The sequence below is a fragment of the Dermacentor silvarum genome, chromosome 7 (genome assembly GCF_013339745.2).
Source record: "Dermacentor silvarum isolate Dsil-2018 chromosome 7, BIME_Dsil_1.4, whole genome shotgun sequence".
Classification (NCBI taxonomy): Eukaryota; Metazoa; Arthropoda; class Arachnida; order Ixodida; family Ixodidae; genus Dermacentor; species Dermacentor silvarum.
Genome location: NC_051160.1, coordinates 122,568,536 through 122,640,624, shown reverse-complemented (window position 1 = coordinate 122,640,624; position 72,089 = coordinate 122,568,536). Strand labels below are relative to the sequence as shown.

The 72,089-nt window shown below is 47.5% G+C and overlaps 1 protein-coding gene across 2 annotated transcripts; it reads left to right on the top strand.

Moving 5' to 3' along the window:
- Nucleotides 1-13,632: 13,632 nt before the first annotated feature.
- LOC125946954 (uncharacterized) lies at nucleotides 13,633-69,615 on the top strand. 2 transcript variants are annotated; one of them, XM_049671169.1, is made up of 5 exons: nucleotides 13,633-13,771; nucleotides 21,418-21,554; nucleotides 21,622-21,689; nucleotides 53,105-53,191; nucleotides 69,433-69,615. In XM_049671169.1, the coding sequence occupies exons 1-5, from the start codon at nucleotides 13,676-13,678 to the stop codon at nucleotides 69,612-69,614; spliced, it is 570 nt and encodes a 189-aa protein (XP_049527126.1). In that variant the 5' UTR covers nucleotides 13,633-13,675; the 3' UTR covers nucleotide 69,615. The 2 variants fall into 2 exon arrangements, 1 of the variants encoding a protein (XP_049527126.1); XR_007468016.1 differs by lacking the exon at nucleotides 53,105-53,191.
- The last annotated feature ends 2,474 nt before the right edge of the window (nucleotides 69,616-72,089 follow it).

Below are 72,089 nucleotides of genomic sequence, written 5' to 3'. Positions count from 1 at the left end.
GTGGAAATACGTGCATATGTCGGAACGCAAGTGGCGAGGGATGACGAGCAGCCATTTGAAACCGTCGGGCTGATAGTTTCGGCGGTACAAGATGGCGTTCCGTAGCGCGAAATGTGTGGCTTGGCGACGAAGGGCTGGAGGGCATGTAGCCGTTGAAGAAGTAGTGAGAATGTCAATGAGACACGCAATCCACGGATCTTTTCTCTGTTCAAAATGTATGTCGGAAACAGTAAGCGCAGCAACCGGGCACTCCCTGGATGAGGCTCGCGTGTCGTCGGATCACATGGGTGACCGGGAGAGCGCATGCGCGTCAGAATGTTGACGCCCGGAGTGATAGATGACGCGAATGTCAAATTCCTGGAGTCGAAGAGCCCAACGTACAGGACGCCACGATGGGTCTTTCAGTGACGCAAGCCAGCACAGCGCGTGGTGGTCTGTCACAACGTCGAAGGGATGACCATACAAGTAAGGGCGAAGTTTGCTTATGCCCAAACTATAGCCAAATACTCTTTTTCTGTCACAGAATAATTGGTTTCTGCCTTTGTGAGGGCACGACTCACGTAGGTAGCCACATATTCCGGGAAGCCAGGCTTGTGTTGCGCAAGGACGGCTCCAAGACCAACGCCGCTTGCGTCCGTGTGAACTTCGGTCGGAGCACTCGGGTCGTAGTGACGGAGAATGGGCGGTGAGGTGAGCAAACGACGCAGAGTGATGAAGGCTTGATCACATGCCGGAGTCCAATCACGAAGGTCACCAGGCCCAGCCAGGAGCTTCGTCAGGGGTGCGACGATGCAGACAAAATAGAGCACAAAGCGATGAAAATAAGAGCAGAGACCGACAAAACTTCGGAGCTCTTTCACTGTAGTCGGCCGCGGAAATTCTGCGACAGCATGAAGATTGGCAGGGTGGGGAAGGACGCCGCCTTTGGAAACCACGTGACCAAATATGGTCAGCTGGCGGGCTCCAAAGCGGCACTTTTTCAAGTTAAGTTGAAGGCCGGTGGTGGCAAGGCAAGTAAGAACTTCGCGTAGACGAGTGAGGTGAGTGGTGAAATGAGGGGAGAAAACTACCACGTCGTCTAAGTAATATAAACGCGTCTTCCATTTGCGGTCTCGCAAAAGATTGTCCATCATTCTTTCGAATGTTGCAGGCGCATTGCATAGGCCGAATGGCATCACCGTAAATTCATACAGGCCATCAGGCGTAATGAAAGCTGTCTTCGAGCGGTCGGACTCACCAATCTGGACTTGCCAATAGCCCGATCACAAGTCCAAAGAAGAAAAGAATTCGGCACCATGTAGATAATCCAGGGCGTCATCTATGCGCGGTAGAGGGTAAACATGTTTTCCTGTAATCTTGATGAGGCGACGATAGTCCACACAGAAACGAATCGAGCGATTTTTTCTTAACTAGTACTACGGGAGACGACCAAGGACTACAGGAAGGTCTGATAACACCACGTTCAAGCGTGTCCTCAACTTGCTCATTAATGACACGACGCTCGGTGGATGACACGCGATACGGTCGCTGGCGTAATGGTGAGTGACGTCCCTTATTAATGTGGTGAGAAACGGTACTTGTGCGACCTAATGACGCTTGGTTCAAGTCAAAAGAGGCGTGAAAGTCATTTAAAAGGGCAAGTAGCCGCTCACGTTGTGTCGGGTCGAGGTCATCGGCAATACAGCGACAAAAAACATACGGTGAGATCCGGTCAGATGGCACATGGGGCGTCAGTGCTGTTACGTTAGCTGTAGCCAGGTCGTCGGTAACAGGGAAATGTACAATAACATCAGCGTCCACAGTCAGAATGGTGTCAATAGTCTCGCCACAGCGCAAAGCCAAAGTGTGTAAATTTGGGTTAGAAACCAGTATTTCTGCAGCACCATGGTGAACGCTGAGGAGGGCGAAAGGCACCGATGTAGGGTGGCGGCGACTGAAGACGCAGCGGGTGCGAACAAGACCATCGCGTCGGGAAGCGATGTGCATAAAAGAGGGACAAATACAGCACTGTGAGGAGGAAGGTCAGTATCTGAAGCTACACAGATCCTGTTAACATCATGAACTTGCAAGTCGTGAGATGGCAAATCGTACAGAACGGAGAACTGAACTTCAGCACGTAAACAGTCAATGACGGCATGATGGCGCGACAAAAAATCCCAGCCGAGAATCACATCGTCGCAGCAACAGGCTAGCACAAAGTATTAAATAGAGTACAAAATGTCTTGAATCAGCACCCCGGCAGTGTACATAGCGGCTGGCTGAACTTGTTGAGCAGTGGCTGTTCTAAGCGATAGTACCGAAGGCTTCATGGTCACTTTCCTTAAAGAAAGACAAAGGTTTTCACTAATCACGGATACAGCAGCACCTGTATCGACGAGCGCAAAAGATCTGATGCCACGCACTGACACTTCAATAACGTTAGCGGGGGAGAAGCGAGGACTTCGATGTTCCGACGACGACGCAGTTCGTGCCTCAGGAACTGCGGATATCAATTTTCCGCCTCAGAAGTAATGGCACTGGGCCGACGACGCGCGGGTGAGAGGGAGCGGCGGCGAGGGGAAGGCGAGCGATGAACACGAAAGCGCTGTGATTCCGGAGCTGGTACATCATCAGCAACGTAGACTTCTGGTGGCGGCTGTTCTGGCATACGAAATGGTCGGAATCCATAGCTGTGGGCTTGCGTGGTGGCCATGAAGGCCGGGAAACGCCGGCAGCAGAAGCGCACTACATGTCCCGGGGTACCGCAGGCGTAGCATATGGGGCGGTTATCAGCAGTGCGCCAAGGACTGGTATCTTGCTGTTGTGCACCGAAGACGTGAGCCGCCGGCTGCAGAGGCAAAGGCGGAGGAGAGGACCGTGGTGGGCAAGGCGCTGAAGGCGGCAGGAGAGAGCCCCGGTAGACGAGGAGCCCGTGCAGCCGCCTCAGCAAACGTCAGAAGTGCGGCCACGGGAGTCGGCTGACACGAAGAGCTTCGGTCACTTGCTCTTGAATCATCGTCGGAGTGCTGGAGCCAAAGAGTGAGAAGGCTTTTCCGTGGTCGGCAAAATGGAGAGCTGTCGTGGGACCTCCTCGCATACGAATTCTTTTGTCTGCGTAAGCAAAGTTGTCTGGTTGTCGCGAATAACCTATGCTGCTAGCGAATCTTCAGTGGGTGGTGCTCGTCGAGCTAAGATGCGCTGTTTACGTAGCTCGTCATAACTTTGGCACAAATTGATAACGTCGGCCACGGTACGCGGATCCTTCGCTAACAACATTTGAAAGGCGTCCTCATCAATGCCTTTCATAATGTGTTTTACCTTGTCCTGTTCTGCCATTGACGAATTCACCCGCTTACACAGGTCAATTACATCTTCGATGTAGCTTGTGAACGTTTCACCGTGATGTTGTGCGCGCCCACGTAGGCGTTGTTAAGCGCGAAGCTTGCGCACAGCAGGCCGCCCGAACACTTCTGCAAAACTGGTCTTGAATGCACTCCATGTGGTGAAATCGTGTTCGTGGTTTCGGAACCAGAGGTTCGCAACGCCGGTTAAGTAAAACAACACGTTGTGCAACTTGGTGGCGTCGTCCCGCTTAATCTGCCGGCTCACGCACTCGTACGATGACAACCAATCCTCCTCGTCATGATCATCGGTGTCGTTAAAGACGGCAGGATCACGCTGGCGCAACACACAAGAAACGATGACCGCTGGAGGCTGACGTATATCTTCCTGGGCGGTGTCGCAGGCATGGTCGCAGCAGTGGGTATCGTCCGGCTTCGGAGTTCCAGTTTTCGAGGTTACGCAGCACTTCCACCCAATGAAAGGGGGATTCATTGAAGCTTGTCTGAGGTATCGCAAATGGCTTTGTATGCGCAGTCCTAGCTCTTGGCATCAGCAGCTCGAGCAGGGGTCTCGCGCCGAAGCGAGGGCAGTACCCACATCCCATAACTGAGAGTCCCACCAAGCTGCTAGGGCATTATCTGTCTCTAAAATACTTCAATACAAGGGTGTGCCATACGCTGTCAAAGGCACCTTGATAATCCAGAGATACCGGCGTGCCCTTTGTTTTGTGTTCGCCGATAAAACGGCAAAGAGCCTGAAGTGCCATGACCGCATTCCTGTCGTGGGTAAATCCGAATTGGTTCCGATGGACGTGATTGCCTTCAAGCAGAAAGTGGTACAATCGCCCATAGAGAAGTCGTTCCAATACCTTTCCAAGTATGGACGTCATACATATGAGTCGGTATGCATCTGGCGTGGGTCTGGGTGCTTGCTGACAGACGCTAGCCGCGTCTACCCAAGTGACTCGGAGCCTAGTTGACTGAACGAATGCACCCCTTTATTAAGCAACACCATATATATATAGAGAGCGCATGGCTCGTAGTGCCCTCTACATCTCGCCCCCGAGATATGCACACAAGAAAAAAACCAAACACTCCAGAAGTCAAGTCTTCTCGGCGTCTTGACTCGACGCCCAAACCTGGTGACTCACACCACGATCATTGGAGACTTGTGGTGTCGCTGTTACCATGGCGTCTGTTACCGTGGTCGGAGCTTCGTGCTCCTCGCGGTTTTCACTCTGAGCTGGCTCGCTGAGCTGGCTCATCGTTGGGTCTGAATAGGGTACTAGATGCATCCTATTACGCACAAGCACCGCGTTGGGTGTTTCCACGACGTACGAGTGGGGCTCTTCCTCTCCAATGTAGCTGTGAATTGACCTGTTACTTTTAAAGGATAATTTCCTGGACCAGTGAGATTACCCTCCGGTATTTAGAGTCGCGATGGTACTCCCGAAAAAGTGCTTGGAACGACGGTAATTTCTGCTCCTGAGTCAACCTTGAACTTGAGTGGGACTCCATTCACGTGGACCCAAACAAACTTAGCATTTGCCTCATTGGTCTCGACAGCATTCATCTCGATGGCATGTAACTGTCGGATTTCGGAGCGTTATTTATCTAAACAAACTGCTTCGAAGTGTCCTGTCTCTCTGCAAAACTTGCAAACAGCTTTGTTAGCAGGACAAAATTTGCGCTCACGCTCTTCTCGTCCGCAGCAGTGACACGATCTGTGCGCGCCGGTGAGGAGCGTTTCTCGTGACCCCGACGCTTGATTACGCGGCTGCCTTCTCGCTGTCACCGGCCTAGAGCACTGCACGGGCTCGGGCTTACCCGAAAGCCCGGGCCCGGCCCGGACCGTGGGCCGGGCCGGGCCGGGTAGAGCTGTTTTTTTCACGGGCTCTGGCCGGGCTCGGGTACGGCGTCTGCTTTTTGACCCGGGCCCGGGCCGGGCTCGGGTTTTTTGACGCGGGCCCGGGCCGGGCTCGGGCTTTCTGGCAGTGCGCATGTAACATGCAGCGAGTTATTCTCGGGCCTCTCAACTCTGAAAACCTGTATGTTTCAGTCTCGGGCCGGGTTTGGGCCCGTTTCGAGCTGGGCTCGGGCCGGGCTTGGGCCTAAGGTAAAGGGGTGGCGGGCCGGGCCGGGTGCGTAACGTAGACTATTTCCGGGCCCGGGCCGGGCCCTGGTCTCGCCATAAAAGTTTTGATCGGGCTAGGGCGGGCCGCCCAATGTAAAAAAAACACCGCATATCCACGGGGTGAATGATGATGAGTGGGCGAAGCTCCGGAGGGAATCATGGGTAAACCGTGAATATTCCGTGTAATTCGCCCAGTCTCGCTGCACTAAATCGAAAGATTGACCTCCACCAATGACACGCGCCATATGTGACGTCACTCCTATTTTATAACAGCGCCCTTCATTATAATTGCACCATCTCCCGCTTAAGGGGACGCTAGCACAAACGCGTTAGAAACGTGCAGTACTCTCTAGTAAGGGGGAGAGGCCACAGCGTCTTACGCAGCCGTTTACACATGCCGGAACGTGCACCGCGTTTGCCGACGCCATCACATGACTGCTGAGAGAGTATTCATAAACGCTCCTCGACTTCAACTTGACTTGCCACCGCCTTCAACGCGTTTCGAACGCGCTGCCCAAGGCGATGGCAAGTCAAGTTCAAGTCGAGGAGCGTTTATGAATACGGGGGTAAGGCGGAGAGGCCACAGCGTCTTACACCAGCTTCTTACAGGGGCCGTAACGCGCTAGCACAAACGCGTTAGAAACGCGCAGTCTTTCGTTAATGTTGGGTATTTATTGTCATCGTGGTGCGTGTGTCCATGTGCGCTTCGTGGCGTAGTGGCTAGCGCCGCGCGTTCGGAAGCGAGGGGTCCCTGGTTCGATTCCGCGCTACGGACACAACTTTCGGAATTCTTTTTTTTTCATAAAAGTAGACGTGGCTACCTACTACGACGACGACGACGACTACTACTACTACTACGACTACTACTACATACTACAGAGGAGGGAGAGACCCACACCCTAAGGAGCTTCGCCCCTAAAACGGGCCCGGGCTGGGCCCGGGCTGCAAAAATCGGTCCGTGCAGCGCTCTACACTGGACTGCGTTTCGCTGCATCAACGGCAACTGGCCCAGATAACTGGCTTTCTCGTTCACGTTTTTCTCGAGCGGAATCTTCTTGCAGCCGTGCATGCAGGGCCGCTATTTTGTAGCGATGCCTTTAAAGTAATAATGCCTTTGCGCGCTTATCGCGCTTTGTCATTGGTCAGAGCGACGGCCCGCTCACGATATCAACGTTGATAACGCGAGAAGACCATCGCTCTGACCACTGACAAAGCGCGATAAGCGCGAAAAGGCATTATGACATTAAAGGCATCGCTACAAAATACCGGCCCAGGAGCGCTTTCTCGAGCGTCAAGTCGGAAGTGCGGCAGAGTTGCTGCGATAACCTGCTGTCCAACAAATCGACGATAAATAGGTCTCGAACGAGCCTGTCCTCGACGGATGCTGAGCCATAGTGGCATCTTTTAACCATGTTTCGCAACGCGGAATAAAAAGCATCGACGCTTTCGTCTCCTTGCTGCGTCCGCTTGTGATAACAGTAACTCTCGTGAACTTCGTTTAGCAGGTGCACGAAATGCGATGTGAACTTGCTTTTAACAACGCTGTATGACTGAACTTCTTCGGCTGACAAGTTGATAGATGCCAGCACGCGTCGTGCTTGAACACCCACGCAATCAAGAAGCGTTCGTACCCGAACCTCGTCGGTAGCTTGGTGTAATCCTGCAGCATAGGTATTGTCACGTAGTAGTGACGCTGAAGAAAACAGTCGTAAAACTGTGTACGACGAAACTGGTTGTTTATTGGGCGAACCTGTGCCCACAAAAGCAAGGTACACTCAAAGCACAACGATAGCGGCGAACACAGTCGGCGATCGTCGAAAATCTGATCAGCGGCGAAACGCCTCGGCTTTTATACCTGAGTTATCGAAGGTTCTAGATTAATCCCTGATGCCCGCGTGTCTTCCAGAAAGTTCTAGACAATTCGCGTCGGTCACACAATCAGATAACATAAGCGTCGGTGAAAACAGGCAACGGAAAGAAGCATCGATAACGTTCTAGAAACCTCCGACACAGGCGCGTCCTGCGCCGAGCGATAACGTTTAACATTTGTTAGCCGGTGGAAAGCGGCCACCGGTGAAAGATAAACATGTATACGTGTCAATGCCCTCCCCTTAAAAAGCATCGTCCCGATGCTACAAACAAATGTGAAAGCGAAAACAAAAGCACGCGTAAAAAAGAGAAAAAAAAGTAACAAAGTACTCAAGTTCGTCAGCGGGCGTAGAAAGGCTTAAGACGCACCACGTGAATGACTTCGGGTCGTACGCGGCGCCGCTGTGATTGCCAAATGCCGTCTGGCACGACCGCATAGTCCAGTGCGCCAATCCGTCGGATAATCTTGTAGGGTCCGAAATAGCGTCGTAGCAGTTTCTCGCTAAGTCCTCGCCGGCGTATCGGACTCCAGACCCAAACACGGTCGCCGGGCTGGTACTCGACGTTGCGTCGTCGAAGATTGTAGTGCCGGCTGTCGGTCCTCTGCGGGTTCTTGATGCGCAAGCGGGCGAGCTGTCGACCTTCTTCGGCACGCTGCAAATAGGTGGCAACGTCGAGATTTTCTTCGTCGGTGACGTCCGGTAGCATGGCGTCAAGTGTCGTTGCCGGGTTCCTTCTGTAGACCAGGTTGAACGGCGCCATGTGCGTCGTTTCTTGCATGGCCGTGCTGTATGCGAAGGTCACGTACGGAAGGATGGCATCCCACGTCTTGTGTTCGGCGTCGACGTACATTGCCAGCATGTCCGCGATGGTCTTATTTAGGCGCTCGGTGAGGCCATTCGTCTGCGGGTGGTAGGCGGTGGTCCGGCGATGGCTTGTCTGGCTGTAGCGCAGGATGGCTTGAGTTAGTTCAGCCGTGAAGGCCGTACCTCTGTCGGTGATGAGGACTTCTGGGGCACCGTGACGCAGGAGGATGTTCTCAACGAAGAATCGGGCTACCTCGGCGGCACTGCCTTTGGGCAAGGCTTTTGTTTCGGCGTAGCGGGTGAGGTAGTCCGCAGCCTTAGTTGACTGAACGAATGCACCCCTTTATTAGGCAACACCATATATATAGAGAGAGCGCATGGCTCGTAGTGCCCTCTACATCTCTCCCCCGAGATATGCACACAAGAAAAAAACCAAACACTCCACAAGTCAAGTCTTCTCGGAGTCTTGACTCGACGCCCAAACCTGGTGACTCTCACGCCGCGATCATTGGAGACTTGTCGTGTCGCTGTTACCATGGCGTCTGTTACTGTGGTCGGCGCTTCATGCTCCTCGCGGCTTTCACTCTGAGCTGGCTCGCTGAGCTGGCTCATCGTTGGGTCTGAATGGGGTACTAGATGCATCCTATTACGCACAAGCACCGCGTTGGGTGTTTCCACGACGTACGAGTGGGGCTTGAAGGCTGGGCTAAGAACACACGCCATATCCTTGATGTCTCGAACCCACCCCATATCTCCTGGCTGCAGCGGAGGAAAGACGGTCGCGGCATGACGGCGATCGAAGTCTTTCTTCTGCTGCCTTCTCACCTCTTCGTCTTTACACTTTACATCGTCGGGCGCCGGCCACTTTGGTTCCAGGCGGTCCACTGTTTTGGGAAGCCTGGTTCGCAGGCTGCGACCCAACAGAAGCTACGCTGGGCTGAATGAACCCTGTGACGCCTGCAGTGTCTCTGTACGACAGAAGAGCCAGAAAAGGATCGTCTGCTTTAGCAAACAATTCTTTGATCATACGCACCATCCTTTCCACTTTCCAATTTGACTGTGGGTAGTTTGGACTTGAGGTGATGTGTTGGAAGCCATAGCGCTTCGCAAAAGCTCCAAGGGAATGTGAAGCAAACTGCGGTCCATTATCGCTTCGTACTACTGCGGCAATGCCAAAACGAGCAAAAATACTTTTGACTGCATTGATGACTGCCTCAGAGTTCGTGCTTCGCATGTAGATGACATCAGGGTAGCGTGAACGATAATCAACTACTAGTAGGTAGTTGTGTCCCTTGTAAATAAACAAGTCCATTCCCACTTCTTGACACGGTTGCGCTGGAGTCTTCGTTACCACCAATGGCTCAATTCTTTGCGCTCGTGTGACTGCACACCGTCTGCAGCGAGTGACTCTGTCCCGTATTTGCTGTGAAAGTCCGTACCACCACACGGACTCCTGGGCCCTTAGGCGGCATCGGTTAATTCCCTGGTGGCCTTCATGGATAAGTTCGAGCGTATCCTTTTGCAGCGAAGCCGGGATGACGAGCGATTACCTTTTAGCGGAGTCCTGCTTGAACACCCACGCAATCAAGAAGCGTTCGTACCCGAACCTCGTCGGTAGCTTTGTGCAATCCTGCAGCATAGGAATAGTCCTCGAACTGCTAAATCCAGGTAGACCATGTACTTGGGTCAGCGAAGTCGAAGCTCGATGGTTGTTGGAGTCCAGGTACTCCGACAAACGTAGCGTCCGGCTTGTTCGCCATTACAGAGAGCGAACGGCGGCCACTTCTGACAACATGTACGATGAAGGGTGCTGACAGACGCTAGCTGCGTCTACCCAAGTAACTCGGAGCCTATTTGGCCGAACGAATGCACCCCTTTATTAGGCAACACCATATTTACAGAACGCATGGCACGTAGCGCCCTCTACAATGTATGTTTCCGCCGACCATCATGACTGGGACGCCACGCTGCCCTTCGTAACATTTGCCAATAATTCCTCCCGGCATGACTCTGCGAGTTTTTCTCTGTTTTTATCTCTTGTACGGAAGAAATCCCACGCTGCCATTTGACACACTGCTTCCCGCCGTTCTTGATTCGTCGTCAGAATACGCCCGTGACTTGATCTTCCGAGCTGTCGAGGCCCGCCAGATTGCACGCCTGCGCCTTACCGCTTCGCAAGAAAAGCAAAGACGCTTCTATGATGCCGGCCAACGCGATTCGCACTTCAACCCTGGTGATGTGGTCCTTCTTTGGATATCGTCACGGCGTGTTGGCCTTCGCGAAAAGTTGATTTCGCCTTATTCTGGCCTGTACAAGGTCTGGCACCAAGTGACCGATGTCACAAATGAAATCACGCCCCTCAATTTTTCGACCTTCCACCGATGTCGTCCAGGTCACACGCCTTAAGTGATACCACTCGGACGATCTAGCAAGCACCGCGACGGCGCCTTCGCCACCGGGGTCATGTTACCAAGCAATGCTCGAGGCAACGCTGAGGACAATACAGAAGACGACGACGCTCTCTGATGTCGCGCGGACTGGTTTTGTATCTTGTATGCCTCGCATGCTAGTGGGCGCTTTGTAAATATTCTGTAAATTTAAATTAAACCTCTTTTCCCCCGTAACAATATATATTCTAAAGAAAAGTGTGGTAGGTCTGGTTGCGTATTCAGGGGAAGAAGTGGTCACACGTACGAAAACGCAACTTTTATTTCCTAACATTTGGGCAGTGGCATGGCCTTCGTCAAAAAAGTTTCTAACGTTTTCTAAGGTTCATTCTCTTAAATTATGAATTGTGGACAAGAAATTACAAAGGGCCTGCCTTGGCAGAAACGTTAGGAAGTAAATGTTGCGTCTTCGTACGTGTTAACACTTCTTTCTCCATATACCGGGTGTTCAAAATTAAGACGGTATTTTTCACAATCGCCTGTAGCAGGTAGCATAACTCTTATCGTTGAGCTGGGTTATTTGAAGAGGCGGACATTAGTAGCACTATAAATCGAAACACGCAGTCAGTTAATTAACAATAATTCACTAACTACCTTCATAGTTAATTACTTTACGACACATATTGCAATTTACGAATTGTAGCCGGTGAGCTTGTCAGGCGTATCCACTTGGAATCAATTTCCCAAATGACACCAGTTTGGAGATATGCGCCATCAAACTCGCCGTAAAAATGCACTGTTGTTCCACTTACTATTTTACTTAAATGCTGTTTTATACATTGAAGCACAAAGGTAACTGGAACGCCGATGTATTTTTTCCCACATTTTGGGACATAATATCTAGACACTGGTCTCATACTAGAAATTTATTTCAAATGGATGCGTCTTGCAACCTCACCGGCTACAATTCGTAAATTGTAATATGTGTCGTAAAGAAATTAACTAAGAAGTTCATCAGTCAATTTTTGTTCATTAGTAGTATATGTGTTTCAACTTATCGTGCTCCTAATGTCCGCCTCTTCGAGTAACCCATATCAACCATAAGAATTATGCTACTTGCCACAGGCGAACTTCAAAAATTCCGTAAAGCTTAATTTTGAACACCTTCTTGACACTGAAAGCATGAAGCTTCATTTGAAGAGGTTCATTAAGAACATCTTGTCAGCATAACATATTGGGAAGCAATAAACAAGAAACGAAGCACTTGACGGCCACTGGCTGCGTAACGTTCTTTCTCAAGTTCATATTTTGGACACTGAAAACTTTCTCCACACATTCTGCGTCAACACAACAGCAGGCTGAAACGCAGAAACAATGAAGGTAGCCTTTATAACAAACAATGAAGGTAGCCAAAAATACTGCAGGCAGCTGTCATACCTTCAATATAATGGATTGCGTAGTGTCGGACAATTGTTAATTATAGTTCCAGTGTGCGTTCCTTTAGTTCGAGTCAAACAACAAAAGCTGTGCCAGGTGACTTATGAGGAAGTTAACAGAAAACTTCAATAGTCTAAAAGCACAAAAACACGTTTGCGGATTACTCAGAACACGGAGTCTACCGGTTTCCGCATTATTGTAAAGAGCACAGTGTGGCATTGGCTCGCCTATGCTTGGACGATAGGGCTACACTGCTGAGAAAAAGAGATAAACGGTCGTTTTCGCCGATTTGAAATATTGTTCTAAGCTTCACGCTATTTTATGAAGGCATCAATCTCTCTAGATATAGGTATTGTGTAACGGGTGAGTTAATTGACGTACAAAAGGCAGTTGGTAAGGTAACGCATGCATCAACACCAATAAGATGGACCTTCGTGCGTACCAGGTAGATCGACTTTAGCATGCAGTGGAGCATTGCTTGAATACATTTCTTTTTGTTTTATTGCGATAGCAATTATATGGACACTCAAAAGCAGATTTCTGCCGTCGGCGTCGCCGTCGCCGTCGGCGTCGCCGTCGCCGTCGCCGTCGCCGTGAGGTTCCGTATGACGTCATTTGGAGATGAAATCGTCGCCGCGCGCCGAACGCTGTATGTGCGAGTGAAAGGGCGCGAGGGGCGCGTCTTTCACGGGGAGTGAACGCACGGCGGAGAACAAACGCGCGTTCTGCGCCGTGCTCGCTTAAGGGCTGCAGAAGTAGGCGTCTCTTTTCTCCTTTACAATCACCATATATGTAGAGCAAACGCGCCTTCTTCGGACGCGCGAGAGGCCGTGGGGGAGGGGGAGGGAAGGGAGGCGACGTTTAGCTGCGGCACCAAGTGCCTATTTATATCAGAGGCTCCAGCAACAGTCACCAACGCCGCACGCATTTTGAGCTAACGCGGGCAAAACGCCGATGGCGTCGACAACAGTTCTGCGTGTTGTTGCTACCAAAGCCGCTCACCTTACTTCGTATGACATTGCTGTGTTGCTATCGCATTCATTGCTTCGCCCTTAGGGCGAAACTGTGACATTTTCTTTTTCTATATACGATTTCTCATTATACACTTTCTATACTTTCTTGCCTGTCAGCTTTTCTTTTCCATCAATTGTGTTGTTTGCGTTGTACGACAAGTGCGTATTTGATTGCTTCTATGTAAGTTCGAAAATCTTTACACGTGTTATGCTGCCGTGGTGTCCTATGTTAATTGTTTTAATACAAGTTGTTATATTCCTTGCGCAGGCTTGATGGCTTTGGAATAATACTGTCATAGAGCCCACATTTGCTGCATCTTTTTTTTATAATTTTGCGGGAACCAGGACACTGTGCGCTGGAATTCTACTTTGTCATTGTGTTCGCATTCCATAAAAAATAAAGAAAGAAAAGCTGTAAACACAAATCTCTAAAAAGAGGTAATACATACGTTTATTCGAAACTGCAATCTAGAACTCTCCCAGCCTCGTGAAACTGATGACTCAAGCAGACGCTTTTAGATAATGCATTTTTTTATTATATAACTTCCACGCCTTTGTGCCCTATTCATTGGTCGCGCACCTGTAAACGCATCACCATTGAGCTGACGTCGGCGCCCATTCGTCATATTTGAGAAAAGCTTTGTGTAAACAGCGTTACGCGGAATGTGTTGCAGACGGCGCGCTCTAGGGAGGTTTCTGAAGCAAGCACATGGAGCTTCTAGCAGGTTTTCTGTTTTCCGTGTGTTTGGTCCTGTCGGAATGCAAGTTTGGACCATACCCAATGAAAGCTTACAGTATACGAAAGGTAGTTATATTTTCGCTTAATTATAATATAAAGTACCAAGTTGGATCTTTACTTATTGTGTGAAAAATCAAGTCTAACTTTCATCTTAATCGTTAGTGCTTTTTAAACAAGCTTCTCAAGGATGATTTCATGTTGCGGGATATTTGTTGTTTTCTACTGTTTTCTATACGTCCGGCCAGTGCACTTCATATTGTTGGCAAAAGGCCAACAAGCGAAAATTAATTGCTATCGAAGTGGTTAAGGAGAGGACATGGCTGTTATAGCGACTGCATCCTGCCGTCGTTTTCTATGGAAGGGTCTAGAAGAGCCGGATCTGTTACGGGGGGCGTTTGTGTAAACTATGTTGTAATTTAGGAGAAAAGTTAACTGGTCTAGTTTGTTTGGTTCACTATTCCAGGACGCAAAAAACTAAGAGAATGGTAAGACAAAAATGATAGGACTGCACGCTGACTAGCAACTTATTTAGTTAATGGGAACAAGCCTCTGTAAATGCACTAGTCTTTCCCTGGAAGCCTTATCAGAGTCTATTGTTGACGTGCAGTTCGAATTCAGAGTTGACGCATATGAATACAACGAAACCTCTACTGTGCTTTGAATAAAAGTATTTATTTATGTTGTAATAATGTTGTATTTATGTTCTTATAAGAATTATTCATGTCATATTTAGAAACGTCTCGCGGTCATTTGGACGCACAAATTAAAACCGCGTGCCGAATATTTACATCATCATGGCTTCATGAGGAATAATCGATCGCTTGATTCGTATTATGCACCGCCTAGTATAATGTTATCAAAATAAGTAATGCTCTAACAGACGTATATTGATTGCCTCATGTTAATGTTCGAAGTTTCTTGATTCTCTAATAGACACGCTAATGATAACGTCTTTCAGCTCCAGTATTCAAAGTGTCACTCTTACTCACTGTAGGTGTTCTAAATTCAGTCAGGTTACTGCTCATTTTACGAATATTCAAGCTAATCGTTCATCAGCTAGCAAAGCATTAAAATCGCTTACATATTTGAAGGCTGTACTGAAATCGACAAATCTCCATTTGAATGTAATGAAACCACCATAAATAACAAAGAGTGGTATGTATGAAGATGTGCAGCGTCTTACGGACATTTTGAGGCTTCAGAATTGACGTTCACACGTATAGTACAGATGTGTGTCAGATATCTTTACCGAACCTGTTAATTTTTTTATTCCGGCCTACCCGTCCCCACGTGGGAGCGGCCCGCAGCTCTGCCCTAGGGCAGGGCTTCTCGGGACCTATGTAATAAAGTTCTTTGTCTGTCTGTCTGTCTGTCTGTCTGTCGGTCGGTCGGTCGGTCGGTCGGTCGGTCGGTCGGTCGGTCGGTCGGTCGGTCGGTCGGTCGGTCGGTCGGTCGGTCGGTCGGTCGGTCGGTCGGTCGGTCGGTCGGTCGGTCGGTCGGTCGGTCGGTCGGTCGGTCGGTCGGTCTGTCTGTCTGTCTGTCTGTCTGTCTGTCTGTCTGTCTGTCTGTCTGTCTAAGCCGTTTTTTAATGTGACCTGTCTACTACAGTTCAATAGGTTTTTATGCTCATTGCATATGTTTGGCTTTAAAATTGTTTCCGCGCGATTTTCATAATCCACGAGCACATGTGTGTTGCCTGTATTCTGATTTTACTGATGTGTACTTACACGACTAGCCTTAAGGTAGGAGTAGTTTGATATAAAAACTAACAAAGAGAGTGCTCTTATTGCTATATGTTACCGCATGCTGCCAACTTAAAAGAGGCTAACATGGTTTTCATTCTGTTTACACTGTATTTTCTCAGTTCATCTCTTATAATTATTGGGGAAATTAGGTTGAATCTTCAAACCGCCAAAAGGTGGACTCTGGGGATGTTGCGCTGCAACTTAGTTAGTCCGCAGCAACGGCAACCCACTTGCTTACTGGTGTAGATTCCGGAAATGGGCCGGGAAGGTCTAAACCGGCACGATGGAAGGGCTTGGCATGGATGTCGAGCGGCTGCGGGTAACAAGCGGGAAGCTGGGATGGCTTCTTGCGTCGTTGTAATAGTTCACAAACGGCGACATAAAGTCGCACAAAACAGGAAAGGCCCGGCCAGAAAAAATGGCGGCGTACTCATTCATAGGTTCGAGATACGCCGAGTTGTCCTGCCGTTGGTGCATCGTGAACCTCTTATAGAACGGTTGAGCGGAGGTGTTTGGGTATTACAAGTAGGAACTCTGAGCCGTCCGGATGAAGGTTACGACGGTACAGAGTACCGTCGCGGATGACGAAGAGGCATAGAGTAACATCGGCCGGAGAGTGTTCAAAACGGTCGATGAGTGCTTTGATGTATGCGTCACGGCGTTGCTCGTCGGCGATATGAAGGAGCTGCGATACTGAGAAAACGCAAGCAGCACTGTCAGTATTTGAGGAGTCAGAGTCGTCAACATTGTAATGCGACTAGCTGCTAAGGTGTTGGTGCAGGCGGCCAGACTTTTCACCCAAGTTGTTCTCTGAAGATTGGGGAAAGGTATTCACGAGTGTACTTGTTTATCTTTGTCAAGTGACCGCGTTTTACCGTCTAAGTGTTATCGCTCAGCGCAAGATGCGCCTTCATGTATCGGAAGTTTGTCGGATGTTATTGAGGGTTGTATCCGCTGTCTGTCGTCACCGAACTTTGTGTAATCTCAGTACATGTATCAGCAACGCGAATTGTGTAGTAATCTCTGGAAAACAGGCCATCACCAGGGATTACTCTGGAAGTTTCGATGACTCATGTATAAAAACGGACGAGTTTGACCCGCTGATCAGATTTCGACTAACGCCGACTGTGTTCACCGCTATTAGCTGTGCTTTGAGTGTAGCCTGTTTTTCTGGGCACCAGTTCACCCAATAACGAGTTAGTTTCTTCATTCACAGTTTTGCTACTGTGCTCTTGACCGTCACTGCTACGTGATGTCTGCTGGAGGTGCTAGTGCGCTCATGCACCTGAACGCCCACGCAAAGGCGCGATCAAAGCCCGAAACCCAAGGACAACACCAACGTTGCCAAGGACGAGCGAATTAGCCGTAGGCAGCAATGACTGCTACGGGAGCACGGACTTCTACATGACAATACCAGGAAGTGCACGGCTACGACAACGGCTACAATGACAGCCCCAGTGTCGCTAACACCGATCATGCTACAGCAGCCCAGGGAGCCATCGACATTCCGCGGATCAACATTTGAGGACCCGAAAAGATGGCTGGAGACGTATGAAAGGGCTGCTAGTTTAACAACTGGAACAGCGACGACAAGCTGAGCCATGCCTTTTTCGAATTGGAAGATGCCGCCAGGACATGGTTCGAAAATTGAGAAGTGGCTTCTTACAGATATTCACAAGCGTCGTGCGCAAAGAGCGAGCCCAAGCTCCACTAGAAACTCTAGTGCAGCACCCCAATGAGACCATCGCGATCTTCCCGGAAGAGAAGACCCGTCTTTTCCGGCACACCAACACGGAAATATCTGACGAAAAGAAAGTTCGCTTCTTGATGCGGGGTTTGAAAGAGCAATTATTCGCCGGATTCATACGCAACCCGCCCAAGACTGTCGCAGAATTTGTTTCGGAGGTCACAACGATCGATAAGACGCTTGAAATGCACGCCAGGCAATACAACCACTATGCGTAACCACCACGCATACTACACCGAAGCTCAAGCGCTAGGCGCCGACTACCTGCGAGAGACTATGAGAGTGGTCGTACACGAAGAGCTGCAGAAGTTATGCCTAAGGTCGCAGCCTCAGGTGGCCTCGGTCACTGACATACTTAAAGAAGAGATTCAGCGGTCACTCGAATTACTAGGAGCTCCGGAATTGCCACAACCACAGCCGGAAGCGATGACCTACGCCGCCGCCGCCAGCAAGCCTGTCCGTCGCCCAGCGCAGCTACCTGAAGAAGACGGACATTTGGCGCACCCGTGACCACCGTCCGCTCTGCTATCACTGCGGGGAAGCCGAGAATGTCTAACGCCGATGCCCATACGGCGAGATGGGCCTACGAGGGTTCGCCGTCAACGCGCCCTGTCCACAGCTTGGCGAGCGGGGCCACGTCACATCGCCGACTATCGCCAGAACGCAGTTGAGATGCCGACATGCTTTGCGTTCGCCATCGCCAAGATGCTACCTCTCACAGCAGTGCCGACCCTACACTGGCCCAGCCCAGCCCGGCGCTGGTCCGTGAGCCCTTATCCGGAAAACTAAAAGCTGCAACTGATCGAGGTGCGGTAGCTGCACATCGAAATGACAAAGATCCACTGCCGCCTACGACGCTTCAAGACCTACCTCGACGACACAGCAATGACCCGCCGCCATACCGATGTAGCCTGGAAGCCAAGAATACGCCGATCAAGGGTCACCTGACGACGCGACGTACCAGCAACATGCCAACGTGGCGCAGCCGTGATCCAACGCCAAGACCTAAGCGCAGCGGAAGACAAAGCACCACCGACCTCAACGTGCTTCTTGACGGCATGTAGTCACGGCCTTAGTGGACGCAGGAGCTCACTACTCCGTCATATAAGGGGACCCATTGCCGCCCTGTTGAAGAAAATCAAGACTCCATGGGATGGCCCTCAAATTCGGACAGCTGGAGGACACCTCATAACGCCCACTGGAATCTGCACGGCCAGAATTACAGTTCATGACCGGACCTACCTTGTGAAATTCGTTCCTCCAACAGTGATCACGAGACCTAATTCTCGGCATGGACTTCCTGAACCAACACGGTGCAATCATCGACCTGAGATCAAATTCGATAACGCTGTCAACAGACCAAGCGATACCGACGGAGAGGTTTTCCAGTCAGCGTGCCTTGAGTATGCTTGAGGACGAACTCAGCGTCCCGCCTCGATCCAGCATGGTCATCTCCGTCGGCACCGAAACACGCGCATATGTGTTCGTTGCCTGTGGACGAGGAATATCGGCTGCTGTATTGAAGTCATGAACTATGTGAGTGCATTTCGTTTAAGCAGTTTTTAGTGCGAAAACATTTCCCACGGGCAGCCAACACCTGATTCTTCCTATCGGTAAGGCTCAGAAGGGAAGGTGGCGTCTCCTTGTATTACGTTCTCGTACGAAATGCTCATTTCCCCACTATAGACTACTCTCTCAAAACACAATATTCGAGCATTTGTATCAATGTGCCAATCAAAATGATGCTACATGTTTTCGCATAATATTATTCTACCGTCCTAAAGAACAACTCGGGCGACCTTGAACGAGATTGAGAGGGCTATTTATAAAGAAATTTGAACATAAAACATTTTTCTAATATTGATGTTCTGAGTAAAATTACTAGTTAAAAAGCAGTAGTAGAATAAGAATGCGCAGATTTGTTATCAACAAGAGGCCTACCTTTGCTGGTAATCGCAACAAGCTGGGATATACAGAGAAGTAAGAACACAGTGCCAAAAATGAGCAAGTTTTAAAAATGTAGAGGTGTTGAGAATTAAGTAAAAAAATAGTTTGTTCACAAATCCAGAAAATACGATGAGCTACTTCCAGTTTACTTCTATTTGCACTGTAAATAAAGATATTTGCTATATTATACATGCGCGGCCGATTGTTGCGAATTTAAGAAAAAACACATTTCGTCATATTGTCGCCGTCGCCCGGTGACCATTGATAATTTTTGTCCCGTTTACTGATATCTTTCTCTAAAAACCAGTAGCAGTTTAGCACTATTCAGTCGCGTGTTTGTAATGAGTAAAAGTATTACAAAAAATGTCAAATATACCACCTGTTTTGACCTCTCGTAGAATTGACCTGTCGGAAGGTTTCTGGTCCATTTAGCTTGCATACTTCCTTCGAATAAGAATTATTCGTTCGGGTTGCTGTTGGAGAAGCTTGCTTATTGAAAATTTCTTCGCTGACCTAGAGAACGCCGAGAACAGACTTGCCGCTGCTGTTTGGCTTAGAAAGATTAGTTCATGTTTTTGTGTAACAGCCACACAACCGCGACAGCAAACATTTTGCCCAATTTATCAGTTTTTTCTTGCGTTATTCCTTCTAACGTGCGAAGCATTCCTTCACATCTTGACCTGCTAGGTACTAACATCACACGTTTCTATTTTTTACGGACCACACTTTTGTCCATGACCTATAAGCTCTGTTCGCCATGTCAATGTCCCTCATACCAGGAGTTCCGCAACAACGCAATGTATGATAAGCTGACAGGATTTTAATATCGTGCTCGGGTGATGTCACGGCGGTGGTCTGCTGGATAAGTCACTCCAGAGCACAGGTGGACGCCCGCCTTCTTTGCCCGAGTGCTGGGACAACATGCTCCAAGCCAAGTGTCGATTTAACACAACTTCAACCTTGCGACGGAGTCGCACATTACACATGCGACTCTCTCAAAAGTGTGCCGCTGCTGTACCTGCTTGATCTTGCCACCACAGAGCTAGAGAAACGTAACCCAAGTATTCAATAACGCTCCACCTCGACTCGAGAAGGTGGATGACAGTTTTGTCCCTTGACAGAAGTGGTCACTGCGTTTCAGCGACACGCCATGGGGATTATGCTTGGTAGAAAAGCATGTATAGCGTACCTGTTTAACTCAAGCAGTCAAGATTACGATTTTTCATCAGCCCATTTCAAAGGGGATGCAAATAGATCATGATCGTAGAGTGGCAGGAAGAGCTTCGAATAGATGATCGTTCGAAAATACGGGGGTTAGAAGTTTTCAGCCGATTGCGTATGCATTAAGTCCATGTGGATGTCTGTGGAAACAACGCTTAACATTACACGGTAGGTTAGTTCGTATCGGCATATGAGCATCATACGTGGTAGAATGCTGATAGAAGTGCCGTGTGCCTCCAGTTTCTTATATGTGGTAGTATCAAGATACATGTATGACAATAAAGCCTAAGTTAACGTTAAGCGGCTTCCTTGCCTCCCCCCCCCCCCCTTCACCGCAATACAGTGTTCCTTTTCGCTATAAACAAATTGATGAGCGTGAAATAGTTATTGAGTTCATATGGTAGCGAAAGCGCTCGCTCACTGGTACTTTCCGACAGCCCTCGCACGTTTCCTCGCTCGGAAGCAATATGCCACCTGCTGTTTCCCGTCGTAGACTTGGAACCGTGATATGGATGATGTTTTTCAGCGCATTCGATAGCCCCGTTATTTTGCAGCCTAATAAAATTGATCATTTTCCTTATTCGACAATTGCCATTGTAATTTCAGCCACATCGTTTGTTACATAAACAGCACAGGAACAACTTCATATATTTCTAAGCACGGCGGACACGCATGGCACGTCTTGTGCATTGCCTATAAAAAGCTCGCTAAGAAAAGTGTAATGATTCCTGCGTATATATACGCGTTTACCTTGAACTGCTCATGACTGGAGATATCCGTCCATGTATGCTAACAGAGAGGAAGAAAGCTGCCCAATCTTGCACCAGAGCATTTGCGTTTAAGCTGATTGGCAGAACTCTAGCTGTAAGTCAAGTGAAGTTATGATGAGGATGATAAAGGCAACAGGCTTGACCACAATTTTCAATCCCAGTATGTGCTTTGCGGACAATCAAAGGACATTGATGGAAAAATGGGTGCTGTATAGATGCTAATATGCACACGCAGCGATGCCTCAGTATGTATAACAAGTATTCGGCTCTCCTTCCTTTCAGTTCCTGGATACAACGGAACCAATATGGACAGTTTATACAACCGGACCCACAACTCGTCGATGCGAAGTTGACGAGGTTCTAGACGTGACGAAAGCTTCAGTTTATATCAAGCGACACTTTTTTCTTCGAGGAAAACAGTAAAGTCGTCCGATATCGTTTAGTACCGTTTAAGCAAATATGCTTATAAACTTTTTTTGTTCACAGGATGTCTACAAGAATTACAGGAACTTTCAGTCCGTATCGAACGAAGCACATGGAAATCCATATTTCAGGTACCTTAGCAAGCTGAGCTCTTCATTTACATTATATTCTCTACATGACATATGCTGTTTCTATGCGTTCTTAAAAATAGACTTGTACCTGTAGGTGAATCCTTCAGATACTGAATGTCTGAATTTCGGTTCATGGCTTAGCTTTCTTAAAAGCGCACAGAATTACTGGTGGCACGTGCTTCAAGGTCGCTCTTTAGCACTTCCTTTTATGGTGCGACTCTGGCTGAACAAACAATAAAAATATCAAGGGCACTTAGGTATCCCTACGTGGATGAATAAGAAAGCATTGCGAGGTTTCTCCGATGACGCCTCAGCCTCGTTTGCGCATTTACGTGCACGTCCAAAAGGAGCCGGACGCAGCTATTGAACGAGAAGTCGAAGTCGAAGGTTCGCCCATCGGAGCGCACGACAGAAGTCACAGAAATCACCGCACGGACAGGTGACAGCGCCGCGACGCGCGGTGCTATATAAAGACCGACCACACAGTTTCTGCAGATTCCCGCCAACTGCAACTTATGCAACCGTAATCTTCACTAGGAAACGCTGGCGGGAACGCTATGCGTGAAGGCGAGCTTTCCGGTTCATTTTGATTCTTGCCACCGCATGGCCGGCGCCGCCGCTGCCGTATTGATGGATGGATGGATGGATGCTATCCGCGTCCCCTTTGAAACGGGGTGGTGGGTTGCGCCACCAGGCTCTTGTTATTATTTTGCCTAATGTCCTACCTTTATTTTTGAGAAACACACAAATACAAAGAATTTCAGGCTTCAACCGTTTTGAACCATTATTGGGAACTCTGTTTCTGTACGTCTCCGTTTGTGGTCTCCCTACTTGTCTGCCACCAAACCTCCAGCCGCCTCTTACTAATTTCTACAGCTGACATGTTTACTTTGGCCGTGCTATCCCTGCACCCAAGGACTTCAAGGAGGTCAGAGGAGCCTTGATTTGCAGCTGGGTAGATTTCTTCACATTTCAATAAAACATGTTTCACCGTTTCTCTAGCTTTACCACAGCAAGCACACGCGGCTTCGTCCTTGGTGTACTTCGCTTTATAACTCCGCATTCTAAGGCATCCTGATCTCACTTCGAAAAGTAAGGAGCTTCCCTTTGAGTTTTCATAAATTGTTTCTTTCCTGATTTCCTTTTTTCCTTTGAGGTAGTTAGTCATAGCAGGTTTGTTTTCCATTGATGCCACCCATAACCTTGTCTCAGCCTCTCTCAGTTTGCGTTTGACGTTCTTTGTTGCCGTGTTGCTGGCCATACCGGTCACATATTTGCTGGTAAGCTTCCTAGTTCTTTTCCTCAACTGTGATTCAATGTTTTGCCTGTACAGATACCTGAACACTCTTGCACCCCATCTACTTTCTTCCATTTTCGTCAGTCGTTCTTCAAAATTAATTTTACTCTGAGCCTCCCTTGTTTCAAAATTTGTCCAGCCCATATCACCCTGCACAGCTTCATTAGTAGTCTTCTCGTGGGCGCCCAACGTGAGGCGTCCCACTGACCTTTGGTTGCCATCGAGTTGCCTGACTTCAAGCAAACAACCGCATTTCCAAATGTAAGCCCTGGAACCATCACACCTTTCCACATACCCCGGAGCACCTCGTACCTATTGTATCCCCATAGCGCTCCATGTAGGCACTGAGGTGAGCGCCATCTAATGGTGCTTCAAGGAACCCAGCATCCACGCGGCGCGCGCCTTTCTTTGATCGGCTGTCACCTCGTGACTTTTTATACCATCTCCGGGGATGCCACCGGAATTTCGGCTTCATGAGCCATATAATGCTGTCGCACTACAAGTGCTCTGTCCACGTGTCGCGAAGCAGTTTATGTTTGACAGCACAGTTGAGTGACAGTCAGTTGCAAAATACTCCCTTTAAAATGCACTGATTGTGCCGTCACAACTAAAGTTCGTAGAAACCAACCACAGGCATTTCATGACATCGTAAAACGTGCCCTCAGCGCCCTTAATAATAAGAACTATTATTAGGTGCCCTGAGGTATTAAACCGTGTATTATATGGTACCATTAAGCTGCTCTATCAATGCGCTTGCAGATACAGCAAAGCACGCCCTATTGAAAAATTTGTACGCGAATTGTGCGAGAAATGTGCGAGATGTATGCATATCGCACAGATCTGACGAGAAGTGTGTGATGTGCTACGCACATTCAACGAGATATCGTAGAAAATGTGCGAGATCTGTACGCATGAGCTGCGTAGACTTCACGAAGTGTGCGAGATCTATGCGAGGTGCTACGCGAATGCATGTGCGAGATGTACGCATGTGCGAGATGTGTGCGATGTGCGGCGCCAACCTAACGAGATTCTGTACGAGGTGTGCGAGATAGCGTGTGATGTGTACGCACTGTAGTCATTGAGCAACGAGATCTTGGCCGATGACTACGAATTGCATACAAAGTGCATGCACCTAAGTCGTAGTGTATGCAAAAGCTCGTGAATGACAGCAAGATTTTATGATGAATCGTTTGTAGCACATGCAAGGACATAATCAATGTGCTGTATGACGACGTCGAACCATTGTGCCACATTTAGCAGCATAAAGTGCAGAATGAATAAGAGCGCCAGTGTTGAATTTCTGCAATTTCATATAATGGACACACACATCTCCATGAAAGCTCATGTCAGTCCTAATGATGCAATGATTTTCACTTGGCGACATATTCTCGGATAATCACTTGCGGCTATTGCCGCAAGTGATTGCCTTCGTGTGACGCATTGCTCAACCAGCCAATAAGCGCGCACTCACAGTGATATAGCCAAAAGCTGTTGTCCGAGAGGACGTCCCTTGTTCAGAGTGGATCACCCGAAGCTCTTAATGCAATGTAGGGTTGAGTACCTTCACAGTTTCGGAAAAAAAATGCTATAGGTTTGTTTTTATGCATAATAAAAGAAGCTGGCAATGCGATTATAGCTCACTGAAAACACATCCAACACGGACGAGTTGGCAAATGATTTTATTGCATGCAGTTTGATCAGTAACAGAAGATTGTCACAGCCTAATCATATTGCTTGCGTCAGAGCTGTCAGTCAGAGGTAGCAATGCAGAAATTTTAAGCTGCACATTTTCCAAACAGCTAAGTGTGCCCTCCCCCCCCCCCCCCCACAAGACGAGTAATTCACGAAGAAAGTTGGGTTAGTTGGTGTTGATGCAGTTGCTGTGACTAGTGCGAACAACGGAAAAACAGGTGGGACAGGACAGAGCCCTCTCTCGTATCCCACCTTTTTTCCGTTAGTCTTGTTCGCGTTAGTAATTATGTAACAGCCCCCACAAGACTATCAAATCTGCTACTCACTTTTTATTGCCCATATTTTAAGAGGTTGTTAGTGCCTGTTTATGCCAAACTGTAGCAGGCAGGCATAAACTGGCCATGCATGCCCACATGTAAAAAATTAAACGAACCACAAACTCAGTGTAAATAAATTGGTGAATAAATAGCCAAAATAGCAGCCAAAATCTATCGCACTTTGACAGAAAAAAATAAAGAAATTACATAACCATCAATCACTAATGCTGTCATACGATCAGCACATTTTGCCCAATTGCTGCTTGAAAAATTATTTGCACTAAGTCTTTCACAACTTGTGCACTGTATGCTGAGAGAGCTTGACGTAGTAAAAAAACCTCGTATTTGCCGCTCAACAGCGGCAAATACGAGTTTAGCGTGGCAACGGAGCATTATCTGTGTATATACTACACAAAACTGAATTTGAAATTAACGGAGAAATAACTAAGTAGTTCGTGCAGTGATGGTTCAGAGCAAGGCAACGCTTTGCGATTCGTTAAAAGCTGACCTCGAAACGACCAAAATGTCAATGTCCCTACATTCAAGCAGGATCGTTAAATGACGAACATGCAGCATATCCTGGCGTTCGCGCACGCCGGAAACAAACTAAAAAACACTTTTGCAAATCGCTGACACAATAACGACGCATATCAGATGCGCGCACGCACGCACGCACGCACACACACACACACACAAACACAAGCAGTGTCCGAAAGCACTCGCGACAGACAGTGCGGACGTTCTCGCGCGTTGGCAAATCGAGCCGGCGTGGCAGCAGCGTCCGATGCACAGACGGCCCTCTTCATGAACTATACACATCCGCAAAACGGCACACAAGCCAGAACAAAGTGCGTCGACGACGCCACTCGACACCAAATCCGTCGTCGATAACGCCGCATTAAAACACGGACACCTTGTTGAATTCACAAACATTCACAAACCAAACCACGATATGCTGCGATTTAACGGCCCTGACGGGTTGATACGGCTGCTCCGCAGGTTGCTGTCCTCGATCTTGAAAGAAACGTTGTTGAAACACGCCGCATCACTCGCATAACATGTGAATACCAGCCGCCACCATCCATGCGATCACGATTACCATGGAGCACCGTGCCGATGGGGCTCTTGCGTTGCCCAGGGGGCGCTGCAAAAATGGTGCTAAAAAGCGCCCTCAATCCGAAACTGGGTAGTACCAAGCTCGGTCGTCTGCTTCGGGAAGCACGTTTACAATATGGACCCGCCACTTTCGGTTGTGTTGTACCACGGCTTGCAGCGAATATCGGGCGCCGAAGATTTTTGCGTGGGTGGCATGCTGCCTAAAGGCAAGAAATTATGCAACGCCGAATACGTGTACGCCGTTCAAGAAATAAGCGGCGAAGTTTTAGCGCGGTGTCACTCGCAAGTGAAGCGAGTCACGCACGTGCGAAGTTGAACTTCAGGTAAGGTTTCACGCTGCTATATTCAGGCGCACAAACGCGAGGAAATGCTTTCTATAAATGAACTCACAGCAGCGATAAGCAGACGTGTACGAACCTGCTCGAGCGCACGACGGTACGCGCCGCGACGGCAGCGGTCTTTCAGCATGCCGCGGTGTACGAACTGCTCGAGCGCACGATCGTACGCGCCGCGACGACAGCGGTCTTTCGACATGCCGCGAAACGGCGGGTCTCCTGCAATCTTTGTTGACTGCATGCCGCTAGACAAGTAGTTATGCCTGCGCTGTAGTAGCGGCCATCTGTCTAGCAATTGATAAATAACTGATGCAATGCATATAAGCTCGCAGTAACGTACGTACGTGCGAATCGCGCTGCAGCGCGCGCTCGTTCAGTGCTCGCTTGATGTAGCTTTTAATGACAGCGCTCGAACATCGATGTGCTGTAATCAATACTACCTTGCTGTGCTGCCTCAACGTGCTGGCTTGAGGTCAAGGATAAGCACATTCAACTCTCTAACCTGTGCTGCTCGTTGTGGGGTGGTGAATTTTCACCGAATCAGCCCGACCATTTGTGGTCATTTGCACACACCTGGTCACTTCACGACTTCGCATCGGTCGAATTATTAATTGTCGCTGTGGCCGGGACTCGAATCGTGAATCACCAGCCATGCCTGCTGCTATGTCGGCCTTCCATTTCGCTTACCCAGCTCGACGAACTGCAGTTATCCAGTGCGCCCGACGCTCCGCAGCGTGAGGCCTTGAAGGAAAACGGTAGAATCTGATGTTGGGATTCAGGCCTTCTTGTTCATGGCAGCCCACGACGCAGCAGTAACGACGGTGACGCTTTTTCGAGGCTGAACTAGCTCTCGCCGGATCGGCGTCGCCGATGTCTTCTGCTTCCAGCATTACGTCCCGCGGCACACGGAGAGTCCGTTTTCGTAAAACTATACGCTGCGGCCAGCTCGCAGCCTGCTCGCCATGGTCTGTGAGAAGTGACGGGCCTTTTCGCACTCGAAACAGGGCAGAAAAAAGTGCGAATCGACGCAAAACGCGGGCTAGAAACGAGCTTCGCCACAGCCAGGGCTCAATACTATCCAAGCTGGTACTACCCAGATGACGTTTTTCGCCGCCACCAGGCGCCGCTACTATACCTCAAACTCCAGCGCAAGACGCCCATACAGTGGTGCCGAGGAGCCAGAGACCAACGGTGCCTGAGACGACAAAACGGTAGACAACGATGTAAACTATATGGCCGCCATGACGTTTATCTGGCTCTTGCAAAGCTTCCGGTGCCTCTATCTTGACGAAATGACATCATTTTCCCGTGTTCGGCTGTCAAAATGTTACCAGTCTAGAAACGTTGGGCTGTCGGTATGTGAGCGCAGCATGAAAAGTTTCCGTGCGGACGGTCGATGTGGTAGTTTAATCATATTTACGCTTTGCCAAGAGAAAATGTGCTCTTTTTTGTGCGCATCAGCGATCGCTAAGCCCCTGGGCCTGTGCAACGTGGTAGCTAGCTTTATCTTTCGTGCGGTGCGGCGTTGTTGGTCATCGTAGTTCGGTCCATTCGTGCTCTTTGTTCCCGGCTCATTAGCAGCCTCTGGTACTCTCGCCGATCTCGCAGCGGTTCACAGTGCACGGAAGAATGTGTTAGAAATTGTACTATTACGTTCATCCGCAATTTAACAGTGTTTATGCCGGAAGGACAGTTCGTGCAGTCGATGCCGCCGGACCTGACATGAAGGAGCGTTTGCCGAGTATGTCTCGAAAGGTAAGTCCGGCGCTTGGCGCATTTTTATAGTTCGTGTAGTGTGCCTTGTTAGGCGGAGCACAAGATGATTAGTACAGCGACAAAAATTATAAAAGTGATTTCCTAATGTTTGTTATTAATGCCGTAGTACACATTTAGCAAAACGTTTTATGAAAATTACCCTCAAAGCTTCATATATTGTTTCTTTGCTTTCTGTTATGAAATACACTAGCGCCGAGTATCGTTTAGTCTGAACGGGCACAAAAATTTATGCCGCGAATGTCATTCTGTACGTAATTTCTAAGCAAGAAATGGTATATTTGGTGAAGTACGTTGACGTGTTGTCTTCACAGCTAACATCTGCGCGAGAGGGCACCGGATTGCTCTGTCTGACTCATGAGCACATTTTAGCTTGTATGCAAATTTTTCTGCTTAATATTGTCAAGACAACCTGTGTTTCTTGTGTTGAGTGTTCTGTATGTCTTCGTCCATTTGACAGGTTAAATAACTGCCCGTGATGTCCGAATGAGATATTTGCACAACCCTGTAGCTGGCTGAGGTCTTTTCACAATTTAACGCGGTGTTGTTAAATCACAAGTTTGCAGTTTCAGCAGTGATTGCAATAAACTGAACATTTCTTATTGTTTAGGGATGTCACGATTTCGTGAGATGGATGCAATCCCTGCACCACATGGGAGCCTGTGGCAAAATGCAGTCTGAGCAGCCCGACAAGGAATCTGATCTGCTTGCTTTGACAAGGTGTGTACAAAACAGTCACTGCCACTTATGAGTTCTAGGTTCTGTTGGTATAATTCGTACGTGCCATCGGTCCTGAATCTTTTGGTGAGATTTACGAATTTGGACTCGTTCTACAATTTTACTATTGTTGCATTGAGTTATGAGAATGAAATTCTATTGGGAATATGTTGTAAGAATCTTGAAAAATGGGGTGGTATGAGATTGCAAAATTGCATCTAAAACAATAAATTGTGATGGCACTTGTGCTGCTTTATTAGCAATGCAAAATCCCTAACGAGTATACCAGAGGGGCACTTCCTACCAAGCCCGATTCAGATCAAAATTAGCTACTGCAATTGGCTTCCTCGCGCAGCTTGCACAAAAGAGCCAATCACAAGTGAGAAATTCGATCCGGATTGGGCTTAATCGCAATGAAACGTGCACTGTATGACACCCGTATTAGACGAGCTTATTGAGATAAGTTCGTAAAGCCGGCTAAATCGGCAACAGCAAAAGCACTGAAAAAAGCACACTGGTCTAAAAACAATGTTGTCAGTTTCTGCTGTTCCAAGTTAATGGTTCATAATGTGTCTCTATTGAACAATGTAGGCGCTGAGAGAAAACTTTAAGAAAATACATGCTGACTTTCTAACACAGCATTGTGTCTAGGTTTTTTGCAAAATATAAAGTTCACGGGCTGGCAGGTTTGGCATAACGTACAACACTTTTGCTTTAGATGCCATATTCATAACTTCCAGTTTCGACATAATATTCGAGTACTACTTGAACTGTATATTTTAAAATATCGCCTACCCTCAGTTTAATCAATATACCTAAGTAGCCTCCTCTGAGTCAAGTATAATTGGGGGCTTGAGTAGATATGCATGATATGCTACTTACTGACTGTATAGTGACATATTTTTTCAGGAACTGTGTTTTGAGGCACACATATCTTTTTATGTCTTGTTATGAGTTGCCCAACGAAAGCAGAAGGGCATTGCAAGTTATTGCATATATTACTGCACTTAATTCCTCACATACATGCCTGCACAGATTCTGTGTTCCTAGATTTATTTCTCTAAGTAGTCAAAAATCATGTATTACACTTTTTTTCTCTTTTTTTTTTTTTTGGGGGGGGGGGGCTGTTCATTGATTCCCATTCCTAAAGGGACGTTGAAAGAAAAAACCACGCAAGGTGGCTTGAAAGTGTTTGAATTTTCTGTTTAACCTCTTATTATTTATTCTTCTAAAGCACTACCAGCATGAACACGTTTCTGTTCACTTTTATAAGCTAGCTGCCAGATAAGAAACCACAGTGTGAAAGAGTATTTATTTCTTTTTTTTACTTGTTTTATTGTATGTTCTTTATTTGGCTCACAATGTTCTACCTACCACCTTATGCAGTACTCCATCTGGAGCCTATGAGGTATGTTTATAAATGAATAAGTAAATTCCTGAAGCTTGCAACAAACCATGAAGCATAACATTTAAATGTAGTCAGTTCATAATACATCCCTAGAGCAGCATAGCATCAAGCTTGAAGCTGATCTCTGATGTCCCATAAATTGCAGGTTTGATAATGTGGTATCACAAACTGCAGGTTACGCATGTCAGTCAGCCTGGTGCAGTGGTCGCAGGTGAGAGTGTAACCGAAAGCTGGGTATGCTTTGCCCTTCCGCATTTGACATGGGAGGGAGCTTGAACTCTGCTATTGCTTCTCTTATAGTTGGGACCATCTCTCTCGCCTTCTCCTTATTATTCTGTCAACTTGCTAATATACACTTCTACAAGCTTAGTTATGATGTTGACTGCTGAACTTGGATGATGTGCGTTTCAATAGTTCGTGGGACCCTCAAAACCATGCTGTACTTTGTGTGCATTTCAAATGGTCAATTTGAAATATGCGATTGTCTGACATTCTCAGGGAAACAAGGTTTTTGTTCTGAATAAGGCATAGGCTGCTTCCCGAAAGAGTACCAGAAACAATACTTTCTCACCTAACAAAAGTGTTTAGGCACGCCGTGCTCAGGCCATGCTGACCTACAATAATTAGATCATAATGTGCTATATCGACCGTTACATGTTATCAAAAGTGGCAGACAAAAGTCATAATGCACTTGAATTTCACTGTTAAAATATGTGTGGCTACCTAACATTTAGCCTTAGCCCCTTTGGTGCAGACACCATTAGTGCAAAAAGGGCGTATGTCATTACCAAGCTTTTGGGATAAGTACAGACTGAATAAACACTTGTCAAGATTTTCAGTAGTACTATAACCTGAGACCCGCCCAAAGTATGATTTTATTTTTATTTTTTTATTTAGACCATGGAGTCACACTTCTCTTAAGCCTGTGCAGATACGTCACGCTAGGCGAGCCCCATTCATTTCTCCCTTTACAGTGAATCCTGTTTTTCAGTTTCATGTTGCATGACATACAAAGGCTTTAAGCAAGGCCAAAAATAAGTGGTTTGAATGTGTACAAAATGACTCCGGACATATTTTTTTGTTTGGAGACAGTTTAGATGCATCATGCATTCTTTCTTTTTGTGTTAGTTTTATGATGAGGGGTTATTTAGTGCAAAAAGAAAATGAAGGTTAAAGTGGCATTTCCTGCCAAATTTTGTGGCGAAACATCGTACGTTGGAGGACATCATGCATTCCAGAGTATTTTCGTATATTTTGGCTGTTGCGGTTCAGTACACTTGCTCCAAAATTGCTAAGTTCAGTTCTTGCCTCTTTTAGAATGCAATATAGTCAATTTTTGCCAAAAACAAATTAACTAGGCCTTAGCAGACAGCCAGCAGGTGTGGGAACTTTACTGTGGTTTCACCACCTGTATATCGTTTTTGTGTATTTTCTAGCTTATCAAGCCTCTACTTTTGGATAACTGCAGTCTTTCTGGGTTTGCGGAAGAGTAATTCAATAATGCATCTCAAATAATTATTTTCCCCTTAAGTGTCCCTTTAAGTTTTGTCTGATTGATGTGGCATGAGACAACACTGCCCGAAAGTTATCTTGCATGTCAGCAGTTGTGTTGCCATGTAATCACCAGTATTGTCTTTGAGGTGCTCAGAGATGTCACTGCACTTACTCTTCATCACCCAAGTCCCTAAGAAGCCATAAAGAGGATCTGTTTGAAATGTCCTGCAATAAGTTATATCATACTGTATTCACTGGGGCTCTGTTAAATGCTTGCAGTAGAAAAGCACTGTCTTCTCCAAAATATGCATAGTGTGTTGGGAATTTGTCAACGATTCTTTTTACCTCAACAGTCATGGAAATATTTATTTACCGTGTTCACTGGCACATTTATATCAAGCCTGATCTCTGTAGCTGACGAGGCTTTTTTATTACACAAAAATTAAGCTGGTTTTCAATAATACCACCTTTTCACAGTACTGAAGCAACAGTTTGCAAAAATAATAGAATAAGTTTAACTCCATTTTTTGTAAAAGCAAGCTGTTTCTTACACAGCAACTTCAGTGAGTTTTTTAAGGGCGGCAGGCTTAGGATGTTGGTTGAAAATTAAGTTGCTTAAAGACGTGTTGCATCAGAGAGCATGTTTTCTTTTATCTATTGTAGCATTATCTGGTCTCTTATGTTCCTTTCCATGCTATTCACAGTGCACACTTTCTAAGGAGATAAGGGACAGGCAGATGGTGGCATTCACAGCTCACACATTCCAAGGCACTAAGGGACACACAGAGTGTGAAAGAGGACAGTTCTTTTTCGCTGTCTGCCTGTCGCTTATTCTTTTGGCATGTGTGTGCCATGAACACCATCAAAATGAACTGTTACCAACTTGCCCAAGCTTCAGCTCTTGCGCTTAGTGTTTTTGTCTACAAAATGCCCATATGGCAGTAGTAGTGTTGCTGATATTTGCGTGTATGAAAAGGGGATGCTTACTTGATTGCAGAACAATTTGATTGGTTCTACACATGGTACTGAACTTACCAATGTCATTTTAAAGGTGGGATTAGGTAGGAAGCTATTGTGGTACTGTTTAAAGTGCCCTTGTGCAGATGCTTAAAGCTTGTCTTCTGTTGACAAAAATTGGGCTCAAGCCGTAGGAGGATAGTTGTCAAAGTGTAATGAAAGCCTCCTGGTAGACATGCTGAGTTATGCTGCTGGGGACACTTATTGGTTAGCCCTATTGGGTAATACTGCTAGGCTTATGGGTGCTTTAACATTGCAGTGCCTGCAGAATGCATGCCGTGCTATGGTATCATAATTGGCCCACCAAATGACCACCTTTGCTTACACTATGTGGCTGTCTGGCCTACTTTACTTAACCTGACTGCCACCTATACACAAGGAGGAGGAGGGAGGGAAAAAAGGGATCTTCAATTAATTTTCTTGCATAAATGGCTCATGCATCATATTTTTCTTATAGTGCAGGATTTGTTACTCAAAGTGAAGCTTGCTATATGGAGAATATCTACATTTTTTCATATGTATACCGAACAAGGATTGATTTGTTCATGGTGTCACTTTTTATATTATACTCACGTGACACTAAGCCCACTTGTATTATTGCAGGTATGGCTGGGCCTGCAGAGAAAGTGTAAGCAGACTGTGCTGTGTTGCTGATCAGTGCTGATCTCCACGCCTGAGTTGGTCCCACAACATCCAGGCACCAGCGTGCTTTGCTTCCTCATTGACAAGGTAATATGATATGGAGAGCTTGCACCTGGATATCAGTTTTGAGCCTGAATTTTGAGAAATATGTTGAGATAGAAGACACAAGGGTTGGTCTTGGTGATAGATACACGTGTGTGTTTTCTTAAAGTGCTCTTTTTGAAATATTCTTCGTGGACCTATTTTCAGCAAATGTTTACATTCCTTAATTGCAAACTGCCATGGAGCTGGTTTATGCCTTAAACTAGCACTCTTTCACCAAGAAAAAGCCTTATTTAGCATAAAATTCATAGGAAAGGCAAGGAGGTGACAGGACAGAACACTACTAACACCATCCAATTTTACTGCTTGCAGAGCAATATAAAGCGAGAGTTGAAAGGACGAGGTTTGGGTTTGTGTTCGTTGGTTCTATGGGTTTTTGAGCCCCACACAGCTTATTTGCTAGGCAGACAAGCTTGTGGGATGTGCTTCTGAAATTTGTACGGCACACTGACAGTGCAGGTGCGGGCCTCATCTATGGAAGGAAGTGCACTGACGGCACCATTCACGGCGCAGATGACTCTCATAGAGTCAGGCAAGACACCAGTGTTGATGTTTGTTTCCTTGCCCAAAATAGCATGTTTAGGTTCAGTGTAGTTGTAAGAAGACATGTTAAAGATTACTTTCATGGTTTGAGTGGCCGCATTTTTCTTAGAGCACTGAATTTCTTTTCTTGCAACTGCCTGCCCTGGTGTTTCCTTAGCGTCGGCATGAAGTTGGCATGGAGTTACGCATCCGGGAACTCGTGAACAATGACCCTGTAGTTGACACTTTGCGAAGAATACATCGGCTTCCAAGCCCTTCATTTTCTGTTGGCATACTTTTACTTGTACTGTTAGCAATTTCTTCTCGGCATGCTGAATTATCCTGAGGCCCCACACTGACACTACTGATGTCTTCAATTGAAGACTTTTCAGGATAAGACTCCTGGCTTTGCAAGTGTGGTTTAAAAAAAAGGTGGCACTTACAGGTGGCTATTCAAGACCTGAGTGAAATGAACCGGCAAGTCTTGGTTACATCTTGTGTGTAGTCCTGTTGGAGTTAAACGTTTCACGAAAAATTGTATCGTCACTAACACGATGATAAGCACTTGGTCATTCACCACAACTTCATAGTCGTTACCTGGCTAAATGAATTTTCGTCCAACCCTTGATAATACCTTCTACAGAACTTATGTACAAAACATTGTTACCAAGACTTACTGGTTCGTCTCACTCGCGTCCAGAATAGAAATCTGTAAGTGCCACCTTTCCTGCAAAGAACCTTATCCTGAAAAGTCTACACTTGAAAGCATCGGTAGTGTCAGCGTGGGGCCTCGCGATAATTCGGCCAGCTGGGAAGAAATTACTGGCAGCAAGAGTTCAAGAGTGCTGACAGAAAATCAACAGCGTGTGAACTAGAGCAGATTATTATTCGGGTCTTCTGGGACATACAGCTGAATGTCAACTTCACAGCGAGACTAACGGACCACCTGTGTGGGCAGTCACAAGAAAGCTTGATGTATTATAAACAAAACAGCCTGTTCAAACCAGGAAGTTATCTTGAGCTTGTCTTCCTACAAGCCCACTAAACCTGAAACTGCCATTCTGCGCAAAAGACAACTTCAACACTGGCACTTCACCCAACACTGACGAAAGTAAGCGGCATCGTGTAACGTGCCAGCAGCTGTAAGCTCTTTCTGAAGCAGGAGAAGGGCCCATGAGCTTACCTTCCATGGTGTAATTCAGGAACCTGTCTCGGCTCCAGAAAGGGAGCTTTTTTGGCTTTCCTTGGGTCAATGACCATAAAATTATCATTACCAAACAGAGCGCATTAACAGTTGCAGACTCAGGGTAATGCTTTACTTGCTTGATTTTGTGGACAAAAACTGATGAAAGGGTGCCCAATGTGACTAGTTATCCTGTCCAGGAGTCCGTGATTTCAAGAAGTTTGACAATCATTTCATTGGCTAACAATCGCAAAGCATACTTGTGCTGTCATTTGAAACAAAACCATGCACTTTAAGGAACGGTGATAATTTCTTTTGGTGTGGGGAGCACCTGCACTGCATATATAATTTTGGTTAAAAAGAAAGTAAGGCGGAATGGACCATATAAAATTAATGACAATAATTTAAAATAATAAGCATTTGGCCTTATGCAATACTATTTGCTTTAAATAAAATTTTTGGGTTTTATTTGTCAAAACCTCAATATGATTGCTGAACGACATATTGTAGGGCAAAGGCACAAATACACAGATGATATACGAAAACATGTCAATGGTGCTGCTAATAACTTAATTCGAAACACAACAGGATACTGTATATATACTCTTCCGGATGCACAGGCGCACTAGCCACTTCGGGAAGACAACAGAGGGCGATTATCCGTGCTAACACAATCATTTTGAAGATCTAAAGAAAGCAAGTTCCGCGTCGTACAAAACAACAGAGGTCTGACTTACACAAGAACTACTTTTTTATGTCAAACGCTTTGAGTAGCTTACATGCAACTTTATTTTTACTTCTGCCTGGGATCTTCACATCATAAAATCTCGCACGACAAGGGCAGGCTTTTTTTTGCTGATAGATGCGCATTACAGTCTGTCGTCATGTTTTTAGCATGCTCCCTCATTCAATCATTGATGCAGCAGCCAGTTTGTCCTACATAGGACTTTCCACAAGGCAGTGGGATTTCATAAACCACACCGGGACCACATTGCCCGTAAGGTGTTACATGTTGTACTTGGCAGCTTACCTTAGATCTGCCCATTATGCGGGGACACGTTCGGGCCAGCCTATTGGGAACAGAGAACAATAGAGGCACTCCATGCCTGTTCGCCACTTTCTTTAAATTGTGGCTCAACTTATGCACATACGGTACAACTTGCGGTCTTGGGCCACTCGGCTCACCAGCTCTGGCCTCATTCACCAGTGTGCCCGCTTTTGTAGTGTTCTCTTTTCCCAATATGCTGGCCCAACTGTGTCCCCGCATAATGGGCAGATCTAAGGTAGGCTGCCAAGTACAACACGTCACACCTTACTGGCGATGTGCTACCAGAGGGGTTTATGAAATCCCACTGTCCTGTGGAAAGTCCTATGTAGGACAAACTGGCCGCTGCATCAATGGTCGAATCATGGAGCATGCTAACAACACAACGAAAGACTTGAATGCGCATCTTTCAGCACACTGTAAAGCCTGTCTTCGTCGTGCGAGATTTCATGATGGGAAGATCCTGGGCAGAACTAAAGATAAAACAGTACGTGAGCTGTTGGAAGCATTTTACATAAAAGAAAAAAAGTAGTGCTTGTGAAAGTTGACCTATATTGTTTTCATAATGTGGAACTTGCTTTCTATAGATCTTCAAAATGATCGTGTTAGCCCTGATAATCGCCCTCTGTGCTCTGCCCGAAGTGGCTGGTGCGCCTGCGCGTTGTGAGGAGTACGTATACTGTATCTCGCTGTGCTTCAAAATAAAGTTGTTAGTAGCGCCTGTGACGTGTGTCTGTGTATCTTCTGTGTATTTGTGCCTTTGCGCTATGTCGTTCAGCAAACAGCAACTTGCCTAACACCAAGTCCTTCTGCACAATATGATTATGGGGGACACTGTAGTGGGGAAATCTCGATTAACTTTGAATACCGGGGGTATGTGCCCAATGCACTTTATGGGGGTGTTGTTGCACTTTGCTGCCATCAAAATGTGGCCCTTGTGCATGGGAGTTTATCCTGCGCCATTCGGCTTAGCAGTGCAATGCCAAAGCCACTACGCCACCACGATTTTTAGTTTTGCTGGCAGAATAGCAGTTTCCAAGTAATTTAATTAGCTCGACCTGTTGATGCTGCTCTCTAAAAGTAGATTTTATGCATGTTACTTATGTTGCTTCAGTACTAGTAATTATTATTACTCAAATAATGCCTTTTTACTGTAATAACACTTGTTTCAGTGATCTGCTAATGTAACAGGTTATTCTACGACACTATAATGCACGTTTCCTTAGGAGTCATAAGCATTGCAGGAAACCACTTATTTTTAGTATATTTTGTTCAGTATCGCATGTTCTGAATGCTAAAGCATTTTTACCTGTGTGAATGTCAGCTAAACTGCTTTTGCCTATGTGTTATCTTATTGCATGTGTGAAAAAAAAACTGTTGGCTTTTCTTTACTTTTTCAGGTGCGCGGCAAGCTCTCACTCAAGCAACACATTCCAGTGGTCTTCTGTCAACAGACTGGGTGTATTGAAGTACCATTACAAGGTCCAATAAACAACGCTTGCGAGATGTGTGACGTGCTCTTGCTTAAAATCGGATGACTTCACTATTAATGTAAGCTTGAATCGGTGTGCTGAAGAACCTGTGTAACGTGTACTTGTTTATTAACAAGCACAAACCATTACCTCACCTGACATTTTTTTTCACCTCAACATAACTCTTTACTGTAGATTTCTGAACAAACCATTACAGCGACACAACACTGCAGTAAGGTCAGCACAAGTGTTCATGCATGAACACTAGTATTTACAAGAATTGTATTTGCATTATTATACTAAATATGAATATGAGGTGCGTATCTTTTTCAGGGTGCATACTCTCGCAGGTCGTACAAGCTCGTCATCTTGTACGCACTCAGCTCGTAGAAACGAACTCGTTCATAATGTACGAGAATCTCGTTCAGTGACAAGAACGTGATCTCGTACACATGTGTGCGAGAAATGTACGCGACGATTGCTGCGTAGACTGTACGAGGTTCTCGTAGACTCAACGAGTTCTCGCAGACTGAACGAGTTTCTCGCACCGTCTACGGAGCAATAAACGCGTACACTATTTCTCGTACATTCTCGTTCACATTTTTTTTCAATAGGGCGGTTCAATAAGCAGCTCGTTCAATAAGCAGCAAGGCTCTAAACATTGCACTTCCTGCTGAACACAAAGCTTCTATGTGCTGAGTTACATATCACACTGGCATTAAATACCGCCCAAATGTATGAGTTAAACATCTCGTAAAGACGTTACTACGGTAATTTTGGAAGTGTAGTGAACTATGGTGAGCGTGCTTGTGATAGGTATGCGTTTCTCCGATATAACTTGGGAGGATTGAACGCTGAATCCTTGAGCAACGCACTTTCATCGTCTTTCGGCAGCACCATCATGTAACGCTTTGCTTAATTGGAAACCAAATGCCACTTGGCGCAACCTCCGATAAACCTAGAAGTCGCACACATGTGCGTTTGGCTTTCGACACATCTCGTCACTATATATATATATATATATATATATATATATATATATATATATTGTAAGCGCATTTAACGTACTTCATCGTTCTCATTTGTACATAGCCATCATCATGCCTGTTTGTCTTCTTCGTGTTCGAGCCTGGGCCATGCCTGCGGAATAAACGGGTCTGCCAGTGCTGCATGTCCTGGTCGTCGTCCGTCTTTTAAAGTGGTGGAGGCGCGTCAAGGTCCCGACGTCCTCCTGCGTTCCTGCCCTACATGGAGCTACGTTCCGGTCGCCGCCTGCGCCCAGCCACCCCTATAGCTATGGCCACCCCTGCGTCGGCCGCTGGCACTATCACTACCCGTAACGCTCCTGCTCCTACGACATCGGCTGCACTGACATCGTGCACCATTACCAGCCCTCACCGTGATCCACCAGTCTTTGCGAGTGTCCGTGGGGATGACGTCGACGACTGGCTCGACAATTACAACCGCGTGAGTTCGGCCAATGGGTGGACTGACCGACAGAAGTTGACTAATGTCGCGTTCTATCTGACTCACGTTGCGAAGACGTGGTATTTTAACCACGAAACTGACTTCGCCGACTGGTCAGCGTTTACTACCAGCTTGCGGCAAATCTTCGCGTCTTCATCTAGCCGTTCAAAAGTCGCCAAACAGAATCTTGCTGCGCGTGTTCAACATCCATAAGAGTCATATACATCGTACATCGAAGATGTCCTGGCTCTATGCCGCCGCGCCAACAGTGAAATGACGGAAGCCGAACGCATTCGCAATATTCTTAAAGGCATTGCTTCCATCGCATTCAACGCCTTAGCTGTTCAAAATCCTACCTCGGTTCAAGATATTACATCGACGTGCCAGCGCTTGGACGAGCTTCAAGCCCTCCGTCTTCACCATGACAGTGACCTTTCAATGCCTCCTCATTCTGATTTACATGCTCTTATCCGCACTATTATTCGTGAAGAACTTCAGGAGCAGCAACAGAGGCGATCCACTGTTGTTTCCGCCCCATGCCCAACGTTCGAACTGCACAACCTTGTGAAGCAGGAGTTGGCAGCCATGACGACACCGACAACGCCTGTTGCCCCAGCAGCGTTCCCTGTTCCCACATACGCGGAAGTCGCTGCAATACCACCTGCCACTGTCCCTTCTGGGACTCCTGACCTCACCTTTGGCCATTTGGCCTCTATGGGTGCCCGAACACCTCCTGCACCTTCGTATCCTCAGTGGCGTCCACCTCGTCCGGTCAGCTTTTACTGCGGTATACGGGGCCACATATCGCGTTACTGCCGTCGCCGCCAGCTGGATGTAAGGCGAGGCTATGCCGATTTCGAGCGAGAAGAGATCCGACGACACGATGCTTACTACCCCGGTCCGTCCGCTTTCACGCAGCGTCATTCTCCATCTCCTCCAGCGTCTCCAGCGTCTCCACATCTGCCTCCGGGTTCCCGTTCGGCCCGACGACGTTCTTCTTCGCCCAACCGCCGTTCTGCATCGCCACTTCGCCCCATCTCCCGCCTTGCTGACCAACACTCGGAAAACTAAGGATTGCAGTTTTTGGAGGGAAAACTGCGTCCTATCGAGCATCGGAAATACCTCCTTATCGCCTGGCCAATATGCTATCTGTAACTCTCGAAGGTGTTCCTGTGCAAGCTCTCGTTGATACTGGTGCCACGGTTTCCGTTCTGCGTAGTGATTTGTGCTGACGGCTCCGTAAAGTCAGAACGCTTTATCTTGGACCCGTTTTACGCGGCGCTAATAACGTACTCATTCACCCCGACGGACAATGTACGGCTCGTGTTTTGATCGACGGCATTCGTCACACATTGAGATGATCGTGTTACCCGCGTGCATCCAGGAACTTATTCTCGGCTGGGACTTCCTGCATTCTGCCTCCGCTGTTATATCATGTAGGGAAAACGTCGTCCACATCACAGATACCACGGATGCACCTATGTTGGAGTCGTCACCCTCCATCTTGAACTTGGCTGTCGCTGCAGACTACGTCCTGCACCCTGGTCACGAACACGTTGTAGCTGTCGCCTCCAGCCAGGTAACCGGTGGAGACGCACTGGTTACCCCATCTTCGCCCTGCACTTCACGACGAATTCTTGTCGCCCCTTGTCTCGTCCGGTTTTCATGTGGCCAAGCCCTTCTGTTCGCCTGCAACACAACCCCAGATCCTGTGCTGTAGCCCAAAGGGATGACTGTGGCAACCTTCACCGTCCCACCACTGATATCTGTCGCAGCGCTCTCCCCTTCTTCGTCACCAGTACCAACCTCAGGCTTGGATTCTTCTTCTCTCCGAGCCCTAATTGGTTCCGACCTAACCGCTGCCCTGTCGGATGCGTTACTCGCCCTTTTCGCTAAGCACAAATCCTGCTTTGATAGCTGTGCCACCGCACTGGGCCAGACTTCCGTGGATGCACACCGCATCGAAACAGACGGTTCTGCAATTATACGCCGTCGCCCATATCGTGTTTCGCCGTCGGAACGGAAGGTCATTAAGACAAGTTGATGACATGCTAGCACGAAATATTATACCACCTTCATCCAGTTCCTGGGCGTCTCCTGTCGTTCTCGTGAACAAAAAGGATGGTTCCGTTCGCTTTTGCGTTGATTATCGAGCGCTCAATAAGATTACAACCAAGGATGTGTATCCCATGCCTCGAATTGACGACGCCTTAGATACACTACAAGGAGCGGAATATTTTTCCAGGCTCGATCTGTGATCGGGATATTGGCAGATTCCCATGAACGAGGCTGACAAAGAGAAAACCGCTTTCGCCACGCCGTACGGACTTTATGAATTTAATGTAATGCCGTTTGGCCTGTGCAACGCTCCAGCCACGTTTGAGCGTATGATCGACTCTGTTCTTCGTGGCCTAAAATGGAAGACCTGCCTCTGTTATCTGGATGACATCGTTGTTTTTTCTTCCAGCTTCAGCCAACACCTGCAGAGATTAGACGAAGTCCTTCAATGCCTTTCAAATGATGGCCTCCAGATTAATACTAAAAAGTGCACATTCGCCAGCAGAAGCATCAAAGTGCTGGGTCACGTCGTATCCAAAGACGGCATCCAACCAGACCCTGAGAAGATTGCTGCTGTGCTTCAATTCCCTTGCCCATCGAACCAAAAAACATTGCGCAGCTTTCTCGGCCTGGCCTCTTACTTTCGCCGTTTTTTGCGCAATTTTGCTACAATAGCAGCTCCTCTACATTAAAGTCCCTATATAATAAAAGTACCGCCATCTACTCTTTCCTCCGCCGCCTCCTCTCCTAAAGCGCTTGTTTTTTTCTTTACTTTTTGCTTGCGAAAGCCAAGTCGACGGTGGCGCACCTAGAAAGTCCACGTTGAAGCTGTCAGGCGGGGCGCGCGCCACCGCGGCCGCCGGCGACTGCGGCTGCGCAGAGGACTTTCAACATGGCTCTGAGGCGGAAAAACAGAAAATATAAAGAAGTGAAAAGCGCGCGCTATCATCGTCCAATCGGAGATACAGGAGAGAGAGAAGCGGCGTTTATCAAAGGATGGCGGTACTTTTCTTATATAGGGACTTTACTTACATAAGCTACTGGTCACCGGCGCCTCTTTCACATGGTCCGAAGACTGTGAGTCGGCATTTCAAGCCCTTAAGAAACATCTCACTTCCGGACCGGTGCTTCGCCATTTTGATGAGAGGGCGCCCACTATACTCCACACTGACGCAAGTGCACAAGTCATCGGAGCAGTGCTCCTGCAACGGGGTCCCGCGTCTAAAGAGCAGGTTGTGGCGTATGCCAGCCGGACCCTCTCGCCATCTGAACAGAACTACACGATCACAGAGCAGGAATGCCTGGCTATTGTTTCGTCCATTCAGAAGTTCCGCCCGTATCTCTAAGGTCGCCACTTCACCATCGTCACCGACCATCATGCTCTGTGTTGGCTGTCATCTATGAAGAACATGTCAGGACGCCTTGGGACGCTGGATACTGCGCTTACAAGAATATGATTTCACGATAACGTACCGGTCTGGCAAATGTTATCATGATGCTGACGCACTGTCTCGATGCCCGCTTTCGCCTTCTATCGATCATGTGCAATCACCGTCTCTACCACGTCGCTCTGACGCAACGCCTGCCTCCTACCAGCTCACGCTAATGTCACTGGATCAAGCTCAGCTTTCTTCACGCTCCGATTTAACTTCCCTTCAGCACGCAGACTCCCACTGTCGAAGTCTCATCGATCGCCTTCACGGCCTAACTAAACCACCCAACAGCCGCTTGCGACGCCAGCTTCGACAATTTCGCCTTCAAGATGGCGTGCTTCATCGTTATATTTATCATCCCACGGGTAACAAGTGGGTCTCAGTCATACCTCTGCTGCCTTCGTCTTCGAGTTTTAGAAGCATTTCATGATGACGTTGCCGCCGGCCACTTGGCCTTCCACAAGACCTACGACCGCTTCAAGACCCGCTGCTTCTGGCCTGGATTGTCCACAACGGTAGCCAAATACGTTGCCTCGTCTGCGTTGTGTCAGCACCGTAAGCGCTCCACATCCCCTTCTGCCGGCTTTCTTCAGCCTCTGCCATGTCCGACCGAACCTTTGGAGTTCGTTGGAATTGACTTATACGGTCCCTTGCCGTTGACGCCCTCCGGTCACCGCTGGATCGTCACTGCTGTAGACCACATAACAAGATACGCCGAGACTGCGCCGCTTCGATCTGGTGCTGCTTCTGAAGTTACTGACTTTCTCTTGCAATCCATAGTCTTGCGCCATGGTGCTCCTCGCGTTCTTTTGTCCAATCGTGGCAAAGCCTTCATGTCCCACGTCCTTGAGGAAGTCTTGCGGGAGACTAATACGAAGCATAAGACCACTTCTACATATCACCCGCAAACCAACGGCCTTACTGAACGCTTCCACCGAACGCTCTCTGACATGATTTCTATGTACCTGACCACACAAACTGGGACAACATCCTTCCTTTTGTTACATTCGCTTACAATACTACCGAACTACCGAACGAACTACCGGCTACAGCCCTTTCTTCCTCGTGTATGGACGATCTGCCGCCTCCGGAGGTCTTCGACACCGAATTCTTTTTCTCTCCTGCTTCGCCTAACACCTCCCTCCCAGAAGAGTTTGCAGTTCGAGTCGCGCATTGCCGTGAAATTGCTCGTCGCAACACCGCCGCTACCAAAGAAGAAAGAAAACGTCGCTGCGACAGTAAACGCCGCGACATCGCCTTCCATCCTGGAGACCAAGTCCTCCTATGGACGCCGGTTCGAACCCCTGGACTTTGCGAGAAATTTCTTCACTGGTACATTGGGCCCTACACAGTCCTACAACAAACTTCTGCAGTGAACTATCTAGGCACTCCACTTCACTCCGTCGCGGACCGCCGTAGTCGTAGTGCCGAAATTGTTCACGTCTCCCGCATGAAGCACTTTATTCCCCGTTCAGCTGATCTTTAGAATGCGGCCAGGTTGGCCGCTTCCACGAGGTGGGGGGATTAGTGTAAGCGCATTGAACGTACTTCATCGTTCTCATTTGTACTGCGAGGTCACTGCAGCTGCAGTGACCTCGCAGCTGCAGAAGCCATCATCATCCCTGTTTGTCTTCTTCTTCGTGTTCGAGCCTGGGCCGTGCCTGCGGAATAAACGGGTTTGCCAGTGCGGCCTGTCCTGGTCGTCGTCCGTCTTTCAATATATATATGTTCACTTCCTTTGCTGAGAGGGCCCCGCGACATTGCTTCAGCGCCCTCACGGTTAGCGAGATCCAACGGTCCTCCAACCTTCCCCACACCTCTACGCCCTTCATTTAAGACCTAGCGCCCCAGGAGTTAGGAGGAATACAATAGAGAGAGAAAGACGGCGAGGTTAGTCGTTTTTAGACCGGCTGGCTACCCTGTGCTGGCAAAAAGGGCATAAGGGGAATACATGGTAAAAGAAAGGAGAAGTTGGAAAATCAAAACGAAAGAAGACAAAAAAAATGAGAAAAGTGAAAGGTGAATACAGTCCTGCTTAAAGTCCAGTTCTCCGCAAGAAGCAAAACAACGCTTTCAAAGACTTCTGTGCTGAGGACGGTCTCGGCCAGAGTCCCAGGACCCTTCCCTCCGACAAAGGGCGCTTGTCAAGTCTATCGAACATTCTTAAAAGTTCTTTCCTGGGCGCACTGAAGTGGGGACACTCACAGAGAAGGACACTCACAGTGACCTCGCAGCTGCAGGTATCGCATGTAGGGCTGTTGGCCATTCCGATCAGAAGTGAGTTAGCATTGGCGAAGGCCACGCCAAGCCAAAAGCGGCACAGAATCGTCTCCTCTGCTCTAGATATTCCTGACGGAAGGTGGAGCTGTAGATTCGGATCCAAGTTGTGGAGACGAGCGTTGGTAAATTCCGTCGAGTTCCACTATGTAAGTGTAAGTTCACGTGCTAGCCAACGAAGCCCTGCAGATGCGTCTGTTCTGGATAGCGGTATAGCTACAAAGTGATCATCATAAGCCGATCGGACGGCCTCATCTGCATGGTCTCTTCCGTAGATACCGCAATGGCACGGTATCCACTGAAAGGCTATGTTGGTTTTTTTTTCTCCATTGCGTGATGATGAATAAGTCTTATGTCAGCGACTAATTGTTCATTCGGTTCATTACGAACTGGCGACATAATGCACTGGAGAGCGGCCTTGTAGTCGGAGAAGAGTGACCATGCCGGTGACTGTTCTTCAATTACGAACTCTAGAGCAGCACGGAGGGCGGCAAGTTCTGCAGGCGTCGATGATGTAAAATACAATGTCTTGAATTTTATGGTGATGGACTTCGCGGGAATAACCACCTCTGCTCCTGCTGAGCTTGCAGAAGAAACTGAACCATCCGTTTAAATGTGAAGGCGTCCGTTGTGTTTCTCATGCGGGAACAGTAGTGTGCCTTGTTAAGCCATTTGTCATATTTAGCCCTAGTGCCCCAGGAATTCAAATGGCACTAAGTGAGCACGATTTCGTGCAGTACTTACCTCTTCTGCAGCTCCTGTTCTTTGAAGTTGAATTAACAGATCCAGGCCTCGGAGATCTAATTCGGAACTTGTGCCTCCATGATGACCGCACTGAAGGCAGTGTCCTATCAGGTCCGCTGGATGACCGCCGCCGCGTTACATCTCGGTCGCCATCGCCGTCTTCTGTCAAGTACCGTGTGGCACAGGGATGGTTCTTGGAAGCCATCAGGCACCCGGAGTCCTTGCAATGTTGTTTCTCCGTGTCCGGCGTCAGACTTGCTTTCGGGGACAGCGAGACAAGGTCTCAGGCTATGCGATTTCGGAACAGCAGAGGCACCACCTGTATGTCGAGCCGAGCGCCCACCTGAAATAGTTTTTTTTCCGCGGGGTTCGACTGACGTAACAGCGCGGTGGGTCGACACTTTCCCGCGACGTCCAGATTGCTATGCTGCCGACCACTTTAATGCCTTCGCCCCGTCGTGCTCTCTCGGTGGGCGGTCAGGCGCTGCTGTCTCAACCCTATTGAAACTTCTCAATGGTCTCATCAATAGTAAATAAATATTAGCGTTAGTTTAGGAATTACGCAAGGAATAACTATGTTATATAGATATTTTTATATTCCTAATTTTATAGCTGTTGCTTGGACTTTGGTTTGGTGTCACAGTATTTCGCTGTACACAGTGCAGCGTACACACACAGTGCGCACGCGCTGCCTCTTTCTGTTTCCATTTTCGCTTAACTCCAGTGTAGGGTAGCAAATCGTACTCGCATCTGCTTGATCTGCCTGCCTTTGGTTTCTTTGATCTCTCTCTCAGTAATTGGACCGTCTCAAAGGTTCCTTAGGCGAGGATTATGCAGTCTTGCAATCAGCACTCGCACTGCATTGACTTATTTCACAAATATTCGTAATTTTTTCAAGTAGCATTCATGGCTATGTCATAACTAGAATTGGGCGAATATCAACTTTTTGACTAAATATTTAATACGAATAGCGAGCATCCAATATCGAATTAAATATCAATCAGTCAAACGCATATCAGCGCAGATGCATATATTTCTAGCACGAATTTTTATTTTGGTATATTTAGGTACTACGCCTTTACTGGTTAAAGTGCAAAAAAGACGGTTAACTGTCAGGATATAATGATGTTTTGAACACAAGATCACTAATTAACAAACTGCCCAAATAGCCTATCAATGAGTTTAGAGCATGGCAGCAAACAAACTTTCCAAGAAAGAATGGCTGCTGTAAGGCTAGCTCTCCAAAAACGCTAAATAACTGGTTGGCAAAAAAAGAACGTGGAAATCGCAAAAATCTGCTGAAGGAATCGTGTGCGGTAGACGCATGTGAAAGGGCACGTTCCAAGGAAACATCAGAGGTTGTGGTATAAAAGATAAAACTGCCAAAAACACTAAATGTTCAGCTGAGACCACAGTAAGCTAAAATCACCTGTTTTTATGCAATCTTGCGCCACCAAATCGAAAACAAACCTTGTATTACCGATTTTCTTTCTGCTTTGCTTCGTAATCATTTTTTGTTGTCGCAATTCGGATAATTTTCAATATTTATTATTTCCATTTACTAGTCGGAGAACTGAAACCCGATTTTACCATTCGGTAATTGCAAAATTTATGCTTTTTTGTATTCGAAAGTACCCAATAGTTTCTCTTTGAATAGAAATACTAATAATTAATGTGTCGTATTCGACTCGCATTCGAAACTCCGAATATTTGCACGTCCCTAATCATAAGTTTAATTTCAGGCCATTATGACCAGTATTCTTTTTGTATATAAAGCGAAGAGACAATAAAACCAATGAAAACGTAGACGTAATTTTTTTTAAGTTCAACTGTCGAAACAGGCAATTACAAGGCTTAAATTGGTGCTTAACATGATTACTAGAAAAAATGAAACAAATAAAGAGGTAGGATGGCAACCGTGCTGTTGGTAGCAGCCGCAGCCAGAAACAACGAATGGTGCTTGCAGTGCTCTAAGAACGAGCTACGGCGATGACTCTGCTTCCGTCAGTCTATTTCTGTAAATGTATATGTAATGTAGGTGGTGGCGTGGAGCAGAGATAGAATACCGGGCCTCAAATCTGAAGGTCGTAAGTTCGAATCCTACTCCAGCCCACCACATTTTCAGGCATGCAGTGGTGCCTGACACTGGCAAGAAAAAAATATATTGCCGAGAGCTAGTGGGGCTATACAAGTTCAGGTGCAACCAAACTAGGAAGGCCCACTAAGCTTCATCAATGTCACTCCCTCACCAGAACAGGAATTCGCCTCCCTGGTGCAGTATTCGGCCACTACCTCCCTCATGACTCCGACAATTAGCCCATGGCCCTCAGTCCCCAGTCGCTGCGGAGCACCTGACCAAGGTGGCGGTCAGACCTGCTACGCGGCAGATGGTGCTAAGAATCTCTGGGTCCGGACAGGCCGCCAATGGAAACTGAACCTGGCAACGTTCAACACGCGCACCCTCTCGAGTGAGGCTAGCTTAACAGGAGTATTTGAAGAATTATCAGGCATTGCCTGGGATATTATTGGCCGTACTGGGGTTAGAAGAACTGGCGAGGCTTACACAGTGCTGACTAACGGCCACGTCCTTTGCTACAGAGGTCTTCCAGACAAGAGAGAATCCGGGGCAGGACTTCTAGTCCATAACAACATAGCGGGCAATATTGATAACTTCTACAGCATTAATGAGAGGGTAGCATTCGTCGTAATAAAGCTGAATAGAAGGTACAAAATGAAGGTAATACAAGCCTACGTTCCCAACCTCTAATCACGATGATGAAGTAATAGAACACTTTTATGAAGATGTTGAATTAGCAATTAGAAAGGTGCCAAACTCAGTATACTGTAGTCATGGGCCACTTCAATGCAAAAGTGGGGAAAAAGCAGGTTGGTGAGCAAGAAATTGGCAACTACGGCATCGATTCTAGGAATGCACGAAGAGAGATGTTAGTAGAATTCGCGGAATGGAATAGGCTCCGAATTATGAATACCTTCTTCAGGAAGCGCAGAAACAGGAAGTGGACCTGGAAAAGCCCTAATGGAGAAACAAGGAATGAAATAGATTTCATACTCTCTGCCGATCCAAGCATAGTGCAGCATGTAGAATGAAGTGTTAGGTTAAGGTAAAGTGCAGTGACCATAGGTTAGTAAGACCTAGGATTTCTCCCAATTTGATCAGAGAAAGAGTGAAATTAGTCAAGAGGAAACAGGCCAAACTAGATGCAGTAAGGGTAAGCGCCGACCAATTCAGGCTGGTGCTCGCAAACAAATACCGTAACTATAGACCGACTATAGGTCGAACCGGAATATAGGTCGACCCCCAACTAGCTAATTCTAAAAATAAAAAAAGAATCTTTTTCAGCGGAAAAAGTACCGAAAGACACCCTTACCTTTAAACAAATGCGACTCAGCCGGTTCCACAATGGTGACAGTATTTAGACGAGGGTCGACTTTTCGCAATGGTTTTTTGAAAAAAATTCTACCTATATTCCGGTTTTTACGGCATGCAGCTTTAGAAAATGAAGATAAAGACAACATAGCGGTGATGAATGAAACCGTAACTAGGTTGATCTCAGAAGCAGCAATTGAAGTGGGAGGTAAGGCGCCAAGGCAACCAGTAGGTAAGCTCTCCCAAGAAACAAAACGCCTAATAAAGAAACGACAAAACATGAAAGTGTCCAACTCAAGAGATCAGATAGAATTCGCTGAACTGTCAAAAGTGATCAACAAGAAGAAAGTAAGGTATATTCGAAATAATAACGTGGGAAAGATTGAGGAATCCGTAAAATATGGACGCAGCATTAAATCCCTAAGAAGAAAGCTTGGCATAGGACACGGCAAGATGTATGCACTGAACGATAAGCATGGTAATATCATCAGCAATTTGGATGACATAGTAAATGCAGCGGAAAAATTCTATACAGACCTGTACAGTGCCCAAAACAGCCAAGCTACTTTCATTCGAAATAGTGATGAACCGGATACAGAGGCTCCTTCTATAACTAGCGATGAAGTTAGAAGGGCCTTGAAAGACATGAGCAGGGGAAAAGCTGCTGGAGAAGATGGAATAACAGTAGATTTAATCAAAGATGGGGGAGATATTATGCTTGAAAAGCTTGCGGCCCTTTATACGCAATACCTCACAACTTCAAGTGTACCAGAGAGCTGGAAGAACGCCAACATTATACTTATCTATAAGAATAGAGACGTTAAAGAATTGAAGAATTATAGACGCATGAGCTTGCTTTCAGTATTGCATAAAATATTCACAAGATAATTTCCAATATAATCAGGGCAACACTTGACTTCAGCCAACCAAGAGAACAGGCTGGCTTCAGGAAGGGATATTCTACTATGGATCATATCCATGTCATCAATCAGGAAATCGAGAAATCTGCGGAGTACAATCAACCTCTCTATATGGCTTTCATAAATTATGAAAAGGCATTTGATTCAGTGGAGATACCAGGAGCCATAGATGCATTGCATAATCAAGGAGTACAGGAGGCCTACGTGAATATTCTATTAAATATCTACAAGGATTCCACAGCTACCTTGGTTCTCCACAAGAAAAGTGGAAAGTTGCCTATCACGAAAGGGGTCATGCAACGAGACACAATCTCTCCAATGCTATTCACTGCATGCTTAGAAGTATTCTAGTTCTTAGACTGGGAAGGCTTATGAGTGAGGATCAACGGCGAATATCTCAGCACCCTTCGGTTTGCAGATGACAATGTCCAATTCAGCAACAATGGAGACGAATTACAGCAAATGATTGAGGACCTTAATCGAGAAAGTGTAAGAATTGGGTTGAAGATGAATATGCAGAAGACAAAGATAATGTTCAATAGCCTGGGAGGGGAACAAGAATTCAGGATCGGCAGTCAGCCTCTAGAGTCTCTAAAGGAGTACGTTTATCTAGGTGAATTACTCACAGGGGACCCTGATCACGAGAAATAAATCTACAGAAGAAAAAAAATTGTGTTGTAATGCATACGGCAGGCATTGCCAAATTCTGACTGGGAGATTACCACTGTCATTGAAAAGAAAAGTGTACGATCATTGCATTCTACCGGTGCTAACATATGGGGTAGAAACTTGGAGGTTAACAAAGAAACTCGAGAACCAGTTAAGGACCGCACAAAGAGCAATGGAACAAAAAATCTTAGAACTAACGTTAAGAGAAAGGAAGAGAGCGGTGTGGATCATAGAACAAACGGGGATAGCCGATATTCTAGTTGACATTAAGCGGAAGAAATGGACCTGGGCAGGCCATGTAATGCGTAGGATGGATAACCGGTGGACCATTTGGGTTACAGAATGGATACCAAGAGAAGGGAAGCGCAGTCGAGGTCGGCAGAAAACCAGATGGGATGATGAAGTTAGGAAATTTGCAGGCGCAAGTTGGAATACGCTAGCGCAAGACGGGGGTAATTGTAGATCGCAGGGAGAGGCCTTCGTCCTGCAGTGGACATAATATATAGGCTGATGATGATGATATGTAATGTGGCCCTGGCAATTTTGAGTCTGATAGGCGTATCTCCACGGAGGAAGGGGGGGGGGGGGTGCAAAGTAAGCCATTTGCCGGGGTACGCCGGGGTACGCCGGGGTACCCCGGCCCTACGAAAACGAGAACTGTCGGCTGCCCACTGGAATTCCAGCAAACAATGGCTGATGTCCTGCTGCTCAGAATAGCGCTCACGTAAATATTGTCACGAGCCTCGAGAAGTTGTCCTGAAGGTTTATTAACCTTCTTTTGTTACTACGTATTGTGTCATTATCCCAAAATCTCTGCAAGCCAAGCAACCCGCCGCGGTAGCTCAGTTAGATAAGGCGTTGCGCTGCTGTGCGCGAGGTAGCGGGATCGAATCCCGGCCTCGGCAGCCGCATTTCGATGGAGGCGAAATGCAAAAACGCCCGTGTGCTTGCATTGTAGTGCACGTTAAAGAACCCCAGGTGGTCAAAATTGATCCGGACCCTCCACTATGGCGTGCCTCATAATCAGAACTGGTTTTGGCTCGTCAAACCCCAGAAAGAAGAAGAATGCAAGCCAAGGTCCTGACTCTTCATGCTGGTGATCCTGGCATCGAAAAAAGCAATTCTATCACCATAAGTCACGTCTGGTGGCCGGGAATTGATATGTAACAGTGTAAAGGCCTGTGCGGTTCCTCTCCACTGCCAATTGTGGGCGACAACGCGCTTGCAAAGAACTTCCGTCAAGATCCACCGTGGGTACCTGCACGTGTCGTAAGCGCCACAGGTCAGTCAGGAACTACAGTCTCACTCAGTGATGGCACTGTCTGGCATAGGCACGGCGACCACCTGCGTTACAAAGCTTTTGTTACTACGTATTCCCAGCTTAGGCTGCAAAGATTGCCTTTGGGGCCTCCACTCCACGTGCTGTAGCAGATGACGCCCGGCTGGCCTCCATTAGGCGGTTAAGCGCATGGTTCTTCGAAGTGCGAGCCAACTGCATGATGCGCCTTGCACACATTCATTGCAGAAGAGGCTATCGCGTGGCACTAAAACAGAAGTTTGGCTTTCCGCCGCTTGCATCATACGGTATTTATTATGGCAGTCTAACCTAACCAACTTTGGAAAACACAATATCAGTACTGTTTTTTTTATAATTTAACGGGTGTGTTAATAATTTAATAAGTGTTTCTGTACATTTTCGGTACATTTAGCCATTTTCCTGCGTGTTTAGCGAAAAAGACTTTTATTTAGCGACTGCCGACATTTTTGGCGACTTGAATGAACAACTGGCGAGATTTTAGCGACTTCGAAGTTGGTCAAGCTGCCTTAAAATGCCATTCTAGAACGCAGTTGATAATTCAAATACTATGTATTAGCGGTTTGAACTCGCTATACAACGCGTAAGCTTCATGACCATGACGACAAAACGCTTGCCTTCACATTGGTAGTCTTCACATGGTGATTGTGCTTCACAGCAAATGGGTTTGCTTGCTTTTGGAAAAGACATTTAACAATAATAATAATAATAATAATAATAATAATTATTATTATTATTATTATTATTATTATTATTATTATTATTATTATTATTATTATTATTATTATTATTATTATTAAAATAATAAGGACGCTTACATTTCCCATGTGATTCTCCCCAAAACTTTAAAATGGCAGTATTGAGCGGGAAAAAAACACGGCGGCTAAGCGCTACAACAAGCCGCCTATCTTTTCGGGAAAGGCAACTGATATTGTTATACTTTGGCAAATGCAAGTAAACTTGTATTCCAAGTTATGGTGAATAAGCAGCTTTCCACATTTCTCCTTTGCAGGTAGCCCTTACATTGTTTCGGAGGATATTCTCTACCTGAGTGCCAAATTAGACTGTGCGGTGATTATGACAACGACCAATATTGAAAGTGTGTTTTTACGTTTGTACTCTGTCCGTAACATAGACTTTCGATTGAAAATTCCCTACGAGGAGTTATAATACGATGCATCACTGACTACATGTATTGTGTTATTGCCCTTGTTTTATTGCGATCGCAATTATATGCACACTCCAGGCTTATTTTCGTCGTCGCCTTCGCCGTGACGTTCGTATAAAGTCCAAGTGCGATAGAAATGAGCGGCCAAGGCCCCATATGCTGCGGGTGCAAGGAGACGCATGCGAGGGTAAGCCAAGAAAGATGGTGACTTGATGCGCACCGTAATCCGGTGCTCCGATTGTTCGAGGTCACGTGATCGAGCGCGTGCGGAGGAAGGTGAGCACGCGTCTCCTCTCTAGCCTGGTCATGGCTTCGCAAGGTTGCCCGCGAGCATGGAGGAAGGAAAATATAGGAGGGAGCCTACCGCAACGCGATTGACGCCGACTGTGGTGGCCCAACACGTGGTGAAAACGTCAGAGCATGGAGGGTATGCCCTAGCGCGCGGTAGGTTATAGTACTCACGGTAATTTTTTTTCAATACCCATTCGAAACCGTGTGAAACTCTTGCACCCCCCCCCCCATGCGGGGGGGGGGGGGGTGCATGGGATGGATGGGAGGGAGGGAGGGAGGGAGGGAGGGGAGGCGACGTTTAGCTGTGGCACCAAATGCGTATCTTGCGACCGGGCGCAAGGGAAATTGGCGACTTTATCTCTCACGTGAAAGGAAGAAAGCGCGAAGGTGACGCGAGAGGGCGGAGACGCGGCTTCTACTCTACCAGCAACTATGTACATGTAATTTGCGCGGCTGAGGGCTGTCGCGCGCACCGTATCTTGAAAGCGATCTCCACGCGGCTCTTACCCTTGTATGTGCTGTGCTTTCGCCTCTCAGTTTCCGTTGAAGCGATAAACCACACGAACCTTCGGTCACAGCCGCTGCTGCGCGTGCTCACGCCAGCGTTTTGACAGTGGTTGTTCGTGGTCATCGAGTGTGATCTATTCATGTTTGCTTGTGCGCGCTAACACCACGCTTGTTAATTCAGTTAGTAAGCGAATGTGTCCATATTTATACAGCCGATAGAACTACTATCCTTACTCCGTATAGCTCTCTACTAGTAAATTAGCTATCGCAATTGATGCTTCGCCTTTCGAGCAAAACGGCGACTTTTTCAGTTCAATAAATACATGTTAACGTTTATTTAGTTACCGTTAGGTAAAGCGCACAAAGTTTACTATTTGTTTAGACAACTTATTGAGGCATTTGCTATTCAATACTAGCGCTCAAGCAATTGCATACAACAAACACTTAATGCGTATAACAGGGGATGTATCTTCACAGACATCTGGAATATGTTACCGCACGCAGTGTGGAGTTCAACTTCTGTATTTCTTAAACGAAACATTGTATTTATAGGAAGAATGCGGTATATGAATTTCAAATGAGAATGCTTCCCTCTACGTGCCACCATATTGTTGCAACCTGTATTTCTCTTTTATTTATATCTGAGTACGCACACGGAAATATATTGTTACAGTGCGTCAAAGGTAGTGGAGCGGCAGCATCAGCAGCAACAACATTAGGAGAGCGGCGAGGAAGAGAAGGACGACGTGTAGTATCGGCACCCACTTGCCCTACGGCTCTCTGCAATAAACGCCTTCTACACACCCCGTAACAGAGTGGTGGAGGTGCGGGGTATCTAAGCATCCAACGACGGAATCGCTACCCCCTGAACCTCGTCACAGCCGTCGACTGGCGGGACTTCCACCATCATCAACAGCAGGCATGTCCCGAGAAACTGAAGCTCCGAGACCGACGGGCTCTTCGCAACTGTACAAGGAGCCACCCAGCTTTGCCGGGACTGGCGGTGAGGATGTGGACGAGTGGTTGAAGCAGTACCGACGGGTGAGCAAACATAACGGCTGGGACTCCACCTCTCAGCTGTCAAATGTTGTGTTCTCGCTCACGAACACTGCTCTCATGTGGTACGACAACCACGAGAACACACTTACGACCTGGGATACATTTGTCCAAGAACTGAAAAGGTGGTTTGGGGACTCCGCAGCGAGGAAGAAGCGAGCTGAACAGACTCTGTCCCAAAGGGCCCAACTCTCTGGCGAGACATGTACCATGTACATAGAAGAGGTCCTCAAGCTATGTAGACTTGTGGATTCCAGCATGTCTGATGAAGATAAGGTGGGTCATCTTCTCAAGGGCATAGCTGAAGATGTATATCAGTTCTTGATTGCTAAAGAAACCTGACATCTGTGGCCGACGTCATCCAACATTGTCGCACGTTTGAAGCACTGAAGATGCCTCGCGTGGCACCGAAATTTGGCCGTTTGGCTAATGTGCATTGGCCTGCGTTGACGCGAGCACACCATCCGATCTGTCGTCTACAATACGACAGATAGTTCGGGAAGAGCTCCTCCGGTGCCACGAAATCGGCCGTTATGGTAGCGGCGACTCACGAGGCAACGAACCCGGACTACCAGCTACGTCGTGGCAACCCTCTATTAATGCGGTGAACGTGGACGATTATAGAGCTGTGCTTCCATCTGTACCCACCAACCGGCCACGCTTCAACAACGAGCAGCAGCACCGCACTTCTTATCCGGCGCAGCGGTACCGTACCACTTATTCAGGGTACAGAGAATACGACGATCATGACCGATACCCCATGCTCGGTGGCGGACATGAAGGCTTTGAGCAGCACCGTGAATTTCGGCCTCCTCGTGTGTGCTATAGTTGCGGGGTCCCTGGCCACATCGCCAGGTTTTGCGACCGCCGCCGACCTTTCCGAGAACCTTCACGTGCGACGTACCAGTCAAATTATCAACCCTTTTCCGCGTCATGGCCTCCACGCCCGCCAACCAATCGTGGAATTCGTCAAGGTAGCTTCCGGAACCCGTCACCAGCCTCCGATCGCAGCTTAACGCCACCGCCTGCTCCACGTACTCGGCGGTCTCCATCGCCGCATCGTCGCCGGCTATCCCCACCACCGGAAAACTAGGCAGTGCGGCCGATGGGGGTGAGGTCGCTGGATACCGTTCGCTGCCAACCGACATTCCTCCGCCAGTTTTCATGCTGAAAAACAAAGTGCACGTGCTTGTTGACGATATACCTACAATGGCTCCTGCGGAGACTGGGGCAACAATTTCCGTGATGAGCTTAAATTTTAAAGCCCTCCTGGGACAAAAAGTGATGTTTTTGTGGAACAATATTTCCACGTTTCGTAGTGTTAGTGGTGACACGCTGTGCCCGATTGGTGTTTGTACTGCGGATGCGTGTTTGTGTGGCAAAGTATTTACCACTGAATTCGCCGTTATTCCTCGATCCACGCATGATGTTATTTTAGGCACCGATTTCTTGCAGGAGTGTGGTGCAACCGTTGATTGTCGAAGTGGGGAGCTTTCGGTACAACGCGAGGTTATAACAGGACTCATGGAGAACTCGCCACGTGAAGAAGGTGCCTTTTGTGTTTCGGAGGACATCGTCATTGCCCCACTATGCGCTGTATGCGTTCCGGTCATTTGCTTTGGTGCCAACCCCTGCCACATTTGATGCCGCGACGGAGCCGCTTCATTCGGCCTGTGTAAAGAAGAACGTTTTGGTTCCGCATTGTTTAGTATCGGTAGTTGAAGGACACTCTGGATTATGGGCAATGAACTAGGTGGCCCAGCCCATACATCTCCCTTCTGGCATGAAGCTCGCTCTCTTCAAAGAAGAGACACCGGCGTTACTGGCTGTACTCGGAGCTGCAGACGAGTCCCTCGATCCCTGCCCATCGGACTCGAAACTACTTCAGATGGTGAGCAAGTCGCTCAGCACGAGTGAGCGCTACACGTTACTGGATGTTCTATCCAAGCACTCGCAAGTGTTTGACTTTTCGCAGACTGACACGACGTCCCAAATTCCGACATCTCGAGTACGCCATCGTATAAATACCGGATCAGCGCACCCTATACGACAGAAGCCGTACAGAGTATCCCCGACTGAGCGCAAGATAATTGGCGAGCAAGTTCAGGAAATGCTGCACAGAGGGATAATTCAGGAGTCCGCGAGTCCCTGGGCTGCACCTGTCATCCTCGTTAAAAAGAAAGATGGCAGTTGACGATTCTGTGTTGATTATCGGCGGCTAAACAATGTTACCAAGAAAGATGTCTACCCACTTCCGCGTATAGATGATGCCTTAGACTGCCTTCATTCGGCATCTTACTTTTCTTCTGTAGACTTGAGATCCGGCTACTGGCAAATCCCGATGCATGCCGAGGATAAGGAAAAAACGGCGTTCGTAACACCCGATGGACTTTTTGAATTCAATGTCATGCCGTTCGGCTTGTGCAACGCACCCGCCACCTTCGAACGATTCATGGATACTATTCTGCGAGGTCTAAAGTGGGAGATATGCATGTGCTACCTCGACGATGTTATTATTTTTGGACGCACATTTCACGAGCACAACACGCGTCTTGGTATTGTACTCAGCTACATACAGAAGGCTTGTCTTGTGCTCAACTCTAAAAAGTGTCATTTTGGTGAGCGCCAAGCCTTGGTGTTGGGACATCTTGTGGACAAAGACGGCGTCAGGCCTGACCCTGCGAAGACAGAGGCTGTTGAAGCATTTGAACCACCTCAGTCCGTCAAACAACTTCGCAGCTTTTTAGGACTCAGCTCCTATTTTCGGCGGTTCATTCCTCGATTTGCTGACGTCGCTTATCCCTTGACCAGCCTCCTGCACAAGAACGCCGCTTTCGAGTGGACGCCTGATTGTTCTGCTTCCTTTCGACAGCTGAAGTTTCTGCTGACGTCGCAACCAATCCTCCGACACTTCAATCCTTCCGCGCCAACAGAAGTCCACACAGATGCGAGTGGTGTAGGTCTTGTTGCTGTTCTGATTCAGCGCGTAGATGACAAAGAGCACGTCATCGCCTACGCAAGTCAGTCATTAAGCAAACCCGAGCGTAACTACACGGTGACTGAGCAGGAATGTCTTGCTGTCATTTTTGCGGTGCAGCGATTTCGGTCGTACCTGTATGGGTGCCACTTTACGATCGTCACAGACCATCATTCTTTGTGCTGGCTCGTGAATCTTCGCGATCCATCTGGACGCCTTGCACGATGGGCCCTGCGTCTGCAAGAGTACAGCTTCACTGTATCCTACAAGAGCGGCCGACGACATGCTGATGCCGATTGCCTTTCCCGGATGCCTCTTAGTACAACGGAATGCGACGCCGAAAGTTTCGACCACCTCATCGCATCCGTACACCGTGATTTCCCAGATGCCACAACCTTCGCAAGAGAGCAACGTGATGACCCGAGTTTAGAGCCACTTTTCTCTGCAGCGAAAGAGTCGACATCATGTAGTTTTTGTGTTCGGGATGGACTGCTGCATAAGAAGAATTTTTCCGCGATAGGTGCACGGTTTCTTCTGGTGGTGCCAGAAGCCCTCCGCTCTTCTGTTTTGCGCGTCGTGCACGATGATCCAACTTCAGGTCATTTAGGCTCCACGCGGACACTCCATCGAGCCAAAGAAAGGTTTTACTGGCCTCAAATGCGCAAGACCACGGAGACATACGTAGCCACTTGCGCCGAGTGTCAAAGTCACAGGAGACCTACTGTAGCTCCAGCCGGTTTCTTACAGCCTGTGGTGCCACCCAGTTCCCCCTTTGAGCAAGTAGGCATCGATCTCATAGGACCGTTCCCACGTTCTTCCACAGGCAACCGCTGGATCATAGTATGTGCAGACTACCTGACTCGGTTCTGCGAGACGGCAGCACTACCCCCTGCAACTGCAGGCGAGGTTTCCCAGTTTATGCTACATTGCATTATACTTCGGCATGGTCCCCCTCGAGTGATCATTAGCGACCGTGGCCGTCAGTTCACAGCTGTGGTTGTTGAAGAACTTCTACGTTTGTGTGCCTCCAACCTGCGACACTCAACGCCTTACCACCCGCAAACTAATGGGCTGACAGAACGCACGAACAGAACCCTTGTGAACATGATTTCCATGTACGTAAGCTCGGACCACAAGAACTGGGACGAAGTATTGCCGTTCGTCACATACGCATACAACACCGCGCAACATGAGACCACTGGATACAGTCCGTTTTTCCTGCTCTACGCTCGTCCGCCGAGGTACACTTTGGACACTATCTTCCCTTTTGGCCGTCACGACGACGTTTGTATCGCGGAAACTCTCTGCCGAGCAGAGGAGGCTCGGCGCATCGCTCGATTACGTACTCTAGCTTCGCAAAAGCAGTACAAATCCCGATACGATAGTCGACATCGGCAAGTCACTTACGAACCGGGTGACCTAGTGTGGCTATGGACTCCCGTGTGTAAACGCGGTCTATGTCAAAAACTGCTCGCTGACTATGGTGGACCGTTTATTGTGCTTGAACGTCTCAGCGAGGTGAATTATAGAATTGCGCGCCTCACATCCAGTGGGAGACGGTCATCCAGAACCGACATCACGCACGTAGCCCGCCTGAGGCCGTTTATTCAACGAAAGCCCCACTGACTACTCGCCCGGAGGGCTTCGTCTGCGAGAGGAGCCATGTTACAGTGCGTCAAAGGTAGTGGAGCGGCAGCATCAGCAGCAACAACATTAGGAGAGCGGCGAGGAAGAGAACGACGACGTGTAGTATCGGCACCCACTTGCCCTACGGCTCTCTGCAATGAACGCCTTCTACACACCCCGTAAATATAAGGAAATTACTTGTAAGAATAAAAATACGACAGGCAGCCTGGTCCTTTTTTAGGTACGGGAAGGTGGCGCTGTGGCTAGTGTGGTAGTCGGCGAACATTTAGTCGCAACATTCAGAAAATTATGTGCTTATCTACTGCTGGTATAACAGTGAGTATGCTGATTACTTGACGACGAGACAGACATAGTTTCGCTTTCAAAAAGTGTTTAAAATAGCATCTAGGGGAGGGCTAGAAGGATTTCATACGTCGGGAATATTGGAAGTACTGGCAAACAATATTTGTAGCCTAAATGTAACTATTTCAACATGTCATAGTTTGGAGGGGTTGGTCTATAATTGGGTTAAGGAAAATCAGCGACTTGAAACAGAACATACAGCCTCCTGCAGACTAACAAGCAACTGCAATACTGAGAATACTTTGTTGAAAATGTCAACAGGTGATTCTCTCCAAATATGTGTAGGAAGATCGGGGACACAGCGCAGTGGGGTACGTGAAGTGTGTGTGTGCAGCCGATGGTGTATAGGAATTATGGTAAAGGAATGACGCAAACAATTGCACAACTACGAGCATTTGCTGTGAAGTAATTTTTTATAATTTTTAATTGGGGCTAGTTTGTTAAGCATTATCAAAAAAGGTTGAAACAGCTCAAAAACAACGACACACAGAAGACGAAACACACAGCGCAGGCGCTGTGGCGTGTTTCTTCTTCTTTGTGTCGTCGTTAATGTGATGTTGCCCCCTTTTTGATATGTGAAATGTTTATTATAAAATGGCAAGAGGTCAGCAATGAATGCCTCGTACATAGAATTTGCATCATTTTTTTGCGAAGACGTGGCACCAATCATGGACTATGACATCATTACGGAAGACCTCTAAGAAAGTATTGTTTATATTCTGGAAACGCTGAGGAGGCTGGAAATTATGCTTCGTTGCCGTTTCGTTTTTAATGAAGACAAAGATGGGAAGATGGTCACTTATATCGCTTACAATCGAACCACTAGACAGAATTTTTTTTCTTGTTCGTGATTACCAGATCAATGAGGGTTTTAGATGAAGGAGTAATGCGTGTAGAATTAGCGATTGTTTACAAAACCATCTGACTGCAGTAACGGTTAGAGCACTGCACGGGCTCGGGCTTACCTGAAAGCCGGGACCCGGCCCGGCCCGTGGGGCGGGCCGGGCCGGGTAGAGCAGTTTTTTCACGGGCTCGGGCCGGGCTCAGGCACGGCGTGTGCTTTTTGACCCGGGCCCGGGCCGGGCTCGGGTTTTTTGACGCGGGCCAGGGCCGGGCTCGGGCTTTCTGGTGGTGCGCATGTAACGTGCAGCGAGTTACAGCGAGTTATTCTCGGGTGTCTCAACTCTGAAAAACATGTATTTTTCGGTCTCGGGCCGGGTTCGGGCCGGGCTCGGGCCTAAGGTAAAGGGGTGGCGGGCCGGGCCGGGCGGGTAACGTAGATTATTTCCGGGCCCGGGCCGGGCCCGGGTCTCGCCATAAAAGTTTTGATCGGGCTCGGGCGGGCCACCCAATGTAAAAATGGGCCCGTGCAGTGCTCTAGTAACGGTCACAAGTCACTGGCGAGGAAGAGGAAGCATTTATTAGTCCGAATGTAATCAAAGTTATTTTCAAGAAAACAGAGAAAAGCATACACGTCAGCATCGGGAGGACAGTAAACAACTGAAAAAACTAGGCACACTAAGAACCTCCAAGTAGGCATTCGAAAGAGAGAATTCGTCAGCAATGCTCTCGTTTACACGACCTTAGACAACGACAGTACACCGCCTCCTCTGTGTCAAGGACGGCTTACAATAATAAAAAAAAATTATGAAGTTTTCCGAGCTAAAACCACGAACTGATTATGAGGCAGGCCGTAGTGGGGACTCCGCAATAATTTGGACCACCTGCGGTTCTTTAACGTGCACCTAAATCTAAGTACACGGATGTTTTCCCTTACGGCCGCCGTGGCCGGGATTCGATCCCGTGACCTCGTGCTCGCCAGCCCAACGCCAGACAGCTTTATATGAGACTGTCACGTGTAAGAGGCCGCCTGTGGTGAGAAAAGAACAGGACGATATGAACGGAGCGTTCCGAACGACGCGAACGCGCGAGGGGCGTGACCCGAGGTATGTTCGAGGCAGAAGCGAGACTGAGCTGGCATTATCGACGTGGCTCTGGGCCGGGAAGGTCGCATCGTCAGCTACGCTCTGGCCACGGGAGACTTGGAGGTCCGGCCGAGTCCTGGGCGCGGGCAGTCCGAGGTGCAGCCGTCGACCTCGGAGACGTTCGAGCGAGGCTACTTGGACCAGCTGCCGCATCACATGGCCGGGCACTCCAGACAGGATCCCCCTTCTTCGGCAGACCAGCGCGTTCGATGATCCCCGGAACGCCACGTCGGCACTCAGGAAAGGAGCTGGACGGAAGCGGCGGCCGAGCACGTCGCTAGGCCTAACCCGTCGAGCCTTCCTGCCACGTCAGCTTAAGCGACCGGGTTATCAGGCGTCCACCCAGGCGACATCGTCAAGGTCGTCGGGGGCCACGACTCCGAAAAGGACGCGACGCGACTTGAACGAACAGAGCCCCATGAGTCAGCGTCAAAAAATGTGAGGACATTCCACGTAATCGGCGAGATCGCAATAGGCCAGAGTTGCCTGACATTCGTGTAGGAAACGCCCAGAACTAACGGAGGCAGAATTTAGGGCATGTTTATTGCTTCATTAGGTTGTACATTTCTTAACATTTATTTGTTGATTGTGTTTTAGTTCAGTGTATTCTAGTTTAAATTAGTTTTAGTTAGAACTTTTGGGTTTTTAATGCTATTAAAGCCAGCTTGCTGTGTTGCCATGCGTTTCCGAACCTCATCTATTTTAATTCACCCGCACGCCTCCGATATCAGTGACAACAAAACAAACAAAACGCATCACAATTGGCGAGCCTGTACCAGGATCCGTTCCAGGATTTATTTCAGGATCCGGTCCAGGATTCTATTTCAGCCCAGTCACTGATACTCGGGAGTTGCCGAGACGAATTGGGAGGCGATATCGGCTACTATTCGCGAGCAGAAGCTCAACAAGGAGCAGGGCCTCAAACTAATTGAGGATGAAAGGAAACGCGTCGAGGCACAACGCGATGCAGATAAAAAAGCCTACGAAGCGAGGAAGCAGCTCCAGGGGAAAGACATCAAAATGCTGCGAGAAGAGCTACATGCATTGAAAATGAAAGCGAGTGAGGCTGAGTTAAAGATAGAGAGTAGGCCCACTAGCGTAGTAGAGCTGCATGACACGAGAGAGATGCCAGAAGTTGGCAGGGTAGATAGCGCCCGTGACGACGTAGAGGACAAGCTCTCGACTAGGGAACCCTTGAATAAGAAAGACAATGATATGAGGATCGGCGACATCCCGATAGAGATTTGCATAAACGAGGACCAGAGGGCGATAAAGAAAGAAGTAGCCTGACCTCGTAACTGATATGGGGTTTCTAGTGGAAAATGTTTCCAGGGATCTCCAGGCACCAGAAAAAGAGTAAAGCCAGTAGATACTCTAATCGCCCGAAACGTGCCACACGAAGGGGTATGAATAAGATTCACCGGAGATTGAAAAAGAAAAAGCGTAATAAAACGCGCGTGCATGAGATGGGTGCGTCAATGAAAAAGATGAAGCCAGAGTTAAGGCACACATCCGAAGCTGCACGAGAAATGTGCCAGAGTAGGAATGAGAAGGAAACAGGCTGGACGTAGGGAAGCATGGGAGTTCCGTAAAAGGAGGAAAAAATAGTGCAGGTACAACTGGTAGGATACAAAAGTAATATGATTTAGGAACGACTTCGAACAGTGGTTAGTTTTCACAAATGTGTGCAGTGATCAAGTTTATTCATGTAGAGTGTCTTTGGGACAATGAACTACAGTTCAGTGCAGTACATTATGTGGTGAAATGTCAATGGTGCGCGAAAGTAGTGTGATGAGCGGTGAGACACGCCGACGCACAGAAAAGCAAGAAGAGCACCCAAGCCACAACGAAAGTCAAATTCCCAGCAGAGAAGGCCAAGAGAAAGCAGGTTTTTGGAAAAAACTCTTGAAGAGGGGGCCATTGTCACATGTAAGAGGCCGCCTGTGGCGAGAAAAGAAGAGGACGATATGAACGGAGCGTTCCGAAAGGCGCGAGCGCGCGAGGCGCGTGACCCGAGGTGTGGTCGAGGCAGAAGCGAAGCTGAGCTGCCATTATCGACGTGGCTTTGGGCTGAGAAGGTCGCATCGTCAGCTACGCTCTGGCGACGGGAGACTTGGAGGTCTGGCCGAGTCCGTGACGTGGGCAGTCCGAGGTGCAGCCGTCGACCTCGGAGACGTTCGAGCGAGGCTACTTGGACCAGCTGCCGCATCACATGGCCGGGCACTCCAGAGAGGATCCCCCTTCACCGGCAGACCAGCGCGTTCGATGATCCCCGGAACGCCACGTCGGCACTCGGGAAAGGAGCTGGACGGAATCGGCGACCGAGCACGTCGCTAGGCCTAACCCGTCGAGCCTCCCTGCCACGTCAGCATAAGCGACCGGGTTACAGGCGTCCACCAAGGTGACGACATCTTCAAGATCGTCGGGAGCCACGACACCGAAAAGGACGCGACGCGACTTGGACGAACAGAGCCCCATGAGTCAGCGTCAAGAAACGTGAGGACGATCCATTCTTGTAACGAGATAGCAGTAGGCCACAGTTGCCAGACTTTCGTGGAGCAAACTTCCAGAATTAGTGTAGGCGGAATTAAGGACATGTTTAGTGTTTATTAAGGATTAGGTTGTACTTTTGTTAGCCTTTATTTGTTCAGTGTGTTCTAGAATGAGTTTTTAGTTTGAGGTTTTGAGTTTGAGTGTGATTAAAATCTGCTTGCTGTGTTGCCATACGTTTCCCAACCTCATATCTTACCACCCGCGCGCCCCCGAGATCAGTGACACACAAACAAGCCCATCACAAAGACTGATAACCTGGATTAGCAAATGACGCATAGTTTTTTGTGTACCTACTTTCAGGTGCCATAATGATGTGAAACAGTACGCCCGTACTATGAATGAGCACTTCAAACCCGTCATGCTTAGATTCTTGACACAGCGCCTTTCTATGAAGAAAAGACAGATTACAGTTTTCACTTAGGTATTTAAAGAAGTTATCATGGCCATGAAGGCAACAAATATAATAAAAAGTACAACTTAGTACCATATATGATATCTATGACACGTCATTCAATCAGGTCATCTTTCATAAGACACTCAATGAAGTGGCACGCAGAACGGGCGAAGTTTCCTCTCAGCGTGCGAAAATTCTTGCGTCCCTTGTCCCAGACATGTCGCCAGCCTGTCTCCCTCGTTTCAGCCACAGTAGCCTCAAGCAACTGCTTATTCTGACGCGTCAGGTGCTAATTCACAAACACAGGCGTTGTAGAACTGTATCCATGAGATGAAGCTGTCAGGCGTCTTTTCTTAGCCTAGAATAGGAAGAAACTTCCTAGGATAGGAAGTTTTGAAGACTCGATGACAGGCATCCATATTGTCTTTTTCAACTGGTTCACCAACAGTTTCACCTAATTTCGAGATAACGTCGTTTACATCTGGTACAGCGGAAACGCACTTGATCTCTTTATTATTAGAACAAGAATATTGCTCTAGTTCATCGACTCGCTGTGCCAACTTAGCGTTTTCCTCCCTTAGCCTTGGTTTGCTTAGCTTGAGCACCTTGATCTCCTTAATTAGCTCGTCTAATTTTTTTCGCATCTGTCACCTTGTCACAGGAATGACTGCAATACAGGATACTTTTTTTTTCAATGAGCAGTATTCCGAGAGCAGTCCCTTTCTAAAATTATCAATTTCTATTTGCACTGAGCTAATATCACTGCATTTGTCCTCAGTTTCATAGTTGCAGTCTTCCGTGTGTTTTGGCCAGCCATTTTAAGAGTTCTCAGTAACTAGGGTAGTCAATGAAACGGAAATTAAATGCAAGCTACGCAACAACTTTGCTCGGCAGCAGTGCAGAAAATGTGCAATCTAAGTTAGCTGCACTAGTAGCAAAATACAACTAGTGCTCACCTGCGAGATGGAATCAGCCAGATTAGTACATGCGCCGCTGAAGCACTGCTGCCGAACAAGGTTGCCGGTCATTGTGACGGCAATTTAAATAGGCGCAGTAGGTGGCCATGGCGCTTGCGCTTGCGGCGTGCTGTCCGAGCAGCGCCACGAAGTGATGACAGCTTCGGTTGCCGCTGGCCTTGATGATGTGCTTCAATGACGATGACGGGATGGCTTCACCACGAGGCAGCAAACAGCCGCACGGGCAAATAACGAAATCCGCTGCTAAAAGGACCTGCGAGATGGAATCAGCCAGATCAGTACACGTGCCGCTGAAGCACTGCGGCCGAACCATCACTATCAGGTTTAAGCTTTTATCATCGTCATCAGCCTATATTTTATGTCCACTGCAGGACGAAGGCCTCTCCCTGCGATCTCCAATTACCCCTGTCTTGCGTTACCTGATTCCATCTTGCGTCTGCAAATTTCCTAACTTCATCACCCCGCCTAGTTTTATGCCTTCCTCGACTGCGCTTCCCTTCTCTTGGTATTCATTCTGAAACTCTAATGGTCCACCGGTTATCCATCCTACACATTACGTGGCCTACTCAGCTCCATTTTTTTTCCTCCTAATGTAAACTCGAACATCGGCTATTCGCGTTTGCTCTCTGATCCACAGCGCTCTCTTCCTGTCTCTTAATGTTAGGCGTAACATTTTTCGGTCCATCGCTCTTTGTGTGGTCCTTAACTTGTTCTAGGGCTCTTACACTGCATCGCCATTTTAATTTTTCATAGTCTAAGAAGACTTAAGATAGAAGGCATGTGCTGTCAGTTTTATGTTTAATGACGTTTGTTTGTTGGTTGCCATTCTCACAATTCTAAGAAATAATTTTGTCAATAACGATATGAGACACATTAGTATGAGCAACATCAGAAATAGGATATGGCGTGGTAATATAAACCGCATATACTGCATGTAATATAGCACGGCATGGTATATGTCATAAATATACCTAAATATACGGGCAGCCTCACGGCAACGCCGAAGACAAAAATTCGCTTTGAGTTTCCATATAATTGCTACCGTAATAAAAAAAAAGTTTACTGGGGCAAACGTCGCCATCATACGACCAGACGTGTTCGGATACCTCAGAGACGTATGTGTGTAAGATGGGCGACTGGAAAGAATGCTTACACACTATCTAAAAAGTCTCACTAAGGAGTTTCTGCAGTTATTTTTGTTGCTTACAATTTTGCAACTAATTCTTCCCCCACACTACAACGTGACCATATATGTCTGTTTGTTGTTGTGCAGCTCACATTTAGAGTGTCACAGCTGTCCCCGATTCGTCGTCGGCGCGAAGTCGATCGACGGGGTAGACAAGCTGGTTGGTCGTTCCGTACTCAAGTGAGCACAGTGAAAAGAGTCAGAGTCGGGAGTAAACAAAAAAACAAGATCTCTATCGACTGATAAATATACACAAATTAATAAAATAAAATAATAAGAAAAACACAAGACAGACTAAGACAGCTGAACTTAATATCACACAATGATGAAGATAAATAAATACGAGCAATTAACAGTACATATACATATGAAACAGGGCGCGGATCAAATATACAAGAATAACACCTAACAGCATTTCACTAAAACAAAGTTCAAAAGAAATCAAAGTTCAAAAGAAAACAAATGGTGTCATACGCATGGCCGGGCAGCAGCAGTGAGTCCGTAAACCGTGAAGTCGGTGCACAAAGCTTTCCCGGAGAATGCTGGCGGTCCGATCTTGTCGAGGTGGATGCGATTGCTGGGCTGGGTTTCCCGGGAGTCTAGATCTGACGTCTTCTCTCAAGCAGGTTGAGCTAACTTGAGGCGAACTACCGTGAACTTCGTTGCAGACGCTGGTTTGACGTCTCGTACGCCAACTAGTTACTTGGAGCTCCGACGTGGCCAGGTGGCCCAGGCGATACTGGACGGCGCTAGCCCCCTGACGGCTTCTCAGCAGGGCATAGGTTCAGCTTCTATACTAATCAGCAGGGCCCAAAACCTGCGCTTAAATAGCCTCTCCTTTCCCTAGTTCCCTATGTAGGGAAACTGCCGGTATGCAGAGTTCTCCTAATTAATTCACGGCTCCTCCCATAAGTCTTCGCCGCGCCCCTTTCACCATGGACCAAGAACGACAGATTCTCCTCTCTCCCAAGGTCAAGGGCCAAGGTCGATCCCGGCATACCACGCGGACGTACACGCACGCTTCTGGGTCCGTAATCGACGTGTCGCGTCTCGAATCGAGATGCTTCCCCGTGAGGCCACGACGCTTTTGACGCCCGTAATTCGGCGTGTCGATAATCGAAATTATACGCCGCATAGTGAAGACCCCGAGCTCGAGAACAAGTTAAGGACCGCACAAAGAGCGATGGAACGAAAAATCTTAGGAGTAACGTTAAGAGACAGGAAGAGAGCGGTGTGGATCAGAGAACAAACAGGGGTAGACGATATTCTAGTTGACATTAAGCGAAAGAAATGGAGCTGGGCAGGCCATGTAATGCGTAGGATGGATAACCGGTGGACCATTAGGGTTACAGAATGGATACCAAGAGAAGGGAAGCGCAGTCGAGGACGGGAGAAAGTCAGGTGGGATGATGAGGTTAGCAAATTCGCAGGCGCAAGTTGGAATACGCTAGCGCAAGACAGGGGTAATTGGAGATCGCAGGTAGAGGCCTTCGTCCTGCAGTGGACATAAATATAGGCTGATGATGAGTGAAGACCCCACGTTTTTGAAACACGTAATTCGGCGTGTCGCTAATCAGCGTCAAAACCACTCGCAAACTCTCGAAATTATGTCGCTCCGTGACAGTCGCTAATCGAAATTATACGCCACATAGTAAGTGCACCACGTTTTTGGCGGCCGTTAATTGGTGTCAAAATCCCCTCGAACTCTCCAAAATATGCCGCTCCGTGACATAGAGCCAAGTTATATAACAACATTGAGCGTTGAAGTGAAGTATATTAGTGATGTCCGGAGCAAAAATTGCTAAAATAGCATTTTACTAAGTAGCAGCAAAAGATTTTGAAAACACGAAGCTGAAACTTCGGGCTTTCGGGTTAACATAGAGTGGTGAAGGCTATAAATAATTTTTTGACATTTAAATGGCGCAATGTAGAAGCACAATTCTATTTGCAATAGATAGAAAAGTGCATGAGGTTATAACAAAATATGAAATAAAACTAAAACTTTTTGAAGAGAATTGTGATTTCCACGGTGTTATTTCTATTAGGCTACAAGAGTGGCGTAGCTTGTTTTATTTTTCGGCTATCAGACATTATTTACTATTCAAGGCGAACCATAACTAAAGATGTTTCCCCTTTTTCACTTTCCTGTTTAGTTGAAGGAAAATTTTACATAAACTTTTTGATCGAGACGATATGGCGGTTTACTCAAATATATTGCAATCAATGCCGCATGATTTTGATCTGCCTTTTTTTCTAGGAAAGAAAAAGCACACGTATGACGTTCGAGTGAGGAATTCGGCTATATCACTGAGCCCTGGCGCTGATTGTCTTGCCAGATTCAGGGACCTTGTGAACTGGGAACAAGTCATCTACACGAGAGATTGCCAGCACGTACTTAATAAAAAACCGACATCTCTTTTAACGAATAAAATATCATAAAATGAAACGACGGCAGACCCCATCTCACTTTAAATGTCGACGTTAATGCGATTAACACTGAAGCAATGTAACCAAACGCAGTATGGCCGCCACCGAAACGCGTCATCTGTAAAGCTAGAACCGCATGGCACAATTTCAGGTGCGATTGACGCGTGGATGGTATGATGAGTGCGTCATTCTGACGCGTGCCCAGCAGGATCCATCACGAAATCGCGCCGCCGCGCGCTGCTACTCGGAGTAGAAAAAAACGCCTCGCGCGGCACGGCGTCCGCCAATCAGAGTTCAGGGTACAGTCACGTGGCATTTTGGTTTTTTTTGGTTTTGCCACTAGATGGTCCTGCTCTCCGCGCATCTATAAAGTCGCTGGAACCTGGAAAGTACCGCAATCCTTTTCTCTTCGCCGCCGCGCCGCCGATTGGTCAGTTGCCGTCAGGTGATCACTTTCCGCCATAGATGGTCCCCGCCGCGACGGAGCGGGCAAGCCAACGAAGGCATCGCTCGCCCACGCCGCGCGTATGAGTCATCGACGAGGTCGGAGTTTTCGTTTTGTGGAATTTAGGGTATATGTAACTTTTGTAGACTTAAAATAAAACGGTATGAAATGCCCGGGTGCTGCGCTTTCGGTTGCAGCAACCACCGGGAATCCAGGAACGTGCTTTTCGCGATACCAATTAAGCGGAAAGAACGATAGCAAGCGCCGGGCTATCTGGCTGTACCGAATAAAGCGCGACAATTCCACTCCAATAGGTGAACTTGATGATGCCGCAAAGCTGAGAAGCTTAGCGGTGTGATCGAACTGCGTAAATGCCATAATGTGATCGAGATGCTTCTTCACGCGTTTGCTTTGTAGACTGCGGTTTGCCTTGTGCAAACAACGCGAGGAGATGATCAGAAATAAGCAGAAGTGAGCAAAATACCACTCGAAGAGCATCGAAATGCGGCCGGCTGTGTAAAAAATAACACAACGTAGTGAGGAAACCGCTGCAATAATGATATATCGACCTGTCAATCTCGAATATTAAAATATACATTTTCTCGTGTTCTGTCGTTTATTACTCCTTAAAACAACGGAAACGTCACCCGGATAACTCTGTTTTAGCATCCCTTTCCTTGTGCTGCAGTGAGGGACAGTTTAATCTTCGTCGAAGTCGATGATAAATCGTTTCGAGCGCGGGTAAATCGGTAGCTACGTGCGAAAGCTATTCCATCCACGCTTATAAACGATGCGTGGCAACGTTTGATACCTAGCCAGCCAAAAAAAAGTCTCCGTGACACACGAGCATCGGGTTCGTTTTTTGGTTAGAATGCGGGGGGGCGGGGGGGGGGGGCGCAGTTGAATGCTTCACTAATTATGAGTACATGTAATTTATATCGTATCTAGCTAAGCGAAACACGGTTTTGTTTGTGGATTTCACAGGGCCCACTGCGACAACCATCGTGCCGGTCTTCAGTGTAGCAAGCCTAGAAAACCCGAAAAAGAGCTGCTTGCGTTTTTTGCAGCGCGTCGAACAGCTACGAGTTAGCTACGAGGGTGAAACAGTCATTGTAAACAAAGCCGAGATTCACCTAGGCCTGCGACTTATAAAATGCTTAAAACACGAGTAATGTTGCTTAGTTATGCAATTACGCAATTTAGTATATGCCTTGGATAGCTTCCCAACGAGTACAAGGGTTATCGGGAAGGAGAACAAACGAAAGGCCGGCCGCTGGAGCGCCCGTCCTGTCGCTGGTCTCGCTGCATGCAGTATGGCGCCTGTAAAAAGCTTCCGATCGTACTTATCTGTACTGCTTCGCACGCATAGATGATGCACCATTTCATCTTTTATGTTAAAGACGATGAAAGCTGTCGATTTGCGATAATATAAACCGCTCAAAGCGAAGCTGCATAGCTGAGCTGCTGCCGCCCGAGAGACGCGTTGGACCAAATCTGGCAACAACAGCGCAGTGTTGTCTGCGCCCTCTCCGGCGGTTGAGGTACTATCCAGGTTCCAGTGACTTTACGCATCTCTACGCATCTCGGCGAACCTGGTTGCTTGCTTGCTTGCTTCCTATGCCATGGCGCATACCCACCACGGGGGATTGGCCAAGAAGCCGGCGGTTAAACAGGTGGGTTGAAATTATGCAATGAAACTAACTGATGTTAGAGCCGTATTTTATTTTATATTATAGGGAATCGTGTGCTTTTTGGAAGGAGATCAAGGTAGAAGGTAATAAATTTCAATCAGTTTAATTGGAATTTTCAAAATTAATAAATAATCAATCAGTAAATTATCGTAAATTGGGATTTTGTAAAATAATAATAAACAATATATCAGTAAATTAACTTGGTATTCTCCTTGTGTCACCGAGGAACTCGCTACGGCCCTGCATACGTTCCTGTGGCTAAAACCCAGTGTATATGCCCCGAAAGATAGAATATTTTCAGTGTTTATAGCGATGCCTAATTTTCTGAACGGAATTTCGAAGTATTTCTTT

What these genes read in the sequence shown, in the direction of transcription:
- LOC125946954 (XM_049671169.1), top strand. Translation starts at nt 13,676, where the DNA reads ATGGAGCTTCTAGCAGGTTTTCTGTTTTCCGTGTGTTTGGTCCTGTCG. An exon ending in TTTTTTCTTCGAGGAAAACA is followed by an intron (nt 21,555 to 21,621) that starts GTAAAGTCGTCC and finishes TTTTGTTCACAG; the next exon opens with GATGTCTACAAGAATTACAG. An exon ending in GACAACGACCAATATTGAAA is followed by an intron (nt 53,192 to 69,432) that starts GTGTGTTTTTAC and finishes CTTTTTTTCTAG; the next exon opens with GAAAGAAAAAGCACACGTAT.